General features: G+C 40.5%; 2 protein-coding genes across 2 annotated transcripts; both read left to right on the top strand.

Annotated features, from left to right (window-relative positions):
• Window positions 1-40: 40 nt before the first annotated feature.
• LOC130090930 (putative nuclease HARBI1) lies at window positions 41-3,487 on the top strand. The gene is made up of 6 exons (XM_056258576.1): window positions 41-447; window positions 2,091-2,182; window positions 2,263-2,378; window positions 2,460-2,571; window positions 2,650-2,987; window positions 3,419-3,487. Exons 1-6 carry the CDS (start codon window positions 107-109, stop codon window positions 3,485-3,487), a joined length of 1,068 nt encoding a protein of 355 aa, XP_056114551.1. The 5' UTR covers window positions 41-106.
• A 25,622-nt stretch (window positions 3,488-29,109) lies between these two features.
• LOC130090936 (chromatin assembly factor 1 subunit A-like) lies at window positions 29,110-32,386 on the top strand. The gene is made up of 6 exons (XM_056258579.1): window positions 29,110-29,504; window positions 30,039-30,132; window positions 30,243-30,330; window positions 30,428-30,811; window positions 32,033-32,131; window positions 32,257-32,386. The coding sequence occupies exons 1-5, from the start codon at window positions 29,468-29,470 to the stop codon at window positions 32,039-32,041; spliced, it is 612 nt and encodes a 203-aa protein (XP_056114554.1). The 5' UTR covers window positions 29,110-29,467; the 3' UTR covers window positions 32,042-32,131; window positions 32,257-32,386.
• Window positions 32,387-72,089: the final 39,703 nt, after the last annotated feature.

The raw sequence follows: 72,089 nt of genomic DNA, 5'->3' as shown, positions 1-72,089 counted from the left end.
AGATAAGAAATGGCTCATGAAGTTGCAAATGTGGTTTCAATTAAGTCCGTAACGAGGTCAATATGTAGTATATATAGACTAAAGATTTGTGTGTTTCCTATTCACAATGGCTTGTCCTTTGTTGGATGATGTAGTTGATGAGGAAGTTTTAATACTCAGACGAGCATTCAGGCATGAAAGAGTCTTCCGAGATAGGGCAGACCCATTGGCCTTTTCAGACGAATATCTGACTGAGAGGTACAGATTCTCAGGTGATGGCATCAGATATTTGTGTAGGCTGCTGGGTCCAAACATACAGCACAAGACAGCACGGAGCCATGCTCTCATTGTCCCACAGATGGTCTGCGTAGCACTGCGATTCTTTGCAAGTGGCGTGTTTCTGTATTCTGTCGGTGATGCAGAAAACCTCAATAAAGCCACTATTTGCCGCACAATAAGAAATGCAGAGCCGGACAGTAACGGAGTACATTTACTTGAGTACAGTACTTAAGTACAATTTTGAGGGATCTGTACTTTACTCGAGTATCATTTTTGGGGAGTACTCATGACTTTACTCAAGTACATTTGAGAGGCAAATATTGTACTCTTTACTCCAATACATTTCTATCCATAACCGTGAGTACCCGAGTAAAAAAAAAAAAAAGTAAAGAAAAATCTCGGAAACCCTCAATTTGTTGTTTCCAAACGTGATTGGATTGTGCAGGCGCCACTGATTGGGACAGCCTATCAGCAATCACTTTCAGCTTTCCGCCAAAGTCAACTCCATGGTCAGATTTTATATTGCACATTAATGTAAGCCAAGCATTTGGTTTGATGTTCTTGAGTATGTGGTGTGTTTAGCACAGATGTGGCAGTGGCGTAGCCACGAGGGATTTCTTATTTTAAAAAAAAATAACTTTAGGAGGCAAAATATATTTTTACTGATTATGTGAATTACACTGCGCAAACCAAAGTAGGCTACTACCCAGCGAATGAAGAAGGGTTGGCGCTCAGTCTCCACAGTACATAAAATATTAATTTTGTTTTATTTGATTTTTCGGGTTTGCATTTATGAGGAAAAAACAATGTTATGGACGTGTTCTCCGTTACGGACGTGAGCGCTCTGAAAGCGGCATAAAAAATGCTTTAAAACTTTCACAGAGACATCAAACAGAAAACACAAAACCTTTCTTTAACCTGAAATTCGTTTTGCATTAATTGTATCTTAATTTGAATCAATGTTTCATCAACCAATTGCCTGGGTTTAATAAATAAGAAGTAAATAGCAGACGATAGATAAGAAACGGAGGCGCCGGCACGTGAACTGGATCTCGTCTCATAAATGAACCGAAACACAGTGTATAAGGTAGCCTACTTGCCTCTCACAGACATGTCTACTTTTAAACAGAAAAATTCAAAACGAAAGAAAACAGACGACAGACTGCTCTCTGCTTATGTAATCCGTATGAAATGTGCATTTCTCTCTGGCGCGTTCACTACTGAAGATCGCGAGTCAGCATCGTCAACTTCATCTAGCCGACACTGACAAAGAAAACACTTGTTTATTAACAAGTGTTTATTAATAAACAATTAAAATATCTCCTTGCTATATTTTACATATTCATAATCATTCCTTTTGCCGGTTCTTTGTGACAGCTTTTAGGTGCTTTATTGGCAGCGCCACCCTTACATGTGGTGTGTGTGTGTGTGTGTGTGTTGTCCCCGCATTTAAAGATGGGACCCCCCAAAAATTAAATTAAATTAAATAAAGCAACATGGTAAAAAGATGAAAATGACTTGATTTTACTTTCAATTCCTTTTACATTCTCCAAGGTATTAACATTAACATTTTTCATAACTCCATGTAGGACGTTTCTGTGCATAAATGTAAGCACTGTGGCAGTAGATTAGTAATGCAATATTTAGAAAATCTACTCTTGTACTCTTGATACTCAAGTACTTTTAAAAACAAGTACTTTAGTACTTTTACTTAAGTAGACATCTGAATGTAGTACTTTTACTTGTACTTGAGTAAAATTTAGCAAGGGGTATCTGTACTTTTACTCAAGTAACAAAGCTCTGTACTCTGTCCGCCTCTGAAGAAATGTAAGTCTGGCATTGAAATCTCTTGTGCACATATTTATCACCTTCCCTGGTCACAGAAGATTCATCCACATCAAGGAGGAGTTCTACAAGATTGCAGGTTACACGAATAATAACAGATTACTACAAAATGTTACATTAGCATAGTCACAGTATGACACTCATTATTTTGTGTTACAGCTTTTCCTAATGTAATTGGTACAGTGGATTGCACCCATATTCGTATCCAACGCCCCTCAGGGGCACATGAGGGAGATTATGTTAACAGGAAATCCTTCCACAGTGTCAATGTTCAGGTAAGAATGAGTTATGGTTACTGTCAGCTACATAATTATTATGTGCATTAAATGACCTTAATAGGCTATATATTTTTACAGATGATCTGTGATGCTGACTGCCTTATCACAAATTTAGAGGCAAAGTGGCCTGGCTCAGTCCATGACTCCAGAATCTTTCGGGCAAGTAGAATTTACCAGAGACTCTCTCTAGGTAAGCCACCCCATTTTTTTTAAGCACCTTGAACATCAAGGGTACAGTACTTCTAAGAATTATGTTTTGTATTCGCAGGTGAGTTCTCTGGTGTGCTGCTGGGGGACAAAGGCTATGCCTGTGAGACATTTCTGATGACTCCCCTTACAGACCCCCAAACCCCAGCACAGCAAGCTTACAACCATGCCCATGCCAAAACCAGGGCTCAAATTGAAATGACCTTCGGCCTCCTGAAATCACGATTTCAGTGCCTGCACCACCTGAGGGTCTCCCCAGACAGAGCATGTGATGTGACTGTTGCCTGCACAGTGCTGCACAATATTGCCAGCCTAAGAAAAGAAAGGGCTCCCAGAGTTGCTTTGGATGTTAATTGGGACAATGCTGCCATATTCCCAGATAACAGAAATGGAAGACTTGTAAGAGAACAATACATTGCAAATTATTTCAGTTAATTTAGTTTTGATTTAGCCCATCCCTTAATAAAGGATAATGCAGGCTATATAACTTTTTCATGTGTACATGCATTTTATTTGGAATCAGCAGCACACACTGTGGTTATCTTCCCAAATTCTAGTTCCACTTCACTGGATCAATAAATATAAAGTGTATACTTGACATTCATAAAAAAAAGTTACAAGACCACAATGGTTTTGGAATATTTTTCTTTTATTATTTTGCTGTTATCACTTGTCAGCTTGGAGCTTTGGAGAGAAAAAAAATATAATGATTAATACATTGTGTTACAGTCATGGTTACAGTATGAACTGAAGTCACTTACTTCTCTTTCTAGTTTCTGGATTTCCAGTTCTAGTTTCCTCAGTGTCTTGTGTTTAATTTGCATCTCAAGGTCCATGTCCTGCAGCTTTCTTTTGTTCACATCAATCTTGACTTCTGTCAGCTCGATCTGTCTCTTTAGATGGGTTGTGTAGAGATATCTGACAGTTTGTGAATTCTGTGAAGACCTTTTAGTTAGCATAGCAGAATTTTGGCATAATGTAAATTTACTTTAGGCAATACGCACTATGTTACCAGGCTGCTTATCAGGTTGCCCAATGTCAGGATCCTGTAACAAATAATATTTTCTATTAGTACCACTTCCCTGACTTCTTATCTATTATGAACTTATAAAAAAATGTGTCTATTTTCACAAAATACCTCGAGCCTTCTGGAGTCCAGCGACACAGTCTCATCATCGGCAGAAGTGCACTCCACTGCTGTAGATGTGGCTTCCCTCTGCCATTTCAATACTTGTATTGATATTTTTTGACAGGACATGCAAAGCCTATGATTTAATAAAGAGTACTCACCGGCAAATCATAGTCTGTTGGCTCCAAAAGTGTAAGGGTGCTACCAGCCACTATAAGGCAAAGTCACACAGTTTACAAAACAAAATATATATGGATTTCAATATTTTCCATGTGCAGTTGTATGGCAATAATGTACTTTGTATGAAGAGGCCAGTATCCCTTGCTGGGCCAGAGTCAGTGGATGTCCCTCCCTGGATCCCTTCAATCACTGGCTTCCCTTTATTTAGGTCCAGGGCCAGCTCCTCTGCTGGGGTGAAGTCTTGGGTTGGAGGGCCACCCCCCGTACCAGATATATGACTTTTTTTTTTTATTGCTAAAATCAGCACAGACAATAAAATGTCAGCAAACATGTCACCTATGTTCTCCGCAAACAAGTCACTTACCAGCCTGCAAAATATTCTTGTATTTAATCTTGACTTGCTGCCAAGTCCTTTTTTGGCCAGACATGTTTGTTCTTTAAGAGGAATAGATACAAATGATAAAATAGATTAGATGGATAAAAATAGAGCAAAATATCTGATTATAGATTACATCAAATCAATTAAAAACAAAACCTACATACAAATAGATAAGAGTAAAAAGATTAAAGAGATAATAGACATAAAATAAACTAAATAGATACACATAGTGGGTAAGTGTTTGCAATTATTCTTCATGTTAAATGCATGTTCACTGGTCACATTTAAGGCAAAGTATACAATTATTTTTGAAAATGACAAGTAACTCCTTGAATTGTAATTATGAGGGTTTCAGTGGAGCACTGGTTTTGGACTACTTACGCATTCAATCGGTCCGCTATTGTTTGCCATGCATTCTCTCTTTGTTTTATTACAGCAGCTGTATTGCCTTTTTTACATATTATATGTTTCACTTCTTCATACGTTTCCATAAGAAGCTGTTGCTCATTAGGCGAAAAGTATGCCGCACGCGTTTTGTCCATTTTCGGATCGGTGATTCTGTGATCGATTTCGTGATCTTTTAAAGAATGCCGTGAACGTGCATTTATCCAAACTATATACACCTGGCTTGACATATCCGCGCGTTCTCATCCTGGCTCAGCAAACGTGCAACGGATTAAGCCAGGATGCACTGATTAAACTAGGTCAAGCCGGGACTGGTCTTTTATCCTGGCTTTCTTAATTCTACTTTTGTGCAATACCCCTCTGATTTCTGTAGACAGGAATAATATTTATTGAATTTATACCCAAATGCGTCGATGTAATCATTTTGAGCGCTGGATACTCTGATCTACTGTATTATCAATTCATACTGAAGTCTGGGGCGCTGTTGCACAGAAAAGTCCATATATGGATCACATGAAGAAGAGCCATAATCATGTGACATTCAGGAAGTCCTGACCTATGGTCCTGACACAACAAAGCTATCAGAGATCGCTGTAAAGTGCAGATAAAGATGTTTTGAAGACAATAAACATGATTGCAATGATATTTGATTTACCTGTGTTCTTCGAGTCATGTCAGGTATTTTCATAATAATAGATTATATGTATAATGTAATGCTAATCGAGATAGACTTTCAAATTGTGCAGAATACAATAAAATAATATATTTTCTATCTGATTTTTTTATCTGAAGCCAAATCAGATTACAGAAAGTTATTAAAAACACTCGACTTGCGCTGTAAAGTAAGTTTGGAGCACAAACATAGTTTTATTCTCATAAATGGTCGTGTATTGATGGTGTGCTAAGCTAACATGCTAGCTAGTACTGAGCACCTGCTACCTAACTTCGGTGTAATTTTTATGATTTTTTTTCTAAATAAGAATGCTTACTAAAATGTTTCGTTTTTCAAAAAGGGCATTTGATACAGTTTCACTGTGAAGTGAGAACTTTTATAAAAGAAATGAGGGATTGAAACAGTGTGAATTGCTAGTCGTTAGTGATTATAATGCAGACAAAAGAAAAGCATATTTAGAGCAATAAACAGGCTGGAGAGGTGTGAATATGTGCAGGGGAGACTGACACTGAATGGGGCTCGTTTTTGCATCACAAAACAATAGAGGCAATAGACTGAATAGATGCTTATAAGATGACAATAAACACCAGTCTAATCAAAATAAAGTCATATGACATGATCTTAAAAAACATTGAACTAAATACAGAGTTTTAGACTTATCATCTTCAGATTTTAAATATAACATGGCCAGACATGTGGCTTTAGCTGCAGTGCATTTCTAGATTGCTACAATGCCAACTTCAATTTTATTTTCATGAAGATGTTTCATAAAAATAAATGTATAATAATTTTACAAAACTTTGAAGCTATTTATAACTATTTTTTTTCATTATGACAATAATTAATTCTACATTTACAATAAACTTCCAGGTGTCAGCTTTCAAATGAGATCTTACTTGTGCTTTTAGTACAAAGGGTTCATGAACTGTATCTGTTTCGGTTTGGGAATGCCATATCTGGGGATTTTTCAAAAATGGGGTTGCAGGTTAACAGGTTAAGAAACCGCAATTAGATCCAAATAACTTAGCAAATTACAGACCGATTTCAAATCTTCCATTTATGTCTAAAATACTAGAAAAGACTGTGTCCGCTCAATTGTGCTCTTTCATGCAAGAAAATGAGATATATGAAAAATTTCAGTCAGGATTCAGACCGCATCATAGCACAGAAACTGCGCTAGTTAAAATTACAAATGATTTACTTTTAGCTTCTGACCAAGGCTGTATCTCAATACTAGTTCTACTCGATCTTAGTGCTGCGTTTGACACTATCGATCATAAAATACTCTTGGATCGACTACAAAACTACACTGGTGTTCAGGGACAGGCATTAAGCTGGTTCAGATCGTATTTATCAGACCGTTACCATTTTGTTTGTTTAAATGGGGAAAAATCGAAGATAACGTCAGTAGACTATGGAGTGCCGCAAGGATCGGTGTTAGGCCCTCTGCTATTCTCAATATATATGCTGCCACTTGGTAATATTATAAGAAAACATGGAATTAATTTCCACTGTTATGCTGATGACACTCAATTATATATTTCATCACGGCCAGATGAAAACACTAACTCATCAAAATTGACAGAGTGTCTTAAAGATATAAAATGCTGGATGACGCATAATTTCCTGCTACTAAATCCAGATAAAACGGAGGTATTACTTGTTGGTCCAAAAAACTATCCGCAAAACCACTTACAATACAACTTTAATATAGAAGGATGTCCTGTTACTTTATCCTCTACGGTAAAAGACCTGGGAGTTATACTAGACCACAACTTGTCTTTCGAAAATCATATTTCATATGTTACAAGAACGGCCTTTTTCCATCTTAGAAACATTGCTAAATTACGTAACATGCTATCTGTTTCCGATGCAGAAAAGTTAGTTCATGCATTCATGACCTCGAGACTAGATTACTGTAATGCTTTATTAGCTGGTTGTCCTGCATCCTCAATAAACAAGCTACAGTTAGTGCAAAATGCAGCCGCTAGAGTTCTTACTAGGTCAAGAAAATATGATCATATAACACCGATTCTATCATCTCTACACTGGTTACCTATCAAGTTCCGTATCAATTACAAAGTACTATTACTGACCTATAAAGCCCTAAATGGTTTAGCTCCTGTGTATTTAATGGACCTTCTATCGCCCTACAATCCATCGCGTTCTTTAAGATCACTAAATTCGAGGCTTCTAGTCATTCCTAGGATATCTAAGTCCACTAAAGGAGGGAGGGCGTTCTCACATTTAGCTCCTAAACTCTGGAATAGCCTTCCTGATATTGTTCGAGGCTCTGACTCGCTGTCCCAGTTTAAAACTAGATTAAAGACGCATCTTTTTAGCCAAGCATTTACATAATGCTTACCTTTTATAATACTGCTGAATCAGATCAAATGCATTTAATACTATAAAACTTGAAGAGACTGTAGGTTATCTGTATAGGTTGCATAGTATTTGCAGTCATTACGTTCCTGTGTATATTGCGTGAATGACGGGTGGTTGGGCAGATATTGTGTTGCGGTAGGTAGTATGCCATACGGAACCGTTGTCCACTGAAACTGCCTATTCACGCACCAGTGGGGCTCGACAGCCTTAGTCAACGGGTTGGCGCGTATGGTTGGGTTGCGGAGAGATTGTGAGATTGTGGTTAGGTCTCGGCAGCAGGAGGGACGTAGAGGTCAGTAAGCTGGGCTGAGTTGAGTGGGGGACGGAGGGGGGTGACACTGGGACGCAAGAGTCACTGTCTTCATGTTTTGTCTTTTACGCCTGTGTTATGGAAATCATCATTATGAACAGCAGCTACGCTAATTATTTTCCCTTTGCTTTTCTGCTGTTATCTCGGGACGCGAGTCCCGAGAAAATGGCGTTCGTCAGCTCCAGTTTGTATCCAGCCTCTCACGGAGACTTCAGATGCTCCAATCACAAAGCCTGTGAAGTGACGACTCAACACGGGCGATATGGACTCTCTATGGTGGACGGCACTGATCCTCAACAACTCGTCTTTAAGACCGGCGTGCATACTTGGACTTCCAAAAAATACTCTAAATGTTCCGATCCAATCTGACTTGTAATGCTGCCCGAATCATGCACTGTTCCTTCGTTGGCCAGAGGAGAACTGGCCCCCCGACTGAGTCTGGTTTCTCCCAAGGTTTTTTTCTCCATTCTGTCACCTGATGGAGTTTTGGTTCCTCTGTTGCCTTGGCTTTTGGCTTGCTTAGTTGGGGACATTTAACATTTAATATTCAATAATATTATTGATCTGCCTTACTTAAGGTGGACGTTGACGCAATTTCTTTTAGAAACAAACTTTGTTATATTGTTATATTGTTTTTGTTATATTGTTTTCATGTTATCACTGTGAAGCGCTTTGATACAATCTGTATTGTAAAAAGCGCTATATAAATAAAGGTGACTTGACTTGACTTGACTTGATGTACCAATGCTGCTTTCTTGCTGCAATGACCCTCTGGGCTCTTCATCTGTTGTCGTCTGCAACATTTTAGTATCAAAATTAGCGCAATCATAGTGTCACATGATCAACGCGACTAGTCGACGTCAAGCTTAAAGCGTCGCGGTTTTTCATTAAGGTCGACTAGTCGACTAATCGACTAGTCGGTTCAACCCCTACTCTACACACGCAGACATGCCTGAAGAAGCCTAAAATCTTTTAAAATGTGCATATGGCATCTTTTCACCTCAATGATAAATTAGCTTAATAATGTGAATTCAATTAAGAATTATTTATTCAAAAAATATTCAATAAGGGGGTCTGTGGGTCCTCCCCCAGAAGATTGTGAGCATTAAAAACATAATTTCCTGAATTCTGGAGACATTTTCTGCACCAATTTCTGGTGGAAATGTCACGATCCTGTCCTGAGCTTGTCTGGGTTATATTACTTTGGCCATGCCTTCTCTGTGTTTTGATTTTGGGTTCTCTGTGTCTGGGTTTCAGTCTGTCTGTGGTCTTCTGCTTGTTCTGTGTGGTGGTTCTGAACTGTCCTGTTATCTCGGTGTCTGCCTTAGTACTTTAGTTCTGTTCCTGTCCCTCATGTCTAGTTTCCAACCATCATGCTTGGCTTCCGCCTGTTTGTTAGGTGTCATTTATGTTCTCTGCCAGTTTCACTAATTTATCTGATTTATTATTTTATTCAACCACATTATTCATCCTTAAGTTACTTCGTATCTGCCTTGTCTCGTATCCTAGTTCCTAGTTTGGTGTCTTGGTTCTGTACCTTAGTTCACCCTTACAAAAAATAACTGCAGTACAATGAAGTACAACTGCAGTGAAACTGCAGTTTAAAGCAGTATAACTGCAGTACAATGAAGTACAACTGTAGATTTGCAGTATTAACGAAGTATTGATACAATATAACTGCAGTACATTGAAGTACAACTGCAGTACAAAAAGTACAACTTCAGAATAGTGAAGTAAAACTGCAGGACAACTGTAGATTTGTAGTAAAATGAAGTAGCCTATAGATACAATAACTGCAGTTCAGTGATACACTTTAAAAAGTGATAGACTTAAAAAAAAAACTTAAAGTCAGGGTCTCAGTAATTTCACTTTAATGGCAATGAGATCATTTTTGTTGCCATTAAAAAGTGAAATTACTGAACCTAAATAAGGAGCTTTATGAAAAAAAATCAGATGAACTTTTTGGTTTTTGCATCCGAAGTCTTGGTCTACCATTAATATTACACTGTAGCCTACTGCAGTTATGCTGTATTGTGCGACACAACTTTTTCACCCGCGTATAGCCCACGTGACCAGAGCTTCCTTCGCGCGAGCGCACCGCGGTCGTTGTCCTGACAACGAGTCTCGAGAGCAGCTGATGCTCGTTACGGCCAGCCTGCGTCTTTTCTCGTGGTGTCTGCTCCATAAAATACGGTTTGGTTAATTTCCTTACTGAAAATATCGTTCATATACGTTCATATTTATGGACTATCACAATTAAAACACAAAGACATTACAGCATTACAACCCGTGGTGACGGTCATTCACAAGTGGGACGGAATAGAAGCGTTTTCTGGAAGAAAAGAAGTTCATTAGCTACGCGAGGTGGAGTGTTGGCCTTGACAAGTCATTCAGAGGTGAGTATAACGTATAATGTCCTCATATCTGTTTATTTTAATTTTAGATTAGTGTAAAAAAGACTTTATATGTTATTCAAACCGGTGAACAAAGAGGAAACGCCGCTTCCGTACTGTTAGTTTTACACTGTTTACGTTATTTTTTAGAGCTGCGTCACGGCAGATTGTGTAGCCTATGTTTGCAGCATTATTTTCTTTATCACTTTCACTTTTAATGCATTTTTTTTAACTATCTGTATTGTATAAAGCGCTATACATAATGGTGACTTTACTTAAATTGTTTCAATTTAATATTAGGAATATTTGGAATATCAGACACTAACTTACTGGATATACACAAAAATACAAGCAATTAAGTTTAATAGTTTGACATTAATGGGCAGAAAAGAATAAAAAAAATACTTTTTATGGTGTGATTATTTAGGAAAATGCACTGGTAACAACTAAAGATCAAAAATGTAATTGAACAGAAGATAATGGCTGCTGTGAAACAAATATGCACTCACAAAATTTAAAAATTGTGTCTTTCTGCTTTTTTCCCAGAAATGCATGTTATTGGGCAAATTGCGTAGACTGTCAATGGAGTGACAGAAAGCTCTCAGATTTCATCAAAAAGATCTTCAATTGTGTTCTGAAGATGAACGAAAGTCTTGCGGGGTTGGAATGACATGAGGGTGAGTAATTTAACTTTTTATCTGGAGTGTTCAAACTTATTATTAATGTAGAACAATAAACCATAAATTAACTGGAAATAGTATGAATACTTTCCACAAACACTTGCAGACACCAAGTTAAAGGAACACACCACCTTTTTTTGAAATAGGGGTTATTCACTGTCTCACCTACATTTAGATAGGTGGGCATATGCATTTTTGTCTAATGCATGTATTGTCTTAGTCTGGCAGTGCCGCCGCTAGCTTAGCTTAGCATAATGAATGGAATCATTTGTTGCCGGATGGCATGTTGTGAGTAAAAGTGATAAAAAAACAGCAACTAAATACTACGCTGGTCTGCGTATTCACAACGAGTACAAATAGCAATGCAGATTAAGACCAGATTAAGCACGGCTACTTGGGCGCAGAGATATCACGCAACACCTGAAAGCTGAAACTTTTCAAACTCAACACAATCCAAAAGCGAAGATACTCAGTGCAGGTCAGGCCTGTATGTTGATGAAAGTATGTTGCGTGATATCTGTGCTTCACCTCAATATAGTCAATAAGTCAATATCTGCCTAGGAAATCCCCTAGTCTTAATCTGCATTGCTATTTGTACTCGTTGTGAATACGCAGGCCACAATGAGTAATTCGTTTTTTTTTTTTTTTTTGGATAACTTTTACTCACAACATGCTATCCGGCGACAAAGGATTCCATTCATTATGCTAAGCTAAACTGGCGGCGACTGCCAGACTAAGACAATGCACGCACTGAGACAAAAATGCGTTTGTCCACCTATCTGAATGTAGGGGAGATGGTGAATAATATGTAGTTAATATTGTGTAATAATTAAACAAACAAATCCAGCATTTTGCAAACAAAGTCGATCTGCTTTGCAAAGGAAAACTCGACTCGTAAACAAACAGAAAGCAATGTGCAAGTACAAAGGTCAATTTGAGCGAAAATGTAGTGGAGTAACACATGCATTGTGTTTTGCAAATATAAATAAATGAGCCTAGGTAATATTTCACAAATAAATACAAACCATCCTACAAATTGCTTGTAACCTTTGAACAAATACCAAATCTAGTGCATACAAATGCATATCTGTCTGTTATGATTGTGTGAGACACTTGGCTTTTTGTGAGATCTCTCGGCTCGATTTTCTCACAAATGCAGTTGAGCGACTTCCTCTTCTAAAACAGTAGATGGCGCTAATATAGGGGATTCATTTAGCGCTAGTCTCCCAGGAGAAGCACTGATTTGAAACGCGTGCTTGCCTTTGCATACAGCTGTGGAAAATGAGCGGTGAACAGGTGTGTTTACTGTATCTATAATGAACCTTTTTGAGGTTTTCTTTTGCAAAATGTTATTACATATCTAGACAGAAATCCACATTTAGCACTTAGTAGCACTTCACTCTCTCTAGGATAGAGGAATGAGCTGAAAGCTCTGCCATCATATGTTGCATTTTTACATTTTTGTAAACGCTACATTTACTGAACAGTCTATTGCTTTCGTTCTCCAAAAATTAATGACAACATTTCCCACTTATGTATTTAGTTGGAATTCAGTCAGCTTAACTGTTAATGTAATAAAATAATGACTGAACAAAACAAACAATATAACCTGCCTGTGACATATGCAGTGCCCAAATTATTATTTTGGACAAATGAAACCCTCCTTTCAATTAAATTAAAGTCATTAATTTATGGACAACGAAAGCAATAGACTGTTCAGTGAATGTAACGTTTACAAAAATGTAAAAATGCAACATATGATGGCAGAGCTTTCAGCTCATTCCTCTATTCTAGAGAGAGTGAAGTGCTACTAAGTGCTAAATGTGGATTTCTGTCTAGATATGTAATAACATTTTGCAAAAGAAAACCTCAAAAAGGTTCATTATAGATACAGTAAACACACCTGTTCACCGCTCATTTTCCACAGCTGTATGCAAAGGCAAGCACGCGTTTCAAATCAGTGCTTCTCCTGGGAGACTAGCGCTAAATGAATCCCCTATATTAGCGCCATCTACTGTTTTAGAAGAGGAAGTCGCTCAACTGCATTTGTGAGAAAATCGAGCCGAGAGATCTCACAAAAAGCCAAGTGTCTCACACAATCATAACAGACAGATATGCATTTGTATGCACTAGATTTGGTATTTGTTCAAAGGTTACAAGCAATTTGTAGGATGGTTTGTATTTATTTGTGAAATATTACCTAGGCTCATTCATTTATATTTGCAAAACACAATGCATGTGTTACTCCACTACATTTTCGCTCAAATTGACCTTTGTACTTGCACATTGCTTTCTGTTTGTTTACGAGTCGAGTTTTCCTTTGCAAAGCAGATCGACTTTGTATGCAAAATGCTGGATTTGTTTGTTTAATTATGACACAATATTAATTCCATAGAATAACCCCTATTTCAAAAAACGGTGGCGTGTTCCTTTAAATTTAAGAGATTAACTTGCAGATTCATTTTAAGCATAATATATGCCTGTGGGGAAGAGTGTAAGGCCGGTGACACACTGGCTGCGTGGCGTGAGCGTGGCGTGAGCGTGGCGTTTCTGTTGCGTGGCGGCTGTGTCGCGTTTTCTGTGTCTTTGCACACCAGAAACGTGTCTGACGCGGCGCTGCTGCCTGGTGACTATACTTCATGTTAAGCATAAATATAAAGCCTACTGATAAAGACACTGTCAGCAGTATTGACAGCAAAATAGACTGCAGAATATTTCATTCTGTATTGACAGGTGCAATATTTGAAAATTCATAATTATTTATTTATTTTCAAATTATAGTTATATCTGAATTTGGCAATACCTAGACTTTCAACCATCAAAATGTAATTTATTAATATGTATTCGTGTACAAAATAACATATAAACATCTTTTCCTATTCTATTTTGCCTGGAAAGCTTCCAATGCGCTTGCGTGTCCCGTGAAAAATAGGCGTCGGTTCTATTTCTACCATGCACGCGTTTTCCTCGTGCCTGAGACGCGCGTGTCATGCAGGCAGTCTGCAAGCTCTAACCTGTTAACATGGGAGCTGAAATAAAAACGGACACGCCACGCAGCTGAGACTCTTACCCCTCATTTACCCCTCATTTACACTGCACACGTCTGCGGCGCATTACGGCTGCGACACGGTTTTATTCCGTCCTTCACACAGTGCCAACTCACTTCTGGGAAGCTTCTGAAACGCGCCTCTTCGCGGCCGGTGTAAACACACGCATTGACTAGAATGGCCGCGATCAGCTCCGGTAGTCGTGTCGCAGCCGTAATGCGCCGCAGACGTGTGCAGTGTAAATGAGGGGTTACGCCACGCAGCCAGTGTGTCACCGGCCTAACTGAAAAGAGTGTGTCTGATTCTTTTTGTTTGTTTGTTTTTTACAGACTACATCCACAATCGTGTTTCCACATCTGAGATGAAGGCAGTTAAAAGAACAAAGTGGAATAATGAGAATAAGCTCTTCAAAAAACACAACTTCTCTGAATAATGTGGAGGAAGATATATGCATGATTTGTAAATAAACACTTTAAATACATTGTCTAACTCTCAGCCTGTTATTTGAAGTAAAAAAAAAGTAAAATCACATTATTTGTTGCATTGCAGTTTGAGACATTCACTGTTTTGTATCTTAATTCATTATATTGCAGATGTGTGAAAATAAAACTTATTTAGGATATTCTGGTTGTATTTCAATGGTATTGTACAGCATTTTATTAGTATTGCATTTCAGTAGTATTGTAGTAGTATTGTAATTATACTTTAGCTGTATTATGTATTGCAGTACTACTGCAGTTATATTGCAGTATTATTGTAGTATTCAGTGCAGTAATACCGCAGTTATATTGCAGTATTATTGTAGTATTCAGTGCAGTACTACTGCAGTTATATTGCAGTATTATTGTAGTATTCAGTGTAGTAATACCGCAGTTATATTGCAGTATTATTGTAGTATTCAGTGCAGTAATACCGCAGTTATATTGCAGTATTATTGTAGTATTCAGTGTAGTAATACCGCAGTTATATTGCAGTATTATTGTAGTATTCAGTGCAGTAATACCGCAGTTATATTGCAGTATTATTGTAGTACTACTTCAATAATACTGCAGTATTTCTGATATGTAGTACTACTTCAGTTATATTGCCGTAACTGCAGTTGTACTCCAGCTATACTGCAATATTGCAGTTTTTTCGTGTCCAAAAAACTGCATTTTTCTACATGTAGCAAAAACTGCAGTATTACTTTAAAAAAACTGCAGTATTTTTTTGTAAGGGCATGTCTTTAGTGTTTACTCCTGGTCTGTGTTCTTCTGTGTTGTGTTGCCCATGTCTGCTCTGAGTTCTGTTTTATCTTGGCTTCAGACACTTTAACAGAGGAACAATCTGACGTGCTAAGGGAGATGTTGGCGCTGAGAAATATGTGGTTTGGGGCTAGTCACGTTAGCCATAAGGCAGCTATTGTGTCCCTCGCCTGGAAGAGCCTGGCTGCAAAGTCAGGAGCAGCAGACTATTTCCCAGGATGGGTGTTTGACTTCCTCCACATATCAGCCGATCTCCCAGCCAAGTCATCATCAGTTCCTCAGTCCGTTAGCCTGGAAACAGCTAACGCCCGGACGGCTAGCCTCCGGCCGTGTCCCTGGCCTGCTAGCCCTCAAAGGACTTGTTCTCGGCCTGCTAGTTACAGGTTGGGAAGCATCCTCCTGTCCTGCCCGGCTAGCGCAGCTAGTCCTCCGCCTGTCCTGCCAGTATCCTGCTCGAACAGTGCGGCTAGTCTTCCGCCTAGCCTGTCCGTCTGCCTGCCTGCCCCCACCTACCAAGGACTCAGAGACGATGATTCTCCTGGCCTACCTGACCATGAAGGCCAGGGAGTCAGAGGAAGCACGGGCAGCTAGCCTATGGCCTGATAGCCTGGAGGCTAGGCTTCCCCCGGAGTCCTCCTTTGAAGGGAGTCGCCTAGCCATCTTTTCGAGTTACCGTGGTGGTCATCAGAGGCGACCAGGTCACCATCAGTGACCCGTCAGCAACCAGCCAGTTTCCACGCCCGCTAGCGCGGCTAGCCACCTGCTCTGTTCCCGGCCTGCTAGCCGACATGTTAGCAGCAATCCAGCTAGCTGTCAGACAGCTAGCCCCCTGCCTGCCCTGCCTGATTCCCGGCCTGCTAGCGCTGCTAGCTCCACGCCAGACCAGCCTGATTACCGGCCTGCTAGCGCTGATAGCCACTCGCCCGATCCCTGGCCTACTCCTGCTCCCAGGTCTCACTCGGTGGTCCACCGACACCTGCTGCTGGTCCCTCGTCGAAGGTCCGACACCAGTTCCGAGGTCTTCGTCGGCAGTCATACCGATTCCTCCTCTTTGAGTCCGGCCCACGCTGACTCCACGTGTCCTGACCGTGGCGTCCAGTCCTGCCGTCCAGTCGGTGGTCCGACCGACACCTGTTTCTGGTCCCTTGTCAGTGGTCGAACTGACACCGGCTCCGAGATCTCCATCGGTGGTCCGACCGACTCCTGCTCCCCGTTGTCCAGTCCGTGGTCCTCAGCCCAGCTGTCCAGTTGCCGGTGTGGTGTATAACATATGTGCATTTGACCATAACAGTTTAAAATAACACTGTAGCAGCTGGATAGAGGATTAGCTGGATAGAGGATTAGCTGGATAGAGGATTAGCTGGATAGAGGATTAGTGACGCCGCAGATCTGGACAAAAGCCCTTGAAAGGCGATCTTGGATGGGCCGCAAATCCTGGAAAGGAACTAGGTGAATTTTCGGGTCCGTTCAAAGGAACTGGGAGCTTGTAGAAGAAAAATTTAATTGTAAGTTACCTCTCGATACATGTGTTGACGAACTATGTCCGAAGTGGCCTCTCATTAAATATCTGCAAACTCGAGTGTGGTGAGGGGGGCGTGGTTCTCGCGGCGTCTGTAGTGAGAGACGAGTCAATGAGCTGTGCGGTGAGTAAGTAGGTCAAGTGCAGATGATGAACACCGGTGTCTGATTGCAGTGATTGGCGTGGGGAGACCGATAAAAGCCACACAGCGGGAGAAGGCGGGAGAGAGAGTCCAGCGACGTCGGGCGGTGGCACTGGACCCATTGTGCAGTCTTCTTGGGCAGCTTTCCAATAAACTGCTCCAGCACCACCTGGTCGATAACCTTCTCGACGTCGCTTCCCATGGCCATCAGCCATCTGCGGCAGGAGTCCCGGAGCTGTTGCGCCATCACGAAGGGCCGACCGGACTCTTCTAGGGTCAAGGACCTGAACCGTTGCCGGTGCTGTTCAGGGGTCCGGCCGACCCGCTGAAGAATGGCGCGCCGTAGATCTTGATAGACCAGGAGATTCGAGACTGGCAGTTGGTGGGCTGCAATCTGCGACTCACCGGATAGCAGCGGGATGAGACGCAGCGCCCAGTCCCCTTGGGGCCACCCCCGGGCCTCGGCCGACCTTTCAAACAGGTCCAGAAACGCCTCCGGTTCGTCTTGTGGACCCATCTTCCCCAGTGTGAGCGGCGGGGCCGAGGCCGACTCTGGAGAGGAGGTGGCTGGAATCTCCCGGTCTAAACAGCTCCGGAACAACTCACGGTCTTCCTGCTGGCCTTAGAGCAGCATCTGAAAGCCCTGCTCATGCTCCTCCTTTACGCTCAGCAGGGCTTGATGTTGTTCCCTTTGAAGAGCCGCGAGTGATTGGATGATCTCCGCAAATGGCGATCCTGACGGGTTCTGCATGGCGGCGGCAGTCTCCTTCTTCCCGGGTTTCGGCACCAGTGTAATAAGGTTCAAAGTAGTGTGGTGGGAAGAAGAAGACGGGGTCGGCGAAACTGGAACTCGTACGGTTTTTATTACTCAGAATCATACAAAACAAAAAGGCGCGCACACAGCGCATTCACCGTAGCGTGACTACAGCACAATACAATTCACACAAACTCTCTTCACGTTGATATCGATCAGCTCAGCTTCTCCGTTGCACAGCTCTCGCACGAGTTCCAGTCCCTTCTCTTTCTCCCGCCTTCTCCCGCTGTGTGGCTTTTATCGGTCTCCCCACGCCAATCACTGCAATGAGACACCGGTGTTCATCATCTGCACTTGACCTACTTACTCACCGCACAGCTCATTGACTCGTCTCTCACTACAGACGCCGCGAGAACCACGCCCCCCTCACCACATCGAGGTAGCACAAATTTAGGAAGGAAAATAATAAAGGAAAAAGGTCCGGCGGAAGCATGCTTTATAAACAGTGTGAAGGAATGCATTGTTGTTGACTGGATAGCTACCGTGTGTGTGTGTGTGTGTGTGTGTGTGTGTGGAGAGCTGCCCTGCTGTGTCTCGGCTGTGTGTATGAGAGGCTATGCAGAGGATGCATAGCCTCCTTAATCGCTAAGGCGAGGATTAAGGAAGAAAACAAATGAATAATAATGAATAAATGAATACAAATGAATAATACAAATGAATAATAGAATAAATAAATAAAGAAGGAAGAAAATATATATATGAATAAAGAAATAGAGAAGGGAAATTTGGTCAAGGGGAAAACTGTGTTATGAAATTTGTTGTTAAAGTTATTGATTAATACTGCCGTATGGTTTGGGTCATTTCATAATCAGCAGTTGGGTTTTTCTTAGCCTAAGTAACTATTTTGGGAAGTGCACATTTGTTTTTTCTATATTTTACTTGCATTTCATTTGGTTTTTTTTATGTGCAAATACTCTTTTCTAAAGGCATTTTCATTGGTATTGAACCACAAGCTATATTTGAGAACGTTTTTTAACAGAGTAAGCTTTAAATAGGAGTGAAGAGTTGTGTCCCCAGCATCCCCAGTGTAAATGACACCGATATTCATTAGCTTGCATGTGAACGTAGATATGTTGAAAGTTAGGGAAATTAGATGATGATTACTCAAAGAGTTAACACTCTTATTTTTTGGGGGAAATAACCTTGCGAGTACATAAAAGGACTAAATTGTTGTTTGCTTTTTTGTTTTGTTCTCCTGGAGAGAGAGAGAGAGAGAGAGAGAGAGAGAGAGAGAGAGAGAGAGAGAGAGAGAGAGAGAGAGAGAGAGAGAGAGAGAGAGAGAGAGAGAGAGAGAGAGAGAGAGAGAGAGAAAAAAGCAAAGCAAAGCAGCCCCGGATCTAGTCTGTGGGAACTGTGCACCTGTGCATATGTGTCTATACTCATTTATAATTATTACGGCTGATACACATTTAGTTTGTTTCCTTTCAGGATATTATAGACACATTTGTAACAAAGAGAATCTATTTGTGTATGCCTGACATATTTCATGTTATGACTATCTAAGGGGAGACTTGGCAACGGACTGATCAGTTCCTGTATTTGAATATTACATATTGGAGTTTTTTGTGCAGGGGTCGTTTGAATTCAAGTTGTGTTGGGAATTCTGGTATTGAGATTTTGGGATAAAACTAAGGTGAGTGGGTGCTTATTAGGCAGTAGTTGGCGCTGTGTGATTGCAAGATAACAAGATTTTTGTGATTGCTCTGGAGTTGACAAATTCCCTTGATTTTTCATTAGCGGACGTGGTAAGATTGCCACCTATGAACAATTAGGTAGAATTAAAAGAAAAATAAACAAATAAGTAATAATAAAAATAATTTACAATAAAGAAATATAAAAGAGTTGTCACTATGCGGAAAAAGGACATTAAAACGTTGAAAGTAACTACTCCGGTTGATGTAGTGCAAAAAAATAATCCTCTACCCAGATAGCAGACGGATGTGGGCCACTTCAGGCAATGATGCGGCACTGGTGGCCTTCTTATGGCCCGGACCAAATGTGTCTGAACCTGAAGTGGCCCACGTGTAAAATGGCAAATATGGCCCAAAAAATGTAAATCACATGTGGGCCATTTTAGGCAAAGATGCGGCACTCATGGCCATGTGTAATCTGAATCTTAGCCTAAAGTAGCCCATTTGATAGATAATAAATATGGCTCAAATATGACAAAACCAAATGTGGGCCACCTATGGCAAAAACGTGGCACAATTGACAATGACTAATCTGGATGTAAACCAAATATGGCCCACATATGTTTCAGCAAATGTGGCCCAATTATCTTAAAACAAATCTGGGCCAGGTTTGGCAAATATATGGCTCAGTGACCATTGGCTCACCTCGATGTGAGCCAAAAGTGGCCCACAAATAATGTTGCAAATGTGGCCCAGTTATCTCAAAACATTTCTGGGCCAGGTTTGGCAAATATATGGTCAAGGTCAAGGTCACTTTTATTTATATAGCACCTTAAAACAGCATTTCTGCTGACCAAGGTGCTTCACAAAAACACAAATAAAAACACAATAAAAACAAACATCGTACAAATTTCATTAGGGGTGGAACGGTACATGTATTCGTATTGAACCGAAACGGTACGGGCGTCACGGTTCGGTGCACGAATTTGCACGCAGAATACACGGTACAAATAAAAAAAACCTCTTAAATAGCGATGAATTTCGCTCTATTCGCTTTTGGTGTGACTGTGAACGCAGCAATGAACAGGCTGCGATCAAGATTGCAATGCAGGAGTGTGTGTGTGTGTGTCTGTGTGCGCGAGAGAGAGAGAGAGAGAGAGAGAGAGAGAGAGAGAGAGAGAGAGAGGCGCGATGAACAGTGTGTGTGTGTGTGCGAGAGAGAGAGAGAGAGGCGCGATCGAACAGTGTGTGTGTGTGTGTGCGCGCGCGTGCGAGAGAGAGGCGCGGTGTGTGTGTGTGTGTTCGCGCGCGCGAGAGAGAGAGGCGCGGGCGCGAATCGCGCGATGAACAGTGTGTGTGTGCGCGCGCGTGCGAGAGAGAGAGAGAGGCGCGGGCGCGAATCGCGCGATGAACAGTGTGTGTGTGTGTGTGTGTGTGAGTGTGTGTGAGAGAGGCACGGGCGATCGAACAGTGGAAACGTAAAAACATACTCCGTCATTTTTTTCATACAGGACATCATTAAAACTGCAAATTGTTTACTTATATTTGTGTACACTCGCAATAAAACACAACATTGTGCTTTTGTCACACTCTAAACTCTTGTCAAACTGTAACCTACACCTGTTAACAAAAGTTTTTATGGTAGTATTATTTTATACGGAAATCAATTATTTATAATTCAGATGAGAATAAAGTTAGTTAATTAAAATGAAGGAAAACAAATATCTTGATCTGAAATAGCAAATTAATTTTAAATTCATTCAGGTACAATTACCAAACATATCTCAAGGTCTTTTCTTCTTTTTAATAATTTAATTAATAAACTAATTATATAAAACTACTGTCAGTGCACTACAAATAAACTGGTTCTATGCCTTTATTAATAAAACTTATTTAAAAAAATACAAGGCTTAGGCAAGGCAAGGCAAGGCAAGGCAAGTTTATTTATATAGCACATTTCATACACAATGGCAATTCAAAGTGCTTTACATAAAAAAAATCAAAAGAAATAGGAATAATTAAAACAGTTAAGAATAAAGAGATTAAAATAATCAAAAGAAATAAGAATAATTAAAGCAGTTTAGAATAAAAATTAAATAAAATACAGTACAAACAGTCGGACACAGTGGCACAGTGCTCATTCAGTAAATGCATAGCTAAACAGAAGTGTCTTGAGTCTGGATTTGAATGTGACTACTGTAGGAGCACATCTGATCTCCTCTGGAAGCTGGTTCCAGCTGCGGCTGGCATAATAGCTAAAAGCAGACTCACCATGCTTAGAGCGAACCCTTGGTATTTCTAGCTGATGTGATCCTAATGATCTGAGTGATCTGTTTTATAAAAATGCCTTCTGCATTTTTGCTTTGCTTTTCACTCCCTTGTACCGAAATCGTACCGAACCGTGATGTCTGAACCGAGGTATGAACCGAACCGTGACTTCTGTGTACCGTTCCACCCCTAAATTTCATAGTATAACATTTTAACTCACTAAGGCTACAAGTTATCTTAAAACAAATCTGGGCCAGGTTTGGCAAATATATGGCTCAGTGACCACTGGCTAATCTGGAAGTGAGCCAAAAGTGGCCCACATATTATGTTGCTAATGTGGCCCAGTTATCTTAAAACACATCTGGGCCAGGTTTGGCAAATATATGGCTCAGTGACCACTGGCTCATCTGGATGTAAGCCAAAAGTGGCCCACATATAATGTTGCAAATGTGGCCCAATTATCTTATAACACATCTGGGCCAGGTTTGGCAAATATATGGGTGAGTGACCACTGGCTCATCTGGATGTAAGCCAAAAGTGGCCCACAAATAATCCTGAAAATGTGGCCCAGTTATCTTAAAACACATCTGGGCCAGGTTTGGCAAATATATGGCTCAGTGACCACTGGCTAATCTGGAAGTGAGCCAAAAGTGGCCCACATATTATGTTGCAAATGTAGCCCAGTTATCTTATAACACATTTGGGCCACGTTTGGTAAAGATATGGCTCATCGAGCACTGGCTCATCTGGATGTGAGCCAAAATTGGCCCACATATAATGTTGAAAATGTGGCCCAGTTATCTTATAACACATCTGGGCCACGTTTGGTAAAGATATGGCTCATCGAGCACTGGCTCATCTGGATGTGAGCCAAAATTGGCCCACATATAATGTTGAAAATGTGGCCCAGTTATCTTATAACACATCTGGGCCACGTTTGGTAAAGATATGGCTCATCGAGCACTGGCTCATCTGGATGTGAGCCAAAAGTGGCCCACATATAATGTTGAAAATGTGGCCCAGTTATCTTATAACACATCTGGGCCACGTTTGGCAAATATATGGCTCAGTGACCACTGGCTCATCTGGATGTAAGCCAAAAGTGGCCCACATAAAATGTTGCATATGTGGCCCAGTTATCTTATAACACATCTGGGCCAGGTTTGGCAAAGATATGGCTCATCGAGCACTGGCTCATCTGGATGTAAGCCAAAAGTGGCCCACATATAATGTTGCATATGTGGCCCAGTTATCTTATAACACATCTGGGCCAGGTTTGGCAAAGATATGGGTGAGTGACCACTGGCTCATCTGGATGTGAGCCAAAAGTGGCCCACATATAATGTTGCATATGTGGCCCAGTTATCTTATAACACATCTGGGCCAGGTTTGGCAAAGATATGGGTGAGTGACCACTGGCTCATCTGGATGTGAGCCAAAAGTGGCCCATATATAATGTTGAAAATGTGGCCCAGTTATCTTATAACACATCTGGGCCACGTTTGGTAAAGATATGGCTCATCGAGCACTGGCTCATCTGGATGTGAGCCAAAAGTGGCCCACATATAAACCTGAAAATGTGGCCCGGTTATCTTATAACACATCTGGGCCAGGTTTGGCAAAAATATGGCTCAGTGACCATTGGCTCACCTCGATGTGAGCCAATAGTGGCCCACAAATAATGTTGCAAATGTGGCCCAGTTATCTCAAAACATATCTGGGCCAGGTTTGGCAAAGATATGGGTGAGTGACCACTGGCTCATCTGGATGTGAGCCAAAAGTGGCCCACATATAATGTTGCAAATGTGGCCCAATTATCTTAAAACAAATCTGGGCCAGGTTTGGCAAAGATATGGGTGAGTAACCACTGGCTCATCTGGATGTGAGCCAAAAGTGGCCCACATATAATGTTGCAAATGTGGCCCAGTTATCTTATAACACATCTGGGCCAGGTTTGGCAAATATATGGTCAAGGTCAAGGTCACTTTTATTTATATAGCACCTTAAAACGGCATTTCTGCTGACCAAGGTGCTTCACAAAAACACAAATAAAAACACAATAAAAACAAACATCGTCAGGTACGGACTGGGACTAAAAAACGGCCCTGGACTTTGACTAGGCCCGGCCCAAAGCAATCGGTGCGCGTGTTACCCCTCCACCCGGGTCCCACTCGACCCGCTCCGAGCGGGCTTCGAACCCGGGTCTCCGGCATGAGAGTCAGGCGCTCTAACAAGGAGGCTAAAGACTGCAGCCTCTAGCATCTGTCGCTAGAGAGCCTTTTGAGATCAGAGGAGTGAGGTTTACTCGCACAGCAACTACTAGCTGGCCTCCGTTACACTCACCCCCCTAAACCTCACTCCCATCCGGGTCACGGCACCAATGTTACCCCTCCACCCGGGTCCCACTCGACCCGCTCCGAGCGGGCTTCGAACCCGGGTCTCCGGCATGAGAGTCAGGCGCTCTAACAAGGAGGCTAAAGACTGCAGCCTCTAGCATCTGTCGCTAGAGAGCCTTTTGAGATCAGAGGAGTGAGGTTTACTCGCACAGCAACTACTAGCTGGCCTCCGTTACACGCGGAAACTCGACAACAACAACAATAACGCCTGCCATGAGTGTCACTTTAACTGTGGCTCATGATACTATACCATCCAAATTATAGCTAACAGCATATTATACAATATATTCCATGCTGTCTTAAAATGAATTTATTACTTAATAATAATCTTAATTAGTTTATGCAGTAATTAATCTTAGCTACTGCACAAATAATAATACCACATCTAAATGAAAATACACCATTACAAATGTAACTTCTGTATTCAAAATCTTCAAAGTTTGTAAGCATTAACTGTAACATTACCAACATTTTTAAAAGTAAAAACACAACATATTTCTTAATATTAGCAACTGCATGTGGCATTTTACAGCTAAAATGTTGAAGTTTAGCTGTTTTAACTACTGTAATCATTAAAAATGTAGCAAGCTGAATATCACTTCCTAACATCATCCCTAGCAAGTAACTTGCAAAGTAATTTCTGATTAATTCAGTTCGGGAGTAGTAGAGATAAAAGCCCGCCCGCACTGACAATTGATTGGTTGGGTCCTTCATGCGCTTCGTGAGGGACACGCGCACACTAGCACACACGCGCACACTAGCACACACACGCAATCTCTCGCTCCCTCTCTCTCTGCCGTGCACGCGCTACGCATGCGCGCTCTTGCTCGCTCTAGATTCCGGGAGATTTTAACTAATTTGCGGACATCAGGGAGCCGCTATCAATATGCGGGAGACTTGGGATGTGTGTGGCGGCTGGTGGGCCGGCCCGCCGGCCGTCCTGGAGTACCGGCCGTTCTGTGATTCTCCAGATCACACAGATGGCCAGTCCGCCCCTGAACATCGTACAAATTTCATAGTATAATATTTTAACTCACTAAGGCTACAAGTTATCTTAAAACAAATCTGGGCCAGGTTTGGCAAATATATGGCTCAGTGACCACTGGCTAATCTGGAAGTGAGCCAAAAGTGGCCCACATATAATGTGGCAAATGTGGCCCAATTATCTTATAACACATCTGGGCCAGGTTTGGTAAAGATATGGCTGAGTGACCACTGGCTCATCTGGATGTGAGCCAAAAGTGGCCCACATATAATGTGGCAAATGTGGCCCAATTATCTTATTACACATCTGGGCCACGTTTGGTAAAGATATGGCTGAGTGACCACTGGCTCATCTGGATGTGAGCCAAAAGTGGCCCACATATAATGTGGCAAATGTGGCCCAATTATCTTATAACACATCTGGGCCAGGTTTGGTAAAGATATGGGTGAGTGACCACTGGCTCATCTGGATGTGAGCCAAAAGTGGCCCACATATAATGTTGCAAATGTGGCCCAGTTATCTTATAACACATATTGGCCAGGTTTGGCAAATATATGGCTCAGTGACCACTGGCTCATCTGGATGTAAGCCAAAAGTGGCCCACATAAAATGTGGCAAATGTGGCCCAATTATCTTATAACACATCTGGGTCAGGTTTGGTAAAGATATGGTTCATCGAGCACTGGCTCATCTGAATGTGAGCCAAAAGTGGCCCACATATAATGTTGTATATGTGGCCCAGTTATCTTAAAACACATCTGGGCCAGGTTTGGCAAAGATATGGGTGAGTGACCACTGGCTCATCTGTATGTGAGCCAAAAGTGGCCCACATATAATGTTGCAAATGTGGCCCAGTTATCTTATAACACATCTTGGCCAGGTTTGGCAAATATATGGCTCAGTGACCACTGGCTCATCTGGATGTGAGCCAAAAGTGGCCCACATATAATGTTGCATATGTGGCCCAGTTATCTTAAAACATATCTGCGCCAGTTTTGGCAAATATATGGCACAGTGGCACTGTCTCATCTGGGTGTGAGCCGAAAATGCCACCCATATGACATGGCAAATATGGCCCATATAATTCATAACAATTTGGACCACATTTAGAAAATATATGGCACAGTCAGCATTGGCTAATCAGGGTGTAAGTCTAACTTGGCCACATTCGAAATATGCCCCCAAAAAATTTAAACCTACGTGACAAGTCCATTTCTGGCTTAGATGCAACACTTCTGACAATGGCTAATTTAGCTTAAAAAGGACAGACTTTGAAACTGCCTTGAATTTTTTTTTAACAACATTTAACAATATTTTTTGGTATAGATGCAGCAGACACTTAGGCTGTGTCTCCTGTACACCAATACGTTGTTGTTTTTTCAAGCGACTGGTGTGTTTCTTCAATTGTTTTCAATGGGAGGGCCGCGTTTTTAAAACGCCATGAGTGTAACGAGGTGCTGAGCGTTTAAAAAAAATTTTTTTTGATCTGGCTATAAAGCGCTGAACACTCAGCGTTTTTTACAGATCTTTTGAGTTAAAGAATGTTCAACTTTGGTTAAAACGCTCATCACTGTCACTTTCTACCAGACCGTCCAATCACAATGGAGGAGGGGCGGGAAAAATACCACACCGACCAACTGTCACAACATTCTTTCTGTACAACATCAAATAGCAGAGTAGATGGAAAAATAATATTTCTGGTCTCCGAACATACGTGTCTATACAAACATTATTAGTATTATACAAATTATCAGCGAAATCAGTTAAACTGTGCCACGGATATTCTCAAAGTGTCTCAACAAAAAAACAACAACAAAAACGCTGCACTGCCAAAACACTTTCAATCGCTCACAGCTAGGCCTTTTCAGATTGCCATAGCATTTTCAGCAGGCTAAAAACGCTTTGGTGGACACATGGCCTTAGGCTGGATGTGAGGCTACATGTACTTACATCTGACATAATATGCTATTGCTCACATATGTTTTGTAGGTAGAGTGTCTAGAAAAGTTCAAGTGTTTAAGTTCAAACTTATGAAGAGTTTTGTTATGGTTTTGGGATGTACAAGAAGATACTTAGTTGCTATTTGTACAAACCTTGGGGCACAATGATTTTGCCAAGTACATGTCCCTGTATCAACATATTTTTGTTGATCTTGGAACATCATTCCTGTCCATAAAAATAGTCCTAACCCTAACCCTACAATCAGAGGGACATTATAATAACACTGATCTAGAAGCATGGTTGAAAGCCTAAACTTGGCATAACTTCAAACTTCAATTCTAATTTGTCAATGTGAATGCTGTTCCAGGATCAATAAAGATGTTGAGCCAGGAACATGTTTGGTGAAACCATCTTGCTAGCAGTGTCATCTAGGCCTAACTTTTAGAGCAGACCCGGACAAACTTCATATGTGGCCTCAAGATGAGTTAAATTTATGACAAATTTGTCAATCAAGATATTTCTTATTATTTGGCTATTTTTATCACAAATGTACTGGATTTGTTGTGGAGAATAGGACTAGATCAAAAAGGTTGTGATTCACTGTTCCTGTGACCCCAAAAAGGGAAATATTTGAAACCCCCTTAAAATATTAAAGTATTTAAAATATAATCAAATGAAAAAATTCAAATATTTTAAATATTGAAAATATTTAAAAAAATATTTTAATATTTTAAAATGAAATAAACATATTTTAAATAAATAAATAAAGATTTAATTTTATTACATTTCTGGCTCAATATAATTTACATTTATACAACTGTCATTTTTAGGCTATAAATGATCTTTCTTAAAGATAAAAAATAATTGACATTATAATTGATGAAATACGATTAAATGAACGACAAATTAGCAGAAGCTCTTGTGAGAAAATATTAATATTTTGATAATTAACTTTTTATTTTTTTGCTTCAGCTTACTTCTTTATTAGAGATAATATCTCTATTTTGTTTATAACAAAATATTTACTGCATTTGAAGTTGTCTTTGAAAAAAAAAAATCAAACTGACGATTCAGCCCTTTAAATTTAAACGTAGCCGTAAAGCGCGAAAAGGTCAGAGGATTGTCAGTTGGAGGGAAGACGAATACTGCAAACAATCAAGGTAAGATATCGATACATTTATATTTTCTTAGCGATTGCTTCGTTATATCCATGTTGTGTGAGTTAATGGAATAACATCTCATTTCGAAGTAACATTATTTTGGCTGTTTTAACTCTAAGCTAGATCTATTTGGTTGTCGAATGCGAAATGAACAAGTAACATCGATTGAACGGGCGCGCCAATACATTTAGATTTGCTCATGTTGCTCGATCTTGCCAACCTTCAGTCAGTTCTGCACGTTGAAAGTATTTAACACTTGTCTTATTTTGGCACAACAATGAAAAATGTATAATTGCCTATGGTGTAATATTTCATGCATGTTTACATTGGGCATACAGTAATATTGCAGTAACTGCACTAGTTTTATTACTCTGTGACAGCATTTTTCGTTAAATAGCAATAATGCACAAATTACTACATGCTTTTTCTTACAATAAAAGCTTTTATGAGATGATTACAAAGTAACAATAGCCTAATAGATATTATTGAGCAAGTTGGTTCAGGTATTATTACTCTATGTATTTCACATTTTTAGTATACCCTAGTCATTTTAAAATTAGTTTGCCTGCTTTGTTTTTTTTTCATTTTTTTTTCATTTACTGTTTTGAGTCAGGATGTTTTTCACCTTAATAACACATGTCAATGTGATTTGCTACAGAAAACTGCTGGTGGGAATAAAATCGCCAACAGTTTAGAATTCACTGTCAGAGAGAGGTAAAAGGGCACAAGCCATCACTTTGAGTGATTTATTGCCCAATAAAATGGCCCCCACGCTTAGCCCCGCCCCTTTTTATCCCTCCCACCCACTTCTGGTCTGAACACCTGGGCTGCGTTCCAAACCGCATACTTCCCTACTATTTAGTAGGGGAAAAAGAGTAGGCGAGCGAAAAAGTATGTATGAATCCAAAAGAGTAGGCGAGAATTACCTGGATGACGTACTAATTATCGCGAGATTCGGACTTAAGTGCGTTCCAATATGCCTACTCTCCTACTATATAGTAGGCGAAAACAGTACGTGAAGGAAGCAGTACGTTCGAAACATCAGTATTCATAAAAGAGTAGGCGAGAAGTTCCCGGATGGCTTACTGCTTCCGGCCAGATTTTTGAGTGCTCAACCGATGGATACTCTTCTATCCCAGGAGGCCACGCGAGAGGATACGTCATATAAAAGAAGAAGAAGGATAGGTCATACTCGAACATGACGCAAATGATGACGGACGAGAGTGTTTTCAAATGTGAGTATTAGATATTACAAATCGAATGATCGCATGTGTTGAACAGTAAACTGTTGAATTGTTGAAGGTGTAAAGACGCTATATAGTATGGTAAATTTGTGATTTTGCTGTAAATCACATTTTATTAAGTTAGCTAACAGAGGAGCTCCAGTAAGGACACATACGTCTCCAAAGTGGATTTGCATACATTTTAAACCGTATGCATCTCTAATACAATTACTAAATGTCTATTTAATATCTGGTAAGAAAATCTAATATAAGAATTGCATATTTCTACGTCTAATAGATATGAAATAGACTTCTGAGTTATGTACCGGTATGTGTACTATTGTTTAAGATAATTCACTGTTGTCAACACTGTTTTCATTAGACGAATGTTTAATAAATTTACATAAAGTAACTAAACATAAGTAATCTATTTCATTTGTCCATAAGTACTGTTGAAAAATTGTGGAACATTTATGATCAACATGTAAATGTAGTATTGAGCTCATAAATCACAGAGGTAACGTGAGTCTTGTCTGGATGTTACAGGGACAGATGAGCACACACATCTGCTTATCCGGTGGAGAGTGGCTCATGAAGCCCTCTTCACCGGGAAGCGGAATGCTGCCATCAAAGGCTTTGAGTGAGTATACAGAAATAATTAAAAATCTATTTAATTGTTTATTTGTAGTATATCTCAACAGAGATATTACAGCACTTTTTTGATCCTTGATTTCTCTGCATTTGCTGCAGATCTTTTGTGGTGGAGCAGGACCTACAAGGCAGGGTGACGGCGGCATTTGTAAAAAAAAAATGGGAAAACCTTAAACAAAAATACAAAGTAAGATAATTTTGTTACTTCTAATACAGAAATTAAATGATTAAATATTGTGATGTTAAAATGACTGCTTTTGTATCATGCTTGTGCATTTTTGCAGGATCTGAAATGTCCGCAGACGGGGGTGAGCACTGAGGATGGAGGGGCCACAGCAGCGTCCGGGAAGGGGTACACTGCCATGGATGAGGCAATCGGGGGCAGACCATCCATCACTCCTCCTGCCCTCGTTGCCTCATGTGGGCCGGATGTTGCTGTGGCCTCTTCATCCTCTTCATCCTCTTCATCCTCAGTGAGGCCAGAGCCAGCAAGAGCCAGGAAAAGGGTGAAAGATCTGGAGGACCTGATCCAGGAGATGGAGGAGAGAGAAGAGAAGAGAGAGAGGAAAGCAACTGAGAGGGAGGAGAGACTGTGGAGAGGAATGGAGGAGAAGGAGGACAGAAGAGAACGGGAGAGACGAGAGAAAGACGAAAGGCAAGAAAGAGAAGTAAGAGAAAGAGAAGAGAGATGGCACCGGGAGGCAAGCGAGAGAGAGGAAAGGAGAGATAAAGAAACAAAAGAAAGGGATGAAAAATTCCTTTCTGTCCTTGAAATCCTTGCAAAAAAATAAATTCATTAACAAAAAACATCTTATGATCATTTACACAATTGGGTTAAAATGAATTAAATGATATATATATACATACACACACAGTACTGTGCAACAACAACAAATGGTGGCCTAAGATTTTTGTACAATACTATGTATATAAAACAAACAATTTCTAGGCATTCACAGTAGCCTACATTATAGACTTCTAGGAATTTATTGATACTTTAAGATTGTGATAAAATTCATAAATTAAATATTTATGAAGTGATGAATAATTAGTGAATGTGTGGTGTAATGTAAAAAACAACAACTTTAAAACAACTGTTTTATTGGAGTGTATTATATGATTTCTAAATGCACACAGAGCTCATGCAGGGATTGTCAAGGCAGGTCATGGAGGGTTCAGTTCCAGCACACCTGTCTGTAATTTTCAAGTAGTCAGTTACTAATTGGTTTAAATTGATTCAGGTGTGTATAATTAGGGTTGGACAATAGCCCTCCATGACCTAAGCTGAACTTGAGACTGTTTACACAAACTACCTTAAGTTTTGCATTAACTATGGTTAGTGAACCCAAGCAAAAAAAGGGTTAATGAACCCAAGCAAATAATTCAGTCATTATTTACTCCCCTTCATGTTGTTTGATCCCTCTGTTTTTTTTTCCTGAACACAAAAGGTGATTTTGGTCAGGTTTGTACTGTTGGTTTAATACAATACCACTCAATAGACTTTCAGAAGCTTCAAAAGCATAATCAAAATGCCAGGAAGCTTCTGAAAGTTGGGCTCCATTGACTGATATTGTATGAAACCAGCAGAACAAACTTGACAAAAATTCCCTTTTGTATTTAAACAACAAAAAAACAGAGGGATCTAACAGCATGAAAGCACATAAATAATGGCTGTATTTATATGTTGAGGTGAACTAACCCTTTCACCCACCAAATAGAAATTGTAGTAAATGTATGCATTTTGTATTATAGTAATACCTTGATGAAATAAGCAGCTTTGAGCGTTTATGTCTGAGACCATTTAAAAAAAAAAAGCTTTACAAAAATCTATCACATTTATGCATTTGGCAGATGGTTTTATCCAAAGTGACTAAATGCATTTATTACAGGGAGAATGACCCTGGACAAACCTGGAGTAAAGAGCCTTGCTGATCAACCAGCAATCTTCTGCTAACCAGTTCAGTGGTTTAGCCCACTACACTACAAAGGTAGTAAAGCTCTATCTAATATTTGCATGTAATTGTAAACCTATAAAATTACATTTGGCAAGAAACGGAATGCTGACAACATGAATTGTAAAACATTTTAATTTTCTTAAATGTTTTAAAGGTAGTCGTGCTCATGGAGAGCAGGCACAGGGATGTTTGGAGCAGACACCGCAGCAGCCAGATTGTCCCGTGCATGTTCTCCCACTCTTGCTTCAAGGTTGTGGGGATTAGGGAGGCCGTCATCAAGGTCTTCCTCATCCTCTGGCTCAACGATGTCCCCGTTGGCTAGAGCGAGATTGTGAAGCACAGCGCAGCACGCAACAACCTCAGGCACGAAGGCAGGGCTCACCTCCAAGGCCTTGAAGAAGATACAGCGCCAGCGTGTCTTCAGCATCCCAAACGCTCTCTCCACGATGTTGCGGGCACGGGAGTGCTTGCTGTTGAACCGAGCCTGCACAGGGTTCTGTACTGGCTCTCTGTACGGGGTGATGAGGCAGATGGGTGCACTCAGGCAAGGATAGCCTCCATCCCCGAGGATGCACTTGCCTGCAGGTGGGTAAAGGCTGCCAGCATACACTGGACTGTTCCTCAGCACCCTGGCATCGTGCACAGACCCAGGATACCCCACAAACACATCAAGGAATTTCCCCCGGTGATCAGTGATGGCCTGGAGTTGGATGGAGTGAAACAGCTTCCTGTTGAAGTAGCAGTGGGAGTTATTTGCTGGAGGTTTGATACGGATATGACAGCCGTCTATTGCACCAACTGCTCTGCTGAAAGCTGGTGACCCAGACAGCTGTGCAAATCCTGCTCCCACTGCCTCCAGGTCATCTCCGGTCGGAAAGCAGATCACCCTCCTCAAAATTCCCATGATGGCCTTGCTCACTCTGTGCACAATGTTATACACAGAGGTCTTTGGGATATCGAAGGCCTGCGACACCACCCTGTAGGATGCTGCATGGGCCAGCCAGTGCAGGAACACAAGGACCTCAATCTCCCGTTCCCATCCATGCTCCGATCCCAGTCTGACTGCAGCAATCAGGGACCTGATGGACGGCAGAGACAGGCGAAGGTGGGCACGGTGGTCGGCTGCTTCATCAAAATAAAGCCGCAGAATGGGAACAGCTCTGTTGAGATGGCAGTATGATGTGGGGTTCACCGCCTGTCAATACATCATAGTTTGTTAGAACAAAAAGCTTGAATAAAGCAATGTTTAATGTGGTATTGACTTGTATATGTATTTATTTATTGTGATGATATGATATCTTTTATTCATTCATTTACTTATTTTTATTCATGTTTCATATTAAATATTTATTCATGTTTCAATAAAATATTCATTTCATGAATTCTTGCATTAATCATTGCTTGAATGAAATTGTATGTATTCACATCAGCTGCATTTGTCTAGTGTGTATTCATACATCTATGTCATATGACAATACAACAGTTTGCTTGTTTTACCAAAATATATAATTTTAATTAAGAAAATGTTATATAATTAAGTGCTGGTCAGCATTTGTCATTATTGTGCATAAGTGTTGGGGTGGGCTAGTAATGCAATTCATTCTGGGGTAATCTTATTTTTTTTAAGTAGTAATACTTGCTTTGTTTGAGTGTAAAATCATCAGTCTTCTCCAAAGGCGAGATCTCCGAGCAGCAGCCCGACGTCTCCTTTGTGCACACATTCGTCTAACTATTGCAGACATGCCAACCATTTCAAACGCTGATGAAAAACTGTTCTAGTTAGGTTGTACTGATGCAGTGAGATGTCGGTGGTGCACCTGTTGCTCATTACTTTTAAATTGTTGCGCTTGTGATAACGTCATAGGTCACATGATAACGTCAACATGGCGGATGATGTCCGGATCGCATTCATACTCAACGAGATTTGGCTATTAAGTACCTACTCTTTTAGCGCTCGTTAAGTAAGTACTCATTGAAATTAAGTACCTACTCATTGAGTATGCGGTTTGGAACGCAGCCCTGGACCGTGGGAATTTTCCCACGGCCCCCCCCTCCTCTTTTCCACCTCCCTCACCCCCTCCGGCCACCCCTCCCCTTAGGGTTGTGAGGATTTGAAGTGTGTCAGAGAGAGTTTTATGATTTTAAAAATGTAAAACGTTAAAAAATGTTGAAAAAACATTAAAACAATGTGTTTTCAAATCTTTTTTTATTTTATTTTTATTATTTATTTTTTAAGAAGGTTGACCGTAAGGTTGACGAGGTAAGTTCAGTGTTTTGTCAAAGTCTGTTGTACATTCAAAACCAGTTTTAAAACAGTGTATAAATGTTAAAAGTATAAATTGTATTTCTTATAAGTGTTAGTGTTAAAATGTCATCAGACAAATAATCGTTTGTGCAAAACGTTGAAAGAGGAAGATAAGTTTAACCAGTTTTGTGTTTAAACATGTGTGAAAGAGCACAGAGTGTAATCTCCGGGATGCACGATAAAAAACATCTGATCGTACAGGAGGTCTGACAGCAATGATGACAGCAAGGTCTGTACACCACCCCACACCCTGACTCCTCCCACGGCACACCCACAAGTGACGTGTGTGGGAAAGCACCGCACAGGGGGGACCCAAGCGTCATACACAAACCACACCCCCCGACGGTGTGATGTCACATGAGATTTAAAAAACGAGCGCGAGCTCAGAGCGTAATACTTGTGATTTTTTATTCAAGTAGAAAACTATGGCCACTGCAGCCCCCAAGACTCCTGAAAGAAGCATTGATGAGGTTATGGAGGATCTGACTTTGGCACTGCGGAAAAAACATGGTCCTTCATTAACGAGGTTTCTCCACGAGCCAGCGGAGCGTGTGGAATATGTATTCCACCTGTCAGGTGGCCGTGCGTGCATGTACAATTTTGATAAAAACAATCGAGAAGTCAGATTGAGCAACGTGGACGGTGATGAGAAATTTACAACGAATATGACGGAAGACCCCGATTTGATGTTCACGGAGCGAGATTGGATTTTATTTTATACAAAAGTCTGGAGAGACTTGAAAGACGGAGGAGACGAGCCTCTTTTCATTGCTGAGTGGAGCGGGTTAACAATGGGGACACGATACAGACTACTCGCTGATCATGTCCACAAATATGCAGAGGATTACATATACATACTCTGCAGTGATTTCGGAAAGGATGCATCCGTGTGTTCATGGCCCATTACCGAGAGTGAACATTTAGAATACTACGATTTAAAATTTATGTTTCAATGGAAGGATTTACCCGTGCTGGAAGACATTTTTTCTAAAATACATAAGCTTTTTCAATGGTCCGACGCTTATGAGAGGTACAAAAACATCAAAGTCAAACTGTTTCACCCTGAATGGTGCAGGCCCAGCAGGAGGGGTGTTCATATAGCTCCTCCCACACTCTACAAACATTAAATACCTCCCCATTCCGACAGTCTGGCTCACACTCACAACATGTCTCAGGAAGATGTCACCTCATCATACTCACCTCTTGGAACTATTGATGGATACCCACCAATAGGATTATCACCGGTTTTGGGGGTGTCAGATGCATCGAATGGATGTACACAGAGAAACATCGACTGGCTGAATAAATTTTGTACAGATTTTGGATACCACAACCTTGCATTCCTCACAAGTCATGGTTCTGGTGCATCCCCTGCGTCTCCACCCCCAGCAGTCTACGAGAGCCCTGGCGTCACGACCGGTGACGAACCGGATGCGTGTATAGGGGATGCCGGTCATAGGATTATTAAGGCGGTTGTAGCCATCATATTGGAATTTTTAATAGACAAGCGGATGAAGCAAACATGCGGCGGTTGCACTGTGGATCATCCGTCCCAGACAAGACATTCCTGTTTATTCGAGCCGTGTCCCTATTACTTCTATGGATGTTTTGACGAGATCAGACAGGAGGTCCTCAGGCATGGGTTAAAAAATATCCTGGCGCATGCTCTGACTCTGTATGGAGCTACTCCGCACCTGCAAAGAATCCAGGGGTCTATCGAGACGATTTTGTTCGAACTCCGGGATGAGATGTACATCGTGGAACACCTAGGATCTATCAGACAGAAACTTGTGGATGAAAGTTGCGAGGAGATTATCTACTCTGCTGTCGATAAGTGGAAACTCGTCGCAGTCGAAAAACCTGAGTCTACCGCTGTGTGAAAATGTGGAATCTCTGCACATTCTGGATCACCAAGTATTTCTTTAAATCGCATGTTAAACAAGGGGTATCAAGTCTGCTCTACAAGATTATCGATGATAATCATGCAACAAATACCCACGCAACTATGGATGATACAGGTCTAGCAAAGTTAATGAGTCATATGAACACTGCACGCAAGTCATCGAGCGACTGGAATAACATGGTGAACATATCCGTCAGCCATAACTCCGATCCGTACACGTACACAAACCTCGAACTAATGCCTGAATGTAAGAACTCTCTTAGAATAGGAAACTTTGTATGTCTTTGTACGTATGTAACTGATGTCTGCAGATTGTTAAGAAAGAGGGGGGCGGATGCCCCTCAAATTATTGACCTGTTACTTGAACACATTCTGGAGAGAAATTTTGAAATGTGTGTGAGGTTTATTTTACTGTTTGGATGATCGACATTTAGTTCATTATGTATGCTTGTAAATCCTGAAAAAATGTGTGTTTTTGTAAGAATTAATTGATATTCCTGAAATAAAAAAATGTACATGGAAAAAATAAAAAAAGCCTTTGTTGTTTGATGATATATATATATATATATATATATACGTGTGATTGCAAAAAATAAAAATAAAATCTTGACAACTTTCGCCATCTGACTCATTATTCTCTGAAAACTCACAGTGACGACATGGCTAATCAGGACCTTATGAAAAAGATTTACTATGACCCTGCAAATTCCGGTGCATTGGGGGGTAAAAACGAATTAAAACAGGCTGTTTTACAGGAATACGGTGTAAAATTATCTGATAAAGAGGTGACCAAATGGCTTTCAAGTCAGGACACATACACGCTCCATCGAACTGCACCAATAAAATATAAACGGAACCGTGTAGTGGTGTATGGGAAAAGCCAACAGTTTCAGATGGATTTAGTCGATATGTCTTCTTTTTCTAAACACAATCAGGGTATTAAATATATAATTACGGTTATAGATGTTTTCAGTAAATACGCTAGGACCAGACCTTTGAAAAATAAGACTGGACCGGAAGTGGTTAAAGCTTTTACGTCTATTTTGAGAGAGGGGCAGATACCTGTCAAGTTACAGACAGATAAGGGTACAGAATTTTTCAATAAACATTTTCAGCAATTGATGAAAAAATATAACATACATCATTTTGCAACAGCCAGCGATTTAAAAGCGAGTGTGGTCGAAAGATTTAATAGAACTTTAAAAGGACGAATGTGGCGTTATTTGACAGCTATTAATTCCAAACGCTACTGTGACATATTGCAAGACCTGACAGATGGCTATAATTCAAGCTACCACAAATCAATTAAAATGAGACCAGTGGATGTGGATAAGGAAAATGAAAATGTGGTGTTTAATAATTTATATGGGGAAAAACGTAAAGAGACACCCAAGTTTAAATTCTCGATTGGAGACGTTGTACGAGTATCTAAAACCCGTAATATTTTCGCAAAGGGGTACGAACAGAATTATACTGAAGAATACTTCACCATAACGGCGTGTATACCCCGAAATCCGGTCGTGTATCGGATACAGGACTATGATGGGGACTTGATTGAAGGTTGTTTTTATGAACAAGAATTACAGAGGATTATAGTTAGTAATAATTCGGCTTTCAAAGTTGAAAAAATACTGGACAAACAACGTCGTGGAAAAGTCATGTACGTTCTCGTCAAGTGGCTTGGCTGGCCTACAAAATTCAACAGCTGGGTCCCCGAAAAGCAGGTGATGGATCTACAAACCGCCTTAAAGCCGTAGTGAATTCGTAACAGGTGTCATTTATGTGAATTATGTCTGAGGAGGGGTTCTATGTCACGCTCCCGTGCAATGCCTCGAGTGGCATCTATCCTGAGAATTGTATATCCAATTACAGAACTAGACTGGCCAGAAGTATAATTTTAAAAGGCCTGTGGGAGGTGGCATTGGTCGAATTTGAATATCCGTTGATGTGGTATGCATTTAATGAGGATGACGCATTTTTTGTTATTGTTTGTGATCAATGTCTGCTGCAGGATAACCACGAGCTCCCTGTTAGGGGTGATGCGTTTCAGAAACCTCTAAAATTATCAACGAGTCGGTATACGTTGAAATGTGGGTATTTTGAGGATGTACCCATCTTACTCAGGGATATAAACATCTCTCTCCCCCCGGCGGTACGTCTCGTCTACGACCGTATAAAGAATAAGGTATTTCTGAAAGCACCTCACGGGACGTCGCTGACATTTTATGGCAAGCTGGCTATCATCCTGGGTTTAAAACCAGGGGTTTCTATAGAAACTGTAAACAGTTCAGATGAACATCGAGACACACACATCACATATGCTCCGTTCCAGGCTGATATAAGTGGGGGTTTTTACACATTGTATGTATACACTGATATAATCGAGTGCCAGACAGTTGGAGATGTCCATGTACCTTTACTAGGCACAGTACACATCGAAGGTGAGACTAACAAAGTTGTCAGTGTCAGGTACGACAAGTCACACTACGTGCGTCTTAATAAAAACAGTATTAACGAGATTACTATAGAGATTAAAGACGACTTAAACAGAGACGTCCCATTCACCTACGGGAAGGTTGTATCTAAACTACACTTTAGACCCGTGAAGCAACACCTGTTTTAAAAAATGGCTTATCTAGCACCATACCAGCCGGATCCCGAGCGTTACGTCTCGTACTACCAAGCGCAAACCGGAAATGGTATCCCCGGATACACAGGTGGCGGAGTTATGTACGGTGGTTTTTTTTTATCAGGTATCGGTGGTTTGTTTAGAGGGTTGTATAGATTGGCTGTGCCGCTTATTAGGAGAGGGTTCAGTATAGCAAAACCACACATGAAAGCCGCAGCAAAAAATATAGTGAGTGACGTCGTTAGCACAGCCCTAGCAAAGTCATATAACAACGATGACGGTCAGAGCGGGCATGGTCTGATGGTGATGGGGCGTAGACGATTAAAGCCACCTGGGGCCCGTATGAGAAAGGGGCGTGGTCATGGCATAAAGAAAAGCAGGAGCGTCACCAAAAAACGCTCAGTCGCAAAAATCAAAAGAAGAACTCGTGTGAAGCGTGTGAAAAGAACCACAAAATTAAAAAGACGAGTCAATACTATATTCTAAAAAATAAAAATAAAAAACATGTCTCTGCTACATTGCATGTCTGACGAATGTGTTAAATCCGAGCTGGATCTGTTTACCGTCCCTTTGACACAAACAGCTATTGAGAAGAACACCTACATCGAATACCCACCGATTTCGGCTATTTCTGATTTATCTCCGATTGAATTCTTCATAGCGGGGACGGGTGAAGATTACACAGATTTGAATAACACATTATTATTTACCCGTGTCAAAATAACTATGCCGGACGGGTCCGACTGCCCTGAGGGAGCTCCAGTGACGTTTCTCAATTACCCGGCGGCGACTATCTTCTCACAGGTTGATGTGTCTTTGGGGGATCGTCTAGTCTCACAACCGTCCAGCACTTATCCTTATAGATGTATTATCGAAACGCTCATTAATTATGGGAGAGACACGTTAGAAAGCAACTTTTCAGCAGGTCTCTTTTTTAAGGATACTGCGGGGAGCATGGATTCGACTATCCCTGGAGCCGGCAACGAAGGTTTGACAAAAAGAGCCGCGTTCACCAATGCCAGTAATGTGGTGGAGTTATTAGCACCGATACACTGTGATATGTTCTTTCAACTGAAACTATTATTGAACGGGGTTGATATCCGTATTCGCCTGACCAGAGCAAAAGACGCATTCTGCTTGATGAGCGGCGACGCAATCGATTACAAGCTAAAAATTCTCTCAGCTTCACTCTTTGTCAAGAGAGTCAGCGTATCACCGGCTGTGCGTTTGGGGCACGCACAAGCGCTTCTCTCGGCGACAGCCAAATACCCCATAGACCGTGTCTGTGTGAAAAATTTCTCCATACCAGCAGGGGCGCGCGTCTCAAACCACGAGAATCTCTTCCTCGGCACTCTTCCAAAATCTATCATTTTAGCTATGACTGATAACTCGGCGTTCACAGGGGCTTATGACAAAAACCCTTTTGCTTTTAACCCTCTGGGGACCAGAGTGTTTTTGGGGCCCTTTGGATGTTTTGACATGCTCTGACATTTGTGCTTTTTTCAGTTGCTTATAAACATATTAATGGCACAGGTGAAATTAATCTCTATTTAGCACAAACAGGTCTACCATAATGTGTGAGCAACATGTATGTACATGTTTGTATTTTTGAGAGAATATTGTTTATGCGTGGTTATTGAAAAAACTAAAAAATAAAGTTTTTGAAATAAGGACACAAAAAACATACTAAATATGAGTCCACAAGACTTTTGACTAATGTACGTTGTTGCCTAGAGTTTTTGCTTCAAAATGATCTGAAAATCATCCTTCCTAATCATTCACATAAAACAATAGATTGTTTTAAATTGTGAAAAACATTTTTTTGTTTGCCAAGGCAATATGCGGATGGGCGGAACGGCCCAACCCCTATCATGAATAATTAAGTGGTTCTCAGACAGTGACCCTGCATAATAATGAGCCTTTCATTCAGGGGTGTCACACAAGAAAGAATGTAAGGACAATATATATATATATATATATATATATATATTGTCATTGCATTCTTTCTTGTATATATATATATAGCCTACATGTATATATATATATATATATATATATATTTTGTCATTGCATTCTTTCTTGTATATATTTATAACCTACATGTGTATATATATATATATATATATATATACACACACACACACACACACACACAAACACACATATATATATATATATATATATATATATATATATATATATACAAACAATCAAAATATAAATGAAAGCCAGAAGCACATTTTTAGTCATACCTGGAAACAAATCCTGGTCAAATGCTATATGGGCCAGTCTACAGAATTGGTTCAAAGTTACAGTTGGAAACATCTTGAAAAGAAAATAGTCTTTTCCCATAAATGTCTTATAAAGTATTATTTTTTAAAGTAGACCAATACAATAAAAATAAACCAGTCGCATTTCAAAGTCGCTCGCGAAATGACCGCCAGGTGGCGCAAAGGGACATTTATCAAAACGTAAGTGGGGCTAATGTCAATTAACAACAGTAAGGATGAAATTCTACAAGTTATGGTAATTTACAAATAAGCCTACAACAAACATTTATTTTTAAACAAATATTTTTAAATATGCAACATGCACGTTTAAACAACAAACAATACAATCTGAACCAGCGCTCCTGTATTGAGACATGCAGCGCGTTTCAGTTACGATCCTGGTTCCAGTGGCCTTAATACATTCACGGCTTTTTAAAATGTCACAAAGCGTTTTGAGATGGTTTTGAATGAAATATTGAAGTTTATAATTAGGGTATTTTGGCACACCACGCCGAGTGGCTATGCATTATTCTAAAATCTGGCTTTATTCTGGCATGTTGAATTAGAGTTTGACAAACGCGGCGGCGCGTTCATTTGGATTTATTTTTCTCATAACAGCTAAAAGAACTTACTGCGTAATTGTTGGTCATACAGATAAGATATCATCTTTTAAAACTGTAAAAGGTCTACTTTTATTCATGTAGGTAGGCTAAAGTAGGCCTACACTCACACAGGCTAACGACAAAACGTTTTCTCGCTCATGTGAGAATCAAACGTTTGGGCATTTCTCAGTGAGGAAATTAATAGCCGAGCGGTAGAACTGACGGTTCGATCATCAAGATGACACAGGTTCAAATCCCGATCAAACATGGTCTACTGCAAATTTTATATTTATTAATGCAGAGAGATTTGTCTAGCTCTAAAACTCTGTTACGCCATACAGTTTTTTGGTTATATTTATAAAATAAAATTACCATGCATTACCATTTTACACTAGGAACAATAGTATCGAACACAACGACGTTGCATCTGTACCAATCGTACGAGGCTACCAATCGTAATTTCAAAAGCAGTTCTGTAAAAAAAGTAATTTTACATATATAGCCTATATATATATATTTTTTTTTTATTAGGCCTATTATTATTATTATTATTTTGATTCCCTACAACCTAGAGTTTTTAAAAACATGGTTTTAAGTAAAGTGTGATTTGCCAGAGGGGACGGGGATTTCCTTCTGGTCTAAACATCCCTGCTTCTGCTGAATTATTTGAATCCCCACACCCCTCCCTCCACAGCTAATCAATGCTATAGGCTACTTCACCAATAGACCATATCAAATATAAAATAGAGATATGCAACAAGCACGTTTAAACAACGACAAACAATAAAATCAAAACCAGCGTTTCAGTTGTTCATTAGTTCAAGTGGCCTTAATGCATGCACGGCTTTTCAAAATTTTACAAAGCGTGTTGAGATTATTTTGAATGAAATATTGAAGTTTATAATTAAGTGTTTTGGCAGACCACGCCGAGTGGCCCTATGGATTTTTCTAAAGTCGGGTTTTATTCGAACTTTTGCTAACGACAAAAACAAGAACCGAAGCCACTTCAGCTCAGTCACTATAAGAAATCGGCTCTGTCTAAAGCCTTTAAATGTCTAAATATTCAGGCTAAAACATGTTATCTGATTATGTAATCCATATGAAAACGAGAGGTACAGAGGATGTACTCAAACATGATGTAGCCTGTAAGCGCTTCCCAATGAGAAAATGACAAGGGTGAAAATCTCGCTCTAATTAAATGTAGCAGGCTAAATCGCCCTGAATTAAAATGTAAAAACAGATCAAATAATGTATTTGTCGAAATGTTGCGATATTGTTTCATTTAAGTTCATAATTATTCAATACATGTTATTTAATTTAGCAGCATTACCACGAAGCTCCGTGGTTCGATATTTATTTGAATAAAAAAATAAAAAATAAAAAACTTAATTCACAAATTGCATGCCTGGTTGAAAGGATCCAAAGATCCATGTAGACTTTAATATTGAGTTGAACATTTTGTTCATGAAAACAAATTAACATGCGTTTTTTCAGATTATATTTAGTTTTGCTTGGAAAAAGCTGGCCCAAACCAGTTTTATTTCATCAATTACTGAAATAATGAAATATTTAGTAATAAACTTTTATGATAGAAATATCACTAGGCTACATGTAACTAAATCATTTAATTCCTTCATTATCAACACTGTCTAGAATAGCGATTTAAGTGTGAATTGCGACTTCTCTTTGTGTTAAGTCAGCCTCAGACTCCGATAGCCTGTGGGGGGTTGGAGGGACAGTTCAGTGCTGTATCGAGCGCGCAGGACAATAGGCCTAGGTGTTAATGTTCCTCTTTCATATGGAGAGCGAGGGAGACTAAATAAACTTGTTAAAAAGAGATTCAGCGCGAGAGAGGCAAAGAAAAATGCATGTTTTAATTTAATTATGTTGCTTTGGACAATTTTCGTTTTGTAGGCCTACTGTTTTAATTGTTTAATATAGCTGTCATTTCTTTGGCAATACAAATTTAAAATGTCGCAAGAATAAGATTAGCCTAGTGTTTCTTATTTTGCATCGCAAAAGAAATAAACTCTAAACCCGATGCAACCCTGTTTTAAATTAAAAAAACTGTCCCGACACTTTATTTAAACCTTGAAATGTTCGAACTTGGTTTCAAACTTAAGTAATTTTCGTGTTCTTTTACATTACACAATAATTTAGCAGACTAAAGACGAGCTTCTTCATTTTCATTTTCTGATGCAATCGGCTGACAATCTTCCTTCATCAGTTTTTGTCGTTTGTGCAGCGGCTGCGGTTCTACTGGAATGTAGCAAATTTATGTTGTAATGATAATTAAACAAAACTCTTGACTTTAAATAAGTAAACAGTTATAAACAGTTAGCTATTTAAGCATCAAGAAGGTTAAATATAAACGCTGTTGGCCAACATCAGTTAACAACATGTATGCTACATTGAGATTCGATCTCGGGTCGATTGAAGCTCCTCGAAGCTCGTGTTGTTGCGTTAACCACTGAGCTATCGTCTGTACGTCTGTAAATGTTTTTATTGCAATGTTTTACTTTTTCATTATTTATTCAATTTCATTTCAGTAGCCTAATTTCAGTATTGTGATTAGGAATTATTTTAACTATACGTTTCACTTGTTGAATTCATCTGCTACCAGCTTTCAATCGCTCTGAATCAGTGCGGTGCGGCAGCAGATTACGCATTAGAGAGAATAAACAAACACTTTTCAGAGTCTATGATTGTAGCGCCTCTTGGCGGTAAAAGGCAGCAAATACACCCCAAATTTTACCGCCGCGGTGGAACAGCTGATGTGGGCATTGTCATGGCTTGCCTCAACATTTGCGTTTGAATAGCGCGCGTCCTCCGTGGGCGTGTCAGATTAACGCGTAATGAAGTGTAATGAGCTGGGGAAAAAAAATCTGACAGCACTCTCTTTTCGTACAGATTACATAAACTGAGAATATTTGTTTTTTATATAAATTACATCATTGAAAAGAAGAGAATTCAAGCTTCATAAAGAAAAATCTCTCGTGCCTGTGTGACAAGTATTTGCAGAGTTAGAGTTAATTTTTCGGACGTGTTTCAGAATGGACTGCACTGACAGAGAGAAGGCAAAACTCGCATCATGTTTATTTTTCTTTATTTGACAAAAAGCACAAAACTTTGTTTTTATTGTGAGTATACAGAAAAATAATAGACAATTAACAAGATCGATTGATGTATAACACTTATATGTACGATCAGTGGCGGTTCTAGCCCATTTCAACTGGGGGGGCCAAGCTGGGGCCAGTTGTACTGTTAGAGGGGCCAGTTACATTTAGACCTTATTGTTGTCATATCATTTTCTGCACTGCTGCAGGCATTAACAGGCAAAATACCGTAATCATTCAACAATGTATTTGCATTTCCATTATATTTTTACATTTGCATTACATATTCAGTATTAGTCACAGTAACTGTAATAGACATGATGTCCTTCTTTCTCTTCATTTTGAGAAGTATAGAGCAAAAGCAATGGGGACCAAGAAGCTTATTAATTCATTTACTGAAAATAACTGACTTGATATGTCTAACCGTTTACAGGGTTCCTGCACACTTTTTAAAGTCAAATGTAAGGCTTTTTAAGACCTAAAGAAATCAAAATTAATACCGTACATTAGGGGTGTGCAATATTGACAAAAATATATTTCAATATTTTCAACATTTTGTTAATAATTAGATAATATTTTACTGATTGTGTTTTTGTGCTGGTGCTATGGCTGGTTTAGGCCTGTTGTTGACAGCTGACTCACGAAGATATTAATATTTTTCATATTCTATGCAGTGGTCAGTTCACAGCAGTGACAGAAATACATTTTTTTAATTAAGGGGCAATATTTGCCACCTTAAATTGATTTCCAGGGGCATTTTCACCTATATATGGACATTTTTTCTAAACTTATTTAGAGTTATGCATCACCTTTTATGTCAAATACTAACATTCATATTATACAGTAATTATACTTATTTATACAATAATACTTAATTATGCAATAATTATACAGTACCACTGTTACCAGTCAAATTAATTAATTCAATCAAAATCCATCTTTGCAGTGCAGAGGTGACACAGAAGTGGCATTAATATATATTTACACTCCATTTACAATTGCATAAATAAAGCTATGAGATTTTTTTTAAATCAATATTTAAATATGAAATTATTTCTAATTTTAACGTTTTAATTAAAGGATACTTTAAATATGAAACTAAAACCGCCAGTAGGCGGCGGCAAGTCCCTGTAAGAGGGATTCATTCATTCAAACGATTTGTTCAAACGGCTGATTCATCGGGAAAGAACAAGTGATTCGTTCAAAACGCGGATTTCAGTCAATAAATCATCACTGTGTTCCATTGAGACTCTGCTACGGTTTCATTATGAAATTCTAGTCGGCGAAATAAAGGGAAAACAAACAATATTGACAATATTGTGTCTGAAAAGTAACTCCCAATGTTAACTTATTGTTAATTTAACTGTTGTATAACATAAATATCACAGTTGCAATTGTGCACGGGAAAACGGCACTCTTGCTGATGTGATATTCTAATATAAGAACATAATATGATATAAATATAAGACAAAAACTAATTTGGGGACATAGCCTATATGACCTGCACACAGCAGTAGTGAAAGGACGATAGACAAATGCTATGTCAGCTCACAGTGCCTCGTAGGCTACATAGTTAAAACAATGATTACAATATCATAATAGACAATACACATCGCACACCCCATACGCACATAAAGAATGAACTTACAACTGAACTGACATTTACCAGCTTTCTCCTTCTCTCCTCTCTCGCGTGCAGGAGACAGGCGTTATTCTGCCGCGATTCCCGCGAATGTGAAGCGAATTGTCACGTGAAAATGCAAATCCACAAAGATAGAAAAATAAAAAATAATACGCATACAACGATAGCAAAAAACAGTTTTGTAAAAATTATTTCAAACTCCACATTTAGGGGGGCCACAAGGGGGGCCAAGCTTTTTGTCACAGGGGCACGGGCCCCCCTGGCCCCCCCTCTAGAACCGCCACTGTGTACGATCAAAATCAACAGAGTATTTTAAGTCTATTTTTCTGCTATGTGAAAAAAAAACGGCAAAACGCGCGGGCGCGTTTCTGGTCCCCAGAGGGTTAAGCACTTTAATTTAGAGTATCTCAATCTCACCGCAGATGGAGTCTCGAATCCTAATAGGCCTCTTCAACCCCAATATAATTTAGGTAACGCCGTTAGGGAATTTTACCAGTTGGTGTCTGCGACCGGTAGACATTTGAATAATCAGCCGCTGGCCATAGACAGGGAGGATTTTCTAAATGGATACACACTCTACGCTTTCAATCTCACGCCCGATGACGAATGTGGGCAACACATGTCACTAATTAGATCGGGAAATATTAGATTAGAAGTGCGTTTTAGAGAGCCGCTTGAACACACCGTCAATCTTTTAATTTATGCAACCTACGATTCTCTTCTCGAAATATCAAACCGGAGACAGGTGCTCGCTGAACACCACTGACGTGGGGCTTGAAATGAATACTGTACAGTTGACGGAAATCATGGATAACTTCTGTGACATCAATTTTCTAGGTGTGTTTCCTAGCGATTACCTCCCCAAAGCACCATTGGTAGATACACCGGCCCTGTTAATCTCTAATACAGACGCATCGGGTGATCCGGGGCAACATTGGGTGGCGATGCACGTAGGTCGAAATGGTGTCGCGTGTTTCTTTGACAGCTTCGGCAACCCTCCGAATGCAGACTGTTTTCCTAGGTCTATTCAAGATTTTCTAAAAAATAATTCTACACAAGTTCATTATTCTACCAGACAAGTGCAAGATTATACTTCTGTTACCTGTGGACAGCATTGTGTTTTTTTTCTGTATCATATTTCTCGAGGTTTTGAGTATGAGAATATAATGAAATTTTACCATAATGATAATCTGTTAAAAAATGACTCTATGGTATCTCTTTGGTGTATGTGCATATGTATCGAATAAAATGACACGTAAACGAATGATGTGTTTCTCCCCTTTTATTTGACATCACAAAAGCAACAACACAATATACATTTTTTAAAATAAAAAATATGAAATTCATAGACTTATGAAATAGGATAAGTCACACACATTGGGTAAAATAGATAAAATCATTTGTTAAAAATCCAACCATTGTTTACTGTCTAATTTAGAAGAATTAAATACAGCTGCATCAGGGGTGTGCGGTGGTGTTTTACGATGTCCTCGTTTTTTCAATGATTTCGACGGTACATCTCCAAAGCTATCATCTGTTGTTTTTCTTTTAAGCGATTCGATCATGTGCCTAACATGATGGTTGGCTACAGTTGAATAAGGTATGTGCAGATTGGCAAAAGCCTCCAGAAACGCATGCCACCCCACTGGACGCCTGTTATCACGTATCATCTGTGGTGACGTCACACTTTTCACCAGATCAAACACATGGGATCCGGGGATGATTGCCCCTTTATAAACAAATTCCCCGTTATCTGCCCATGAAGACAAGTGTTTGGCTTTGGACATTTTATCCATAATATATTTCACATTTTTTAAACTTCTCTGTGGTACATTGTTTAATACTTCAGATACGATTACATCATCAGGGGCTTCCTCAGATCTATCTGATGCATGAGCGATCTCACTGGTCTCGGTCTCAACGGGTGGGTGTGTGAATGTCAGTGTGCTACTTTCCATATCATTGTGTTTCACCACACTAAGATATCGCTGTAAAGCATTGGTGTAAAGTTTTGCCTTCTCGTACGTGTTCAGATCATGTTTCTGCAATATCTCTCTAATAGCTGAATCCAGATGGTCCTCCACAAAAGTGTGGATGTTTTCGCCAGGTGTTTGTGCAGACCTTAGTCTGTCCAATTGATGCTTTGGCACTAGATACATTTTATCAGTATGATCCATTCTCTTCAGATTTAGCTTCTAGTTATCAGACTAGATATGAAAGGCAGAGCTACTGATAATAAAGGCAAGATAAACCCTCCTTTTTGATTAATCATGCGCCTCTTTCTGGTTATGTTGATCTTTTTATTAGCGACGTACTTTATCTCAGTCTTTCTCCTTTTTAAAGATCCGTGTTGTTTCGCAGTTAGAGGGATCTTACCATGAAGAATATTGAGTGCGACTTCGCAGAGAGCCAGTATAAGCTCGTCAGGTGCTGAATGGAGAATAGCGTTTCGTTGTCTGGGTGAGCTCTTGTATAATAACTTCAAAAGGTACAGATTTCTGGAAAGTCTCGAACTCATGTTAAACCCCCTTTCTGGACGTAGACCGCCGGATAGTCTGACAGTAAATCTGTTCTGAGACGAAATCTTTCAGGTGTTTGCGGTTTATAATCTATCAGTAAATAGCTGTAAGGCCTCTCGGTTGCATCCTGGTACGCTTCGATGAAAATTTTTGTATTACCAGGAAACATCTGACGACCCAAAACACCTATCTGTTGCTTATCTCGGTTTTTTTTAAATATTATTAAATAATTTGCGTTAAGCCCTATAGTTCTGGTAGATTTACCCTGGAAAAAAAGATTCTGCACCAATAATAAGCAACTAATCCCATTGTGATGGGTGTACTGCGTAAAAACCCTCTCGACTTCAGAACTGCATGCTGCTTGAGACATGACATCATCTAAAATTAAAAGGGATCTTTTATCGCGAGGAAATAAAGATTCATCATCCAGTTTCTTGGGGATATTTTCAATAAATTTATTATCAAAAGCATGCAAGAGTTCGTCGTATAAAGGTTGCCAGGATGTATATATGTAAACAAAATTATCAAACTTCACAGAGCACATTCTGTCTGAGTTATACATTAGAGTCTTCACAAAAAAAGTCTTCCCGCTATTGCTTGGACCACTAACAACCCCGGAAAAAGGATGCATGAGCCTATAGTCAAAAACATCTGTTTCACACATATTCACAGATATTGTTAAAACCCGTAAGGCAATGTTGTGTAGTCTGGTAGAAGGACACGCTTGTCATACACGATTCTGAACGTCTTCACAACTGTTTTATTATGCAGCGTGAAGTGCGACTTATTGCGTGTGATGGTGTCCGTGCTAGCGAGCAGGTGCGTACTGACACCTGTCTCAACATATGAGCGCACAAGACCTATCAGACTCTGCAGCGTGACTATTTGTGCGTTCTTAGCGTGAAGCGTTATCCCTTTAGCTTTGAGACACGTATGCCCATTTTTAGTGGCAAAACCATAAGATTTAGGCCCTGATGCTGAAAATAAAACCAGATAGTCTGACGGTTCTAATTCACTCGTGAGCTGACCGAGATAAGGTCCTGTCTCAGGAATCCAATCTCCGTTTTTCGATACAAAGATAACAGAATCTGTATCGGCATAAAGGACTCTCTTATCTAATTTATCCAAAAGATTATAGAGCTCGAGTCGCGCGTATGCAGTGGTGAATGCCCCAATAAACACGTTAACATCACGAGTCGGAGAGGGGTCTTGTTGTGCGTAAGACCATTGGATTAAAGCCACGGAGTCAGATACAAAAGAGAAATGTTTTATCACATATGCGTTGCTAAAAAGACGCTGTGTGAACTCTTCAGGTTCTGTCAGAAGCTCGGCGCTGGGGAGATGGCTGCGAAGAGAGAAGCGACCCCATAAAGTGTTCATGATTAGCTTCGTTATGGATCTTTTTGCCGGATTGTATGAAATATTAGAAATGTCCAGTTGAACCCCTTGGTTTTCAAGATAATCGTCGACATAAGACTGCTTATCCGCGTCTGTCACCACGTGTGAGGGAAAGCCAGAGGCTTCCTGCTTGAATTTTAGAAATGTATTTACATAATCACTGAACAAGCTGTCAGATGTTTGTTCAAAATGCCAGATTTCATCTATTTTCAACACCTCATATCCGTGTTGAATAGCTCGCTGTAATTCGATGGAAACCCACGAGCCTTTCATGCACCTGTCCTCATCCGTGTGACAGCATTGAGGGGTCTGAATCCGGTTCTCAGCACAAGTCCTACACAAAGGAAATAATAGCTTACCACCGCTTCTGTAAGGCAGAACTGGGTGATAGAGCTTGCGAGGGGGGAGGACGGTGGCTTTGACAAGCCCAAAATAATTCTCTATAGGTTCGAAATCCTTAACAATTATTTTAGGGTGGCCAATAGGATAAGTTTTACATGATTGTACGTACGGATACAAGGATGTGAAATCATAATAATCCACCCTCTCATCCTCGGCTGTTTCGTGGTATAGTTTATACGTATTTGTACGTCCTCCATAAAGTGCTTCACAAAGGCGTCATTCTCTCGGGCGCTTCGTAAGATTTCATAAATTGTATCACTGTCGGATCTGTTTGTTTCGCAGCCTCCCACTCACACCCCCACATAGAAATAACGCGCAAGGAATACACTTTACGAAGGGCTTCTAGTTTATCATCCGACTGTCTCCTGAGTGCCCCGAAAGACACTCTTGATAAGGGATTAATTTCTTCATCCTTAAATCTGCAACAATGCCCGTGAAAAAAGCATCCTAAATACTCTAAAGCTGTCTTGACACCCTCTTTACTCACATAATACCCGTCAACATGATAGGGTCCGAAGCTGGCTTCGCCGCTGTTCAATGCGTGTTGGACATCCGCGTTCTGTTCCTTCGCGTGATACTCCAGCCATTGTATAGACGTGTTTGAGAAAGCTTTATACTGATTAATGTATGCGTGACTGTGTGTGAGAGCCAGGGTGTCACGCGCAAGGAAATTAGTTTTGAACACCTTCATACACGTTCCAGCAAGTGTCACTGATTTAAACGGATCAATGTTTGTACATTCGATGAATTCTTCACGATATTTTATACACGCTAGGCGTAAAATAATCACGTCATTCCGACAGTAAAAAGCGAGCTCCTTTTTGAAGTCAAAGACCCCTGATACACCTGTGTACCATTGATCAAATCTAGAGCGCTCGGTTTGACTGAGAGTGTCATAACCGTAAAACTCTTTTGCCGGGTAGGGCCCCACGTAATTTGCATTCTCCAATCTATTGAAGTGGTGGGGGAAAAAACCCTTAACACACACACCCAGGTTTAACGCCGAGGGTATTTTTCCCAGAGACATTGGGATAAACTGAAAAGAATCGACAAAACGTTGTCTAAACACAGTATCGTACATGTATAATATACGACATCCTTGCATAATAATTTTTGGTGTTAACCCCTCCTTTGCAAGGTGTTCCGCCAGTATAAAATTGTCAAAGCCCGACGAATTGTGTCCTATGAATGTAAAGCCTGCGTATTTCGTACGTCTAAAGTGTTTAACCAGAAGCTCTACACATTCTGTACCACCTGCTTCAAACGTCTCGCCGTCGTGTGTCATTGCACATACATAATTAGCTGTATGCCTGCCATTTTCAAACATAGTTTCAAAATCGTAATAAATGTATTTTTTGTCATGTGTTTCAGGCTTAAGAGGTTGAATATAGCACTCGTGGTTGCCATCATCTGGCAAGACCTCTTTGCAATGTACGCAACACTTTGGAGAACAGGTGTAGGGTTTCAACTTATCGCCGTTTCTCACAACCCTATAAATAGAGTGACATTTCGAGCAGAAACGCAGGGTATCACACTGCGATCTTTCACTAGGTACTCGTGATTTTTTATGCGTATTGTAGCAGAAGGTATTGCTACAATATCTGAGGCAATCTGGACATTGTCTAGAGTTTGTAGCATGTGATCGGTATTCGGCCGTATTGCACACTTTACATACATATTTACATCTGTGTGTGCGTATATCGTTGTGCCCTCTGTTGCAGAATTGGCAGACATAGCTATTCCCTATAAAACCTTTCAAATTTTTTATTAGATGATAATGCCCCTCGTGATTATACAAATGCACAGTCTTTGGATGAATTTCATCCATGTTTTTGTACACTTGTAGCCTCCCTGAGCAGTCTCTATGAAATACCACAATTTTTAGATCATATTTTCTTTCGAAAACAGCCAAATTGTGATACCCTATTTTATCATGTGGTGTAAAACCGCAACTTGTATGGATTTCGTACGCCGGTCTTTGTAACTGCTGATCAGTAAGCGACGGGTTAAGGAAATAGGCTAGACAAAAACTCAAACACATATTATTTTCGAAATTTGTAGGGCTGAACAAATGCATTTTATTCCTCTCTACACTCTCGCTGATCGCATGACTTCTAATTCTTCTGCGACCCCCTCCAGGCCTGTCCATAGCTACTGAAATCTGTAACGATAGTGATGTATCAGTGCAAATCTCACTGTTGCTCTGTGTTGCTTGTTCAAGCTGTTCGATAAATAATGAGGGATCATGATTATTCTCGGGTGTTAAAACGGTGTTTATGGACGTGGGTAAACTTTCTCCAGACAATGCAATGTTGATATATCCCGTTTCACCGGCCATCAGTTGAGAAAAATCTACAATCTCATTTAAAATGTTATGCAGATGAATATTAAAAGCGGCTAAATCGTTTGTGTCTATTTCTCTGAGATTAAGCGTTCTATTAATTTCTACCCCGTTGAAACGCGGTCTTGGGATAATTGTGAAATCACCCACACGACCACCCTCGGTAGCAAGACTGCGTATTTTTGCCTGGCTCAAACTCATCTCAGGGGGCTGGGGGTTCGTTCGATCAGGCACCCCCGAGCCTGTCTGTGCGCTTTCATTATCGTCATGTACGGGTATTTCCCCCAAATTTTCTTGCTCTGCTATTATATTTCGCAATAGCTCGGTTGTGGTTAGACCATTTGTGTTTATCATTCGTAACTGCTCATTTATTAAAAGACGTAAACTGTTAGTGTGACGTCTAGATCTTTCGGCTTCTTCGGCTTCAGAGTCTGAGTCTGTGCGCGCTCTTTTAGAAAGCATTTTGATATGTTTTATTTAAATCGTGTAAAACAAAATCATGTGTAGGACTACCACATAAACAATAATACCGCATTAACAACAATGACATCAATAACTAGTCACTACTAGTTTTTAAAACAGATACAAATAATAACTATCAAATTAAACAAAATAACATCACTCGTTTGAAATAAAAATAAGGAAATGATCACCTTCTCATGAAGACCTCATGTAATTCCCACAATAGTCTTTGAAGAATATTTAGTCTCTCTGAGAATAGCGACAATGCAATTGTCTGTAGCTGCAGGTCTTCCCGTGCCTGCGTAATTTCCCCGCGCACTGCCAAAACCTCACTACGTAATTGCCTGTTTTCGTTCAAAGTTTGCTCATGACAAACTCCAAAAAAATCAACAGCGCTCCTTAAATCAGTCGTATGGCGATTCTGCTGGTCTATCACTCTGTGTAGAAGTGTGACAACATCGCTTTGGGACTCGTACACAATGGCCTCGGTTTGTTGAAACGATAAAGGTTGATTAGCAACTTCTAAAATCCGTAAAAAATTCCGGTTGGTGCTGCGAAGCATGTCATGGCTCAGGTTCTGGACATCACAGCATCTGTATGGGGGTCTGAAACATCCTGCAGAGTCCTCAGAACTGCCGTCATCTGATGAATCCTGGTCAGAATCGAAGGCGTCCAACACCGCTTCCTGGGATTGTAAGAAAAACTCTAAACCCCTCTCGTCGTATTCTTGTGCTAGATGAAACATAATAATAGGTTATTATATGAAATATTTGTTAGATGAAATATGTAAAAAAAAAAAATGCAACTCACAATTGTCATTTGGAGAGTTCACAGCCGATTCGGTTCCGTGATATACCTCATCGTAAAATTGTGCTAGATGAAAACATAAGAATAGGTTATTATATGAAATATTTGTTAGAAGAAAATATGTAAAAATTTGCAACTCACAATTGTCATTTGGAGAGTTCACAGCCGATTCGGATCCGTGATATAAGTCTGAAAACCGTTTCCTACACGGTGTTGAGGTGGACGTGCATTGTGCCTCAAAGTTTTGCTCTGGAGAATAAAAAAACATTTCAATTATTATTTTAGAAATCTAGGAAATATAAAATAATTCTAGGAAATATAAAATATGATAAGGTAAAAAAAACAAAAAACAACGTCGCTCACCTTCGCATGGATATTCTAACTCTTCCCCGTTGTCAGAATTATAGTCCCCATAAACCTCCCGAAGACGCTTAATCCCACGTCCGGAGCCTCTGAGACCGCTCGGAGCAATAGATTGTGTTGTCCCGTCGCTGGATGAAGGTTCCTGATGCGTATCCCCATCCGAACTCGTATCGCTTTCGTGGGATCTGTGTGACGACCCGTAGCTCGACGACCCTGGTGTTCCCCAAGGTGTGACGTTGTCGTACGACCTACTGGTCTCATCCAATGGGTCGGTCGCTACACTCGCCAATACATGCCCTGAGCATCCTAGCATGTGACTGGGGGGGCGTGATAATATGTTTTCGAAGTTATTCACTTCTGACGAATTTTCATTATAAACATGTAAAAAATCATCAGGTGAAACACCGTCTGGAAAGGACTCCACATCTAAAATCAGACAGGTGTATATTAACAACAGTAATATTTTCAATAAAATGTATAACGTTTGGAAAATTTACTCACAAAGCTCGTTCAAAATTTCCATCAAATCTTTGTCAAAATATACACCCTCGGCTCCCTCTGCTGTTTCATGTTTAAAAATGAGAGAAGAAATCATTTTGTTATAATATTTTTGTAAAAAATAAGAAATAGACTACACCCTACCGTATTGATCTTCGGCCATGTTTTTGTAGGATATCGAATCTGTAGACGATCTCGCTCAGTGTATATCGATCGAATGAGCTGGTCTCTTGTCTTCGTAAGACCCCCCAAATTCAAAAACACATTTTTTCCTCTCAACCCCTAAGTAAAACGACCCCCGTCGGAAACACATCTTTCTCGAAGAATAGTTCTTTCAACTCCGCATGGGATCTGATAGCTGATTTTACAACTAGAAAAACATATGGTGAATCTCACGATAGAACCGGCCAAACATCGCTGATAAAAACCATGCAATAAAATAACCCATGCAATAAAATAAAATCACGCTTCACCAAAACTTCACAACACCGCATGGGATCTGATAGTTGATTTTACAACTAGAAAAAGACACATGCTGAATCTCACGATAGAACCGACCAAACATCACTGATAAGCCATGCAATAAAATAAAATCACTCTTCACCAAAACTTCAAAAGAGAAAAAATAAAAACAGACCCCCTCATGGTTTCAAACACATCAAGAGGGGTCAGACATTACGGAGCCAATAGTATGTGATAGTGTGTGTGTATGTGTATGTGTGTGTGTGTGTGTGTGTGTGTGTGTGTTGGTGTCTAGCGGTGAGACTTAAATTCTTTGGTCTAAACATTTAATTATGCATTCATCTGCAGGGTAGTCATTGTTATGCTTAACAACTTATAGGCTCCTACAAGGAGTATCCATGTACGGAGTATCCAAAACCTATTTACATAGAGAGATATACAAATAATTATAGAATAAAAACCCCGTATTAAACATATATAAAAGATTAATAAAAAAGTGTTTTCCCACACACGTCACGTGTGGGTGTGCCGTGGGAGGAGTCAGGGTGTGGGGTGGTGTACAGACCTTGCTGTCATCATTGCTGTCAGACCTCCTGTACGATCAGATGTTTTTTATCGTGCATCCCGGAGATTACACTCTGTGCTCTTTCACACATGTTTAAACACAAAACTGGTTAAACTTATCTTCCTCTTTCAACGTTTTGCACAAACGATTATTTGTCTGATGACATTTTAACACTAACACTTATAAGAAATACAATTTATACTTTTAACATTTATACACTGTTTTAAAACTGGTTTTGAATGTACAACAGACTTTGATAAAACACTGAACTTACCTCGTCAACCTTACGGTCAACCTTCTTAAAAAATAAATAATAAAAAATAAAATAAAAAAAGATTTGAAAACACATTGTTTTAATGTTTTTTCAACATTTTTTTAACGTTTTACATTTTTAAAATCATAAAACTCTCTCTGACACACTTCAAATCCTCACAACCCTAAGGGGAGGGGTGGCCGGAGGGGGTGAGGGAGGTGGAAAAGAGGAGGGGGGGCCGTGGGAAAATTCCCACGGTCCAGGTGTTCAGACCGGAAGTGGGTGGGAGGGATAAAAAGGGGCGGGGCTAAGCGTGGGGGCCATTTTATTGGGCAATAAATCACTCAAAGTGATGGCTTGTGCCCTTATACCTCTCTCTACTGTCACCATTAAGGTAAGCTGCTGATACATTGCATCATGTGGTACAAAATAAAAAAGTATCAATGTAAAAAAAAAAAAAAAAAAAAATTCTTTCAGCGCACCTTGTTCTTGACTGCAATTCGAGTAATTGTAGGTGTAATTACTGTGTCATGGAGAGAGAAAAGTGGAATATCATTTGCAGCAATTTAAGGAAAAGGGCTGTTAAAAGAGTCTCCCAGTTTATGAAATCTTTGAATGATGAGGTTAACCCTAGTTATCCATGTAAACCTCTTGTAACCACAGCCAAGTCAAGTGATCTGAGGGCACGGGCGCTTCGGAAAGCGCCGGAAGTGATCTCTCGCGCGGTTGCGGAAAAAACTCAACGTTGTCTGTTGATATATCGAAATCGTCTTCCATTGCAATTTCCTGTATATCTAAATATGTTTAGATCTTCACAGTGAAGGGTAACACTTCCGAAATCTCTGTGTGTACACTGAGTGACGTACACGCGCGAGAGATCATGTCCGGCGCTTGCGCAGACCGAAGCGCCGGCGCCCTCAGATCACTTGGACGTGGCTGTGTTTACAAGAGGTAAAAACGATATAAATACTGTTGGTTTTCTCACACAAACAGCTCGTTTCGTGTCTTAGGCCATCAATGTGTACTTACATTTACGAGTCATTAAATCATGTTTAATTTGGACTTCTCTGTGCTGCTCTTTGAGGTGGAGACCATAGACCTGCATTATATGACTGACAGACAAGAACGGTTTGACCTAAAAATATCAAAATTGAAACTACTGCGGAAACAAAGACACCAACATCTTGGATGCCCTTGAGGTAAGCTAAAACATATAAAAAAATTATTTCAAAGTGAACTATTCCTTTAATATTAGTAGGCTAACGTTACAGTAAATCCGTGGTAAATGATGAGAATTTGTAGACGGAAAAGCCTTCTGACTGTTTCGTTGCGCACAGTGTTTCTCCTGTTTGTCAGCGCTGTTTCATCTGCCTTTAAACTGGTTTAAATCACTGAAACATTTGTGTTCTTCGCTGAATTCAAGCGCTTCTCACTTGATCTCACAGCGCTGTTTAGTGGTTGTGTGATCAAGACACCTGTCAAGTTTGAAATCCATCGGACTAACGGTTCGAGAGATATGCGGTTAACAGACAGACAGACGTTTCTGTAATTTCTAGATAGATAACAAAAAGAACAGATAAAAATACTGTTAAAGTACCGAATCGATAAGCAGTATCGGTAAGAGTGGTAATACCATTAAAACCTTAACAAAACCCATCCCTACCACAACGTGCGTGCACTTTCCTTCTCTCATCTACACAGACGCAGCAGTTTCAATTTAATGTAGGGGTTGTTTGATATATTTGATGCTTTCATTCTGACCCCCAAGACTCAACTAATCCTTGGAGAGTCTTTTGGCCGATCAAACTTTCCTCTTCACCGTGTCTATATTGTCTTAACTTAAGACAATATAGACACGTCCTGGTCCTGGCAGAATTTTTGTAACATCTTTAATTGATTGAAACTTCTGAATTATTTTCAAATAATTTAGCTATTTTCTTACAGACAGTTTCTATTTTGTGATGCTCAACAATCTTTTGCTGCACACCAGAACTATATTCTTTGGTTTTACTCATTGTGATGGATGATTAAGGGAATTTGGCCCTTTTCCTCATATTTAAACTCCTCTGAAACAAGAAATCATAGCTATACAATTACATGTTCCTAGTCACCCTGGTTTGCAAAAAAAAAAGGTTAAACTTGTAACTTTTGGGCATCCGGAAACAAAGAGTGTCCTTGTCCGTGGCCAAAATGTTCTTTACAGTGGCACTGGGAAAGTATGCACTTGGCTAATGCTTGTCTTCCTGCTAATTGTGTCCTAAGATTTTAAAAGTTGTCTTATCCATCCTTGCATTTACAATGTTATATATTTTTAGGAACTGTCAGAAACAATAGACTGACAGCTGCGGCCACCGATCAAGAAATTGAAACATTTATTAAAAAATGGCTTCATCTGTCAAGTGACCGAGACGGAGGGAGAAGAGAAAGGGAGAAACGGAGGAGGTCCCAAGACACCTGTAAGTCAGTTACATTGTGTTTTTAGCTATATGTGTATAATACCATGGTCTGTCTGAATACTTGATTAGGGCCCTAGAAAATCCGTTTTATTTTTTCCCAAATTCTGTTTTATCAGTTTTCATTTTTGCTAATTCCGTTTTTTCCGTTTTCATGTTTGGGAATTCAGTTTTTTTTTACCCTTTACTGTTATTTTAGTCGTAAAAAGAGTGTGCTTTTAATGGTAATGATTAAAATGTACACAAATAAAATAGGAATGACCTTACATTTATTGAGGTAGCTTTTCAGCACAAATACTGCATGATGCAACATAACACTGCACTCTAAGTTCTTCAAGTAACAATAAAATATGGTTATGAGCTTTAAACTGTCCAGTAAAATAAATTATATTAGTTTATATAAGTTAAAAAGTCACACTCTGTCTCTCTCACACTCTCGCGCAGTGTCGCTTCGCTTTTGTCCAGTCCGGCGCCTCATAGACAGACGCGGTGTGCATGGAGGCGATGGTGCGTGAGTGAGTGAGACGGAGGGAGAGCAGGGAAAGGAAATGCAACTGAAAGAATACGCTGCGTGTTTTAAATAGCGTTAAATAATGAATTAGAATTAGAAGCAGCCGAAAATGAATAGTGGAATAAAGTCATTATTTTTGTTTGTTTTTTGCGCACGAAAAGTATTCTCGTCGCTTGATAAACTTATGGTTGAGCCACTGTAGTCACTCGGACTGTTTTAACGATGTTTTGAATACGTTTTCTGGGCTGGCAAGTTTCAATCCCTTAGAAGCCTATGGAGGAGTGATCCAGCTCTCAGATTTAATCATAAATATCTTCATTTGTGTTCCGAAGATGAACGAAAGTCTTACGGGGTTGGAACAACATGAGAGCGAGTAATTACTGACAGAATTTTAATTTTTGGGTGAACTATCCCTTTAACTACTTTAGTTGACATGAGGCATGAACAATTCTTTTACAGCATTTATTAATCTTAGTTAATGGTTATTGTGATGCTCCCTAATGCATTATTCAAATCAAAAGTTGTAATTGTTAACATTAGTTAATGCACTGTGAACTAACATGAACAAACAGTGAATGACTGTAACATTAAAAAAGCTTAACAAATAATGCAGTTCATGTTAGTTAATACTAGTTAATACATTAATTGATGTTAACAATTAAGGCCTTTAGGCCTCATTATACTTCTGCGTCAGACCTACGCCGGAGCCTCTATGCTGTAGGCAACACGTTGGTTTTCATTTATACTTCTGCGTCGTGGTCCACGTTGACGCGCAATTACACTTGCAGAGGGAGCATGTGAAACCCAAGGGAGCGGTCCTGGCAGACAAATCACAGCGCTTGCGTCCACGTAGAGTTGACGCGTTGTTACATTTTTGGAGAGGTTGTGATGGGTGTCTGATGCTGGGATTGAACTCGGGTCTTCAAGTCAACTGAACTGCTTCTTTACTACTGAGCTATTGTGGATGACAAACAGCAGATGGACCCAAGGGCAGAAGAATAACTTGCAGACTTAGATAAATGAACAAAAGGTATCTTTACTGAAGAGTCCAAGTTTTGAAAGTACAACAAAAAGGAAGCCGAGCTTCCAGAGAATAAATCAAATAAACAAAAGATGAGCAAAAGGCAAATCCAAAAATACAACTGACTTAGCTTTCTTGGCAAGGAAAATACAGGCATAGTAGGCTCAAGACTGAACACAACTGAAAGAAAGAGGCATGCTTAAATAGGCCAACACAAACTAGCTAATGACCCCCACAGGTGGATGAAATCAAATACTAATGAGTGACAACGAAGCATTTTACAGAAGCTGGGACCACCTAGTGGCTGGGAGAGTTATTACAGGTCAGCGCCAACTAGAGGCAGGGAGAGTCATTACAAGCTGGAGCCTTACAGGAGCCCCTCCTCCAGGAACGGCTCCCGACGTTCTCCTAGCTGCGTTGTTTATGGCGGTGGAACTCCCTGATGAGATTTGGGTCTAGAATATCTCGAGCTGGCACCCAAGACCGCTCCTCCGGGCCATAACCCTCCCAATCCACAAGATACTGGGTCTTCCCACGGATCTGGCGAGAGTCCAGCAGTTGGTGTACTGTGTAGGCTGGCTGACCACCAATGATGCGAGGTACTGGAGGAGGTTTCCTGGCTGGGGACAAAGGAGAACAGACAACAGGTTTCAAACGGGAGATGTGAAATGTGGGATGAATACGCATGGACCTGGGTAGAAGAAGACGGTAGGACACTGGGTTGATCTTTTTGAGGACTTTGAAGGGCCCGATGAAGCGAGGTGCTAGTTTCCGTGACTCAACGTGCAGAGGGAGATTCCTAGTAGACAGCCACACTCTCTGTCCTGGTCTAAGTGATGGTCCAATTCTACGGTGCTGGTTTGCATACCTCTGCTGCTGTTGAGTGGCTCTTAGCAGGGCTGCTCGTGCTCTCCGCCATGTCCGTCGACACCTCTGGACAAGTTGAGCCGCAGCTGGTACACGGACCTCAGGAACCTCTTCAGGGAACAGAGGGGGAGGAAAACCAAACTGGCACTCAAAAGGGGACATGCCTAAAGATGAATGGTGTAGAGTGTTGTGTGCAAATTCAGCCCAGATCAAATGGGAGCTCCAAGCAGTCTGATTGTTGATACCAGGCATCTGAGAGTCTTTTCTATCTCCTGGTTGACCCTCTCAGTCTGTCCATTTGATTGGGGGTGAAAACCAGAGGACAGGCTGATGGATGCCCCAATTAGACGTCCGAAAGACTTCCAGAAACGGGAGGTGAACTGTGATCCCCTGTCGGACACCATATCTTGGGGGAAACCATGGATTCTGAAGACATGTTGCATTAATAAGTCTGCTGTCTGGCCTGCTGTGGGAATCTTGGGTAATGGTATAAGATGACATGCTTTAGAAAATCGGTCTACCACCACCAGAATTACTGTGTTACCTTGAGATTTTGGTAGACCTGTAACAAAGTCCAATGATATGTGGGACCAGGGGCGTGTAGGGATAGGTAGTGAGTGCAGAAGGCCATGAGGGTGGGTTCTGGGTTCCTTGTTCTGGGCACACACAGCACAGGCAGCAACAAAAGCCCGAACGTCTCGTTGCATGTTGGGCCACCAAAATCTTCTCTGGATGAGTTTCAATGTTCTTGTGCTCCCAGGATGGCCCGAGGGAAGGGAAGCATGGCCCCACTGTAACACATCAGAACGCATGGCATTAGGCACAAAAAGGCAATCCGGAGGACCGTTACCTGGGTCAGGATGTTGTTGTTGGGCCCTCTTCACCGCGGTTTCGATTCCCCATTGGACTGATGCCACCACTTTGGAGCTGGGTAGGATTGGTTCGGGTTTGCCCTCCACTTCTGGTGGATCAAACTGCCTTGAGAGGGCATCGGGTTTTGAGTTCCTGGAACCTGGACGGTATGAGAGGGTAAAGTCAAAGCGGTTAAAGAAGAGGGCCCAACGAGCCTGCCTTGAGTTCAATCTCTTGGCCTCCCTGATATAGGTGAGGTTCCTGTGGTCCGTCCAGATAAGGAATGGGTGTTTGGCACCCTCCAGCCACTGTCTCCACTCTTCAAGTGCCAACTTCACTGCCAACAGCTCCCGGTTACCAATGTCGTAATTCCTCTCGGCTGGGGAAAGTCGACGTGAGAAGTAAGCACAAGGATGAAGTTTGTGGTCATCCCTTGCTCTCTGCGACAGGACTGCTCCTACCCCGACGTCCGAAGCATCCACCTCCACTACAAAGGGCAACTCGGGATCTGGAAAAGTCAGAATGGGTGCGGAAGTGAAGAGCTGCTTGAGTCGGTCGAATGCCTGATCAGCCCTTTCGGTCCATTTAAAGGGGCTTGATGTCTTCTTGGTAAGAGAGGTTAGGGGTTCTGCAATGGCACTGAAGTTCCTAATGAACCTTCTATAAAAATTAGCAAATCCCAGAAAACGTTGGACCTCTTTGACGGAGCCTGGTTGGGGCCAGTTCAGAACCGCCTGAACCTTGCCAGGATCCATCTGAACATTGCCCCTAGAGACAATGAATCCAAGAAAAGAGACAGTGGGGACATGAAATTCACTCTTCTCTAGTTTCACAAATAGTCCATTCCTCAGCAGTTGAGATAGGACGAGTCGGACATGTTGGACATGCTCTTGATAACAACGAGAGAAGATGAGAATGTCATCAAGATAAACAAATACAAATTTGTTTAGCATATCACGTACCACATCATTAATAAGTGCCTGAAAAACGGCTGGAGCATTGACTAGCCCAAAGGGCATTAACTGATACTCATAGTGGCCATTTGGAGTGTTAAAAGCCGTCTTCCACTCATCTCCTTCTCGTATCCTAACAAGGTGGTAGGCATTTCGAAGGTCTAACTTTGTGAAAATGGTCGCCCCTTGTAAGAGTTCGAAGGCCGTGGTCATTAGTGGCAGTGGGTAGCGGTTCTTTACTGTGATGCGATTAAGACCGCGGTAATCAATGCAAGGCCGAAGACCGCCGTCCTTCTTCCCCACGAAAAAGAAGCCAGCCCCTGCCGGCGACGTAGATGGACAGATGAATCCGCTCTTAAGAGCATCATTGATATATTCCTCCATGGCAGCTCTTTCTGGGGCAGAAAGGGAAAAAAGTCTCCCTCGAGGAGGGCAGGTTCCCGAGAGCAGATCTATTGCACAGTCATACGGCCTATGGGGTGGCAGAGAGGCTGCGCGGGTCTTGCTGAAGACTTCACAGAGGTCTGCATATTCTGAGGGGACTCGAGACAGCTCAGGAGGATGCACCGGGAACCTGGAGGCCACAGGTTTAAGCTTGGGAATAGTTAGTAGCTCTGTGGATTGGGCTGGTGGCTTGAGAGAAATGGGCGGCAGCTTAAAGGTGGTTGGTCGTGAATCAGTAGGTGTCTTCAGAAACTCGGAAAAATAACAGAGAGAGAGACCTGAAATCCCACAATTAGTGCCCCAAGCAGTTACTACCCTAGCAGTCCAATCTATATGAGGATTGTGAAGGGATAACCATGGGAAGCCAAGAATTAAAGGGAACTCTGGTGAATGGATCAAGAAAAAAATGCATCTTCTCATACCTGACCAGATCCCAGGGGTCTCCCATCCAATGCGGTTATGGTCAGGGGTTCTTGAAGAGAGATGGGCTGAACTCTCAGGTGTCTGGCCAAAGTAAAGTCCATAAAATTTCCAGCAGCCCCTGAATCAAGGAAGGCCAGAAGCTTGTGATGCTGGTTACCCCAATGCAGTAAAACGTCGAGTGAAACCCCAGAAGCTGCTGGTAGGGGAAAAGTGATTACTCTCGTCCCAGTCCCCCTCTTCTTGGACGAGAGTTGTCTTTTCCCGTCAACTCGGGACAGTTGGACCTGAAGTGGTCTGGCTTTCCACAGTACAAGCAGCATTTCTCCCTCATGCGTCGTTCCCTCTCGGCTTGCGACAGTCTGGCCCTTCCCAACTGCATGGGTTCCTCGAAATTCATGGGAAGTTGAGGGAATTCAATGGCACTGCTAGAAACTTGTGGCTCAGGCAGTCTGACCTCCCCACGACGTTCCCGTTTGCGCTCTCGAATGCGGTTGTCCACCCTGATGGAAATGTCAATAAGGGATTCAAGGTCAGGAGCCGGGTCTCGGAAGGCCAGTTCATCTTTCAGTTCAGGGGACAGGGCTCGGTGAAAAGTTGCTCTTAGGGCTCGTTGATCCCAACCGCTCTCTGAGGCTAATGTGCGGAACTCTATTGCAAACTCTGCCACACTCTTTGTCCCTTGAGATATCTGAAGCAGCCTGTGGTCAACCTCTCCCCCACTGGTAGGGTGATGGAAGACCCTCCTCATCTCTGCAACAAACAGGTCACAACTGTCAGTAAGCGAGGAATGTTGTTCCCACAAAGCCGTAGCCCAGTCCAGCGCCTTTCCGGTGAGGAGAGTGATGATGTATGCCACTTTGCAGTTCTCTGTGGGAAAGCTGTTAGGTTGTAATCCAAATGCCAGAGTACACTGAGTAATAAAGCCTCGACATCTCTCAGGATTTCTGTCATACCTCTCTGGTGCTGGCAGTCTCGGCTCAGGAAAAAGGGCAGTCAATGGAGGTGTGGGTCTGTCAGCTGGCACAGGTTGGCTGGTAAAAACTGGAGAGGCTTGAGGTGCAGTCTGCTCACTTAAGCGTTGTAGGATCTCAGAAAGAATCTGCTCATGTCTGTGAATGGTGGAGGCTTGGCCAGACAGTGCAGCTAGAATACGATCAACATTGGAGGTAGGTGTGGCATCTTCTGCTGGGTCCACTTCCATGGTTTAGTCTTGCTGTGATGGGTGTCTGATGCTGGGATTGAACTCGGGTCTTCAAGTCAACTGAACTGCTTCTTTACTACTGAGCTATTGTGGACGACAAACAGCAGATGGACCCAAGGGCAGAAGAATAACTTGCAGACTTAGATAAATGAACAAAAGGTATCTTTACTGAAGAGTCCAAGTTTTGAAAGTACAACAAAAAGGAAGCCGAGCTTCCAGAGAATAAATCAAATAAACAAAAGATGAGCAAAAGGCAAATCCAAAAATACAACTGACTTAGCTTTCTTGGCAAGGAAAATACAGGCATAGTAGGCTCAAGACTGAACACAACTGAAAGAAAGAGGCATGCTTAAATAGGCCAACACAAACTAGCTAATGACCCCCACAGGTGAATGAAATAAAATACTAATGAGTGGCAACGAAGCATTTTACAGAAGCTGGGACCACCTAGTGGCTGGGAGAGTTATTACAGGTCAGCGCCAACTAGAGGCAGGGAGAGTCATTACAAGCTGGAGCCTTACAGAGGTGCACGTCAGGGTACGCCGAAGGGTACGCGCGCTACACACAGCCTACGACGTAGCTACGGCGTGAGTTCGATGCAGAAGTATAAATAGGCCTTTAGAGTTACCAAACTGTTTAATGCACTGGTAGGTCCAGTCCATTTTCCCCCCATTCAGTATTAATGTGCTATTGCTGTTAAAACACTATCGTAAAATCAGCATTCTGTTACTGAGTCAACAGTTGTTTTTTTGTGTATCCAATAAAGGCTTGCAAGATTGCCATGATGACGCAGATGGGCCCAGTCAAGGAGGTCAAATTCTTTCATTTTGGATGGCTCCATTTGTCAATGTTTTCTAGTGTTGTTACTTCTGCGTTGTCTTTTTTTTTTTTTTTTTGGATGACCAACTGGAAACATGTTTTGTTTTTTGTTTAGTTCTAAGATGCTTTATATGCACATATTTTGTGTTTGTTTATTATTACTATTCTTTTTTTAGATTGCTTAAATTGTAGTTTTGAAAATGGAAACTTGCACTTGGTTGTTCTTTGACAATATTAATAAATAATGCAAATGTTTTCAGAAATGTGTTTAAACTTCTCTTAACATAAGAAGGGGGCATTTTAAAATTTCTCTTTAGTGTATATTTCTCTTAGTGTCAGTCATATGGCACAGCATGCACACACAAAAACACACAGTTATGGTTTATTTATGTAATTCTTGGCAAACATGTGGCTAAATGGCCTGCTTGTGGACCAGATCTGGCAAACAGGAGTGAATTGCAAAAGTGCCACCATTCCATGCTGCATGAGGAATGTTGGGAAAGACCAGTGTTTGTATAAAAATCAACTGTGGCCAGGTGTGCTTTATTTGGTTTGTGTTTGGGTTACATGTGGCATTGCTATGGCTTAATTGTGGCCCAAATCTGGCAAACAGGAGGGGACTGCCTTAAGTGCCATAATTTTCATCTGGCCCACATACCACGTGAAATGATGGCACTTGAACGGTCCGTTCCTGTTTGCCAGATTTGGGCCACAATTAAGCCATAGCAATGCCGCATGTCAGCCATAAACAAAACAAACGAAGCAGAACTGGCCCACATCTGGCCCAGACACCAAAATTGCTGTGGCCCAGATCCGGCCCACAGTTGACACTTTCATCTGGCCCACATACCCTTTGAACTTTAAACTGTGGGCCAGTTCTGCTTCATTTGTTTTGTTTACGGCTGACATGCGGCATTGCTATGGCTTATTTGTGGCCCAAATCTGGCAAACAGGAGCGGACCGCCCAAGTGCCATCATTCCACGCGGTATGTGGGCCAGATGAAAGTGTCAACTGTGGGCCGGATCTCGGCCACAGCAATTTTGCTATCTGGGTAGTTAAGGGTATTGTAAAGTTATCTGAAAAATGGCATAAACGTTGGCCTAATATTGAACAACCATGGCCTGTGGAAGGGACTCTTAACCCAGGTGTACTTAAAATAATGCAAGTACTTGTGTCCACATATAAGTCGGATCGAAAAAAGGGGAACGACGTAAAGAAAAGAGATAAAGAGAGCTGGGTGTTAAGTTGTTTGAACATGAGGGACAAAAACTGATGAAAGATCAACCCGTTCTCATTCCCAGGGCGTCGTATACTTACGCTTTTGTTACGTCCGTCGGCGTCTACTACCAACGCCCATGGCACCCTTTAGCGTCAGTATGAGACGCACAGAGCTTTCCATTAATGCCAATTTAAACACATCCGCGTTCCTATTGGACGTCCAGGGCACGGCAAACTGAGTGATGGATAATGGGGCGGCAGTGGCTCAGTGGTTCATGTAGGTTGTCTACAAACCGGAAGGTTGGTGGTTCAATCCCCGGTTCCACCTGACCAAGTGTCGAGGTGTCCATGAGCAAGACACCTAACCCCAGCTGCTCCCGACGAGCTGGATGGCGCCTTAATAAATAAAAGAATAAATAAAATAAATTTCATGAGGCCCAAAACGCCTGGACTTCTTTTGGAAAAATGTAAATAGTTTTGGTTCTGTACAAGTTATAATGTTTATTCCTGTGCTCCAGGACTCCAAAGACATGAACAAACTGTTTTCCAGAGGAAATTTGATTAGCTTTTATTTATTTGTGTGTGATTTCAATAAATATTTGAGTGATTCAATTTCCGATTTATTTTTTCATTTGTCTTTATGGTCCCATAACTTCTTTTACATTCAGGTGACATCAGTGCAACACAAATATGCTGAAAGTTCAATTTGTCCTGAAAAAAAAGAGGTGTGTCAATTGTCTGTGCACAAAAGGGTTGATGTTTTACAAGCTTTTTTAGTAAATAACACCAGACGGAAAATTAATTGTAAATATAGCTGCGAGCAGCGATTACGGGCCCAAGCCGGTGGCACCGCAACCCCGGTGCCTTTAGTTACCTAAAGGGGTGGCGGTGCCGCCGGCTTTGGCCCTTCATCGCTGCTCGCAGCTATATTTATATATTTATATATATATATATATATATATATATATATATATATATATATAAAAAAAGCTGGTGGCACCGCCACCCTGGTGCCTTTAGGGTTATTGTGCACAACGTGACACAAAATATCTGCTCGCTATCTGCCGAACGGCTCTGGTAGTTCCGCTTCAGCACTGATGATGTTGTAGAAATAGTGCGCTCTGGTTGGTCTGGATTATTCGGGATTTTTTATTTTATACAGAAATAAGTTATTTATAATTAAGATGAGAATAAAGTTAGTGTTGATTAAAATGAAGGAAAACAAATATATTGATCTGAAATATAGCACATTAATTTTAAATTTATTTAGGTTCAAAAACCAAACATACAATCTTAATTTAATTTAAAGCAAACAATACATTTAAAATATATGGGTTGTATGCACATTTTTTTTTTTAATAAAAAAAAAGATATATATCCAAAAAGACAAGGCCTTAAAGGGTTAAACTTATAAGCACTTTGAATATTCTAAACAGAATAAGCACTAGTCGCTAATGAATAAGTACTAGTACTTAATGGAATAGATACTAGTATCTAAAAAATAAGTACTAGTAGCATGAAAATAGAGACTAGTAGGTTAAAATGATTAAATGTTAAAACGGCTTGCCATATTGGCTCAGAGAGAGAGAGAGAAAATGACCTTTTAGATACTAGTACCTATTAATAGATACTAGTATTTATTCAATAAATACTAGTACTAAGTCATTAGATACTAGTACCTATTAAATAGATACCAGTACTTATTCATTAACTACTAATACGCATTCAAAAGAATATCTAAAGAATAAGCACTAGTATCTAAAGAATAGGCACTAGTACTAAAGAATAAGCACTAGTCGCTAATGAATAAGTACTAGTACTTAATGGAATAGATACTAGTATCTAAAAAATAAGTACTAGAAGCATGAAAATAGAGACTAGAAGGTTAAAATGATAAAATGTTAAAACGGCTTGCCATATTGGCTCAGAGAGAGAGAGAGAGAAAATGACCATATTCAAACCACCATATTCAACTTCCTCTTGGTCTGAGCTAATGACAGTTAATTAGAAAGTTGTCCGGCTTGATCTGAACAATATGCGTACTGAGTTTTATGATTGTAGGTAAAACTATAAAACTAACCCCCCCACTTTTGTCAAAAGGTGGCGCTACTGAGTCCCTGCACCACGCCCGTTTCTGAAACTTTGCACATGTCTACTGGCTAATAAATGTGATCTGTCTGTCGCGTTTCATGCAATTTTAAGCAATTTCAGGCATGCTAAGAGTCTCAAAAGCATCCAAAAAGAATATTAAAGTTTGATGCGTTGCCATGGCAACAGTATCTAAGATATCAATAATCCTTTCACAGGTCTACATCTGGCGAGTGTCTACATTATACACATCAAGTTTGAAGCAAATCGGGTAAAAATAAGAGGGTGATTTCAAAGCATTTTGAAAGTGACACACTTCCTGCTGCCAGTTGGTGGCGCTATAACTTTGACTCATAATAGTCACATCCATGTGATCGGCCTCTTACAGCGAACACACTGCTGAAGTTTCATCAAGATCAGTTAATGTATGCAGAAGTTATAACACACTTCCTGTTTCCATTATTCGCCATAAATTCGTTTCCTCGCCACGGCCAAATCGTTCGAGATATCAAAAATCCCCTGGCAATTTTTCATCCTCAATGTCTTGACATCATGCTGACCGAGTTTCGTTGCGATTGGTTGAATTCTCTAGGAGGAGTATATCGAATTCCAGGGGCATACGCTTCCAAACAAACCATAATAGCCGACTTCCTGTTGGGCTGGGGTAAAAAGTAAAAGTACAAAGGATATATGAACCGATGAGATCTATATGTCTACCGAGTTTCATATTATTACATGCAATCATGTTTGATTTATGGACCAAGTGTTCGCACCCCGTTCCAGGGGGCGCTGTCGAGCCCCCCTGCCACGCCCGGGTACCATCTTCAGCCCGGCCCTGATGGCCGCGGGTTCTGACCAGTGTGCAAAGTTTCAAGAGTTTTCGTGCACGTTAAGAGCCCCAAAAGTGCCCGAATAATCGTTAGAATAATAATAATAATAATAAATATAGCTGCGAGCAGCGATTACGGGCCCAAGCCGGTGGCAACGCAACCCCGGTGCCTTTAGTTACCTAAAGGCACCGGAGTGGCGGTGCCGCCGGCTTTGGCCCTTCATCGCTGCTCGCAGCTATATTTATATATATATATATATATATATAAACAAGCCGGTGGCACCGCCACCCCGGTGCCTTTGGGGTTACTGTGCATGACGGGCAATAACGTAACCCCGCTTTGACCTTTGAGAAGATGTGTGCTGTAGAGCTTGCATTGGTGTGGGCTCTGCATAAGTGTGCATTGAGGGCACATATCAACCACAAAGTATGCGTGAGCAACCTTCTGAAACCTAAAATGAAAAATGAGACACCCTACGGTCTCATGGACTTAATAGACACATGAAATAAGTACACAAGTTTGAAAGTTATATGAAGTGTGCCAAGACAGAATATTTGCCTGATCTGATTAGAAAAATAGTTGGTGTGTGTGTGTGTGTGTGTGAGGCGTGATTGAACAATGTAGACATAAAAACATACTCCGTCCTTTTGTTCATACAGGACATTATTCAAACTGCAAAGTGTTTACTTATATTTGTGTACAATCGCAATAAAACACAACATTGTGCTTTTGTCAAACTGTACTGCTAAACTACAACTGTCACCCAACCAAAATCTCTTACACACACACACACACACACATAGTTTAAAAGCAAAAAAATCTTTTGGACATTCATCATATTGCATTGGTTTTCATTTCTTGTCCTCGAACAGAACCCTAATCTGTTTATTTTTTCAGTTACACATTCTACATTGATTAAAAAAGAAAAATCAAATGTGTTTTTATTTTATACATAAATAAATAATCTATCATTCAGATGAGAATAAAGTTAGTGTTAGTTCAAATTTTAAGGAAAACAAATATATGATCTGAAATATAGCACATTCATTTAAAATTCATTCAGGTTCAATTACCAAACATACAAATCTCAATGTAATTTAAAGCAAACAATACATTTAAAATATATGGGTTGTATGCTATTTTTTTAATATAAAAAGATATATATCCAAAAAGACAAGGCCTAAACTTTAACAAGGGTTAAACAATCACTGTAACAGACACAATCACACACACACACACACACACACACACACACACACGTCAAATCACTTACATTTTAGATGCAATATTGACTTTTTTTCTGTTTCAGCAGCGAAAATAGTTAAACAAAGATCACAGCAGAACCATCGAGGATCTCACAGCAACGCGTTCTCATTACTGAATGATTCAGCATTTTGAACGAATTGGTTGACTCAAAGATTCAACGACCAATCCATAATCTGTCTCATTCATGAATGACTCAGCCGTTCGAACGAATCGTTTGAACGAATGAATCAATGACTCGCTCATTAAGACGGTCGCCTGGCGACACCTAATGACGGTTTAGTGTTATGTTTAAAAGTATCATTCTTTCCAACGATTGTTAATTAACTCATATTTGAAACATAAGCTATATATATATATATATATATACACACACGTATACACAAAAATAAAATAAAAACACATTTGAAGCGTGTTTGCTTACTAAATTGTGAGCTGAACGAAAGTTGCAGCAAAGATCAGCAACAGGAGTCAAAATTCATTAATCACGAGAGTGAAGAGCTGACTGAA

The sequence above is a fragment of the Rhinichthys klamathensis genome, unplaced genomic scaffold, assembly GCF_029890125.1.
Source record: "Rhinichthys klamathensis goyatoka isolate OS25496 unplaced genomic scaffold, OSU_Roscu_1.1 h1tg000155l_1, whole genome shotgun sequence".
In the NCBI taxonomy this organism is placed as follows: Eukaryota; Metazoa; Chordata; class Actinopteri; order Cypriniformes; family Leuciscidae; genus Rhinichthys; species Rhinichthys klamathensis.
The sequence above is the reverse complement of the archived record's forward strand: the minus strand, read 5'-3'. Positions and strand labels throughout refer to the sequence as shown.

Coding starts and splice junctions, on each gene's coding strand:
- LOC130090930 (XM_056258576.1), top strand. CDS start 107: ATGGCTTGTCCTTTGTTGGATGATGTAGTTGATGAGGAAGTTTTAATA. Junction 448..2,090: donor CGCACAATAAGAAATGCAGA/GCCGGACAGTAA, acceptor AAGAAATGTAAG/TCTGGCATTGAAATCTCTTG. Junction 2,572..2,649: donor TTACCAGAGACTCTCTCTAG/GTAAGCCACCCC, acceptor TTGTATTCGCAG/GTGAGTTCTCTGGTGTGCTG.
- LOC130090936 (XM_056258579.1), top strand. CDS start 29,468: ATGACGCAAATGATGACGGACGAGAGTGTTTTCAAAT. Junction 29,505..30,038: donor GGACGAGAGTGTTTTCAAAT/GTGAGTATTAGA, acceptor TGGATGTTACAG/GGACAGATGAGCACACACAT. Junction 30,331..30,427: donor ACCTTAAACAAAAATACAAA/GTAAGATAATTT, acceptor GCATTTTTGCAG/GATCTGAAATGTCCGCAGAC.